This window comes from Oncorhynchus clarkii, chromosome 4 (assembly GCF_045791955.1).
Source record: "Oncorhynchus clarkii lewisi isolate Uvic-CL-2024 chromosome 4, UVic_Ocla_1.0, whole genome shotgun sequence".
Lineage (NCBI taxonomy): Eukaryota > Metazoa > Chordata > Actinopteri > Salmoniformes > Salmonidae > Oncorhynchus > Oncorhynchus clarkii.
The window spans coordinates 51,618,613-51,690,701 of NC_092150.1; the positions used below are offsets into that span (position 1 = coordinate 51,618,613).

The window sequence follows — 72,089 nt, forward strand, 5'->3', positions numbered from 1 at the left end:
TCAACTACCTCATCCCCATACTGTTGTTTTATTTATTTTTCTCCTTTGCACCTCAGTATCTCTACTTGCACGCTCATCTTCTGCACATCTATCACTCCAGTGTTTAATTGCTATATTGTAATTATTTCGCCACTATGGCCTATTTATTGCCTTATCTCCGTTATCCTACCTCATTTGCACACACTGTATATATACTTTTCCTATTGTATTATTGACTGTACGTTTGTTTATGTGTAACTCTGTGTTGTTGTTTGTCGCACTGCTTTGCGCTCTATCTTGGCCAGGTCACAGTTGTAAATGAGAACTTGTTCTCAACTGGCCTACCTGGTTAAATAAAGGTGAAACTTAAAAAAACAGATAGAGCCGTATTGATTTGGGCAGCTAGTTCGTCAGGTGAGTTGGGGGCATGGTCAAGGGACAGGGCAGAGCAGATGGCATCAGAGAGTTGGAGGCGGTCAACAGCTTTGATGTTGCGTATGGAGATGAGGTTTTTGTCAGTGTTTTGGGGTGAGTATGAGGTAAGAGAGAAATTAAGGATATTGTGGTCAGGGAAGGGGGAATATGAGTTAGGTTGAGGCCAACAGAGCAGACGAGGTCAAGTTTGTGTCCCTTGATGCGAGTTGGAAAATTGACATGTTGGGTAATATTGAAACAGTCCAGAATAGCAATGAAATCAGTGGCAAGTTTTGAGTTTGATGAGTCCATGTAAATATTAATATCGCCAAGTAACAGTAAACAAAGGGAAAGTAGTTCAAATAGATGAGACAGGAATAATTCATTAGAATTAGGAAGTTGGTACACAAGGATTGTGGTCATGGAGCAAGATGATTTGTAGGCAATGTATTCAAATGAGGAGGCAATAGGGAGAGACAGTTCAGTTATTTTGACACGGGTAGCCATAACCAGCGGGAGTAGCTTGTTTAAGAGAAAGGGGTCGTAGGTTGAAGGGGCCGTAGGCAGTCAGATGATGGATTGGGAGCAGGGCACCAGTGACACCAGAGAGAGTTTTTGTTGCTACCAGTACTATAGTTGACAGAACAGTTGCTGTGAGTCACGATGCAGGTAGCGGCTTCTACGTATGCATGATGAGCAGGCAGGGATAAATACATCAGAGGAGAGCCAATAGTTATTATTCAGGGGGCAAAGATCAAGGGGGAGTTATATTTGGTTGGGAAAAAAACAGGGAGGGGGAAACCAAAGTAATCCAGGGTAGAGTGCAACAGGGGGAATATTGAGGAGCCATTGGTAAGATGCATGACAGTGATTTGCTGTAGAGCCAATAAAACGTCAGATAAAACCACACATAAACCCCCAGTCAGCAAAGCAGCAAGCCAGAGCCCAACTAGCCTGCTCTAAATCAGCTAGCACTGTTGACTGGGAAGGCCTGTGACAGGGTGATATAATAGACAGCCAAGTGGTGAATTGCATTTTCTTCTAAAGAAAGGACAAAGCTTTTTGTTAATGCACTTCTCAAGAGAGACTCTGGCAGTGAGGTAGTAGGTGTCACAAGGGTACTTGTGCCGCATGACACACTTATATTCTGGGATCTTGCCTGGCAAGCTGTGAAAATAGCAAGTGAACAGTGAATTAAATTATTTTTGGAGGTCGCTAATCCATTGTAATCACATTGCTGGACATGTTAAGATAACCACCTTTACTCCCTCTGGTAGGTCGCGGCATCTGTTCATGACCATGACCCAGATTCACAAAACTTTCTTAAGAATACATTTCTTCTAAACTATAGATTTAAGAAGGAAGTTAAGTTGCTATTGCTCAAAAAGGTTATTTTCTTGCGCTATTTCTTATGTTTCTCCTTAAGCAAAAAGTTGTAAATGTAATTCTTGAAAATAAAGTTATTAGATGTGTTCTTAATTCCAAGACAGCTAAACCCTTGCCTTAAACTCAGGGCAGTGTGAGAAAAAGCTCATGAAAGCAATTGAACATGTTTAATTCAAAAAACTAAAAAAGTATTTTAAACCCAAGAACATGTTAGGAACAGCAATCTCAGTAAGAAATATGCAAACATGATTTTTTATTTTTTATTCACCTTTATTTTACCAGGTAGGCTAGTTGAGAACAAGTTCTCATTTACAACTGCGACCTGGCCAAGATAAAGCAAAGCAGTTAGACACATACAACAACACAGAGTTACACAAGGAATAAACAAACATAGTCAATAATACAGTAAAAAAAAGTCTATATACAGTGTGTGCAAATGAGGTAAGGCAATAAATAGGCCATAGTGGCAAAGTAATTACAATATACCAATTAAACACTGGAGTGATAGATGTGCAGAAGATGAATGTGCAAGTAGAGATACTGGGGTTCAAAGGAGCAAGATAAAGAAATAAATAAATAAATACAGTATGGGGATAAGGTAGATGAATGGGCTATTTACAGATGGGCTATGTGCAGTGATCTGTGAGCTGCTCTGACAGCTGGTGCTTAACCTCTGCGCACAGAACCTGTTAGCGGGATTAAATTCGACAACATACGGTGATCGCTACATAAATAGTCATATTAAACATTCATGAAAATACAAGTATCTCACATGGTTCGAAAAACTAGAATCTTGCTAATCCAACTGCGTTGTCAGATTTAAAAAATGATTTATTGCGAAAGAATACTCTGCGATTATCTGAGCACAGACCCCCACATCAAACTACTTATTCAACCAGCACTTGCCTAACAAAATCACAGCTTGCATTGAAATAAATTGTTTACCTTTGAAATGTACCGTTTACCTTGCTCTGGTTGCAATCCTCATTGTTACTGTCACGCCCTGACCTTAGTATTCTTTGTTTTCTTTATTATTTTGGTTAGGTCAGGGTGTGACATGGGTGATGTGTGTTTTTGTCTTATTCTAGGGTGTTTGTACTCTCTGTTTTTTTTTGTTGATTTATAGGATTGTGTTCATCTAGGTGTTTATGTTGGTCTATGGTTGCCTAGATTGGTTCTCAATTAGAGGCAGGTGTTTATCGTTGTCTCTGACTGGGAACCATATTTAGGCAGCCATCTTCTTTGGGTATTTCGTGGGTTATTGTCTATGTGTAGGTGCCTGTGTCAGCACTCGTTATCATAGCGTTGTGTTTTTGTTTAAGTGTTCTTTGTGTTTTTCGTCATTCAATAAAAGAATGCTACGCTGCTCTTTGGTCCGCTTCTTACGACGATCGTGACAGTTACACAATGAATGGTCTTTTGTTCGGTTAAATAATTTTTTTTATAGCCTAACACGAAACATTTTGTGAACGCTTATGCCGTTGAATTTCGTGTTATTCAATTTTCGACGTAACATCCAACGTAAAATAGACAGACTTTCCCTGACTTTATCCAGTCATGTTTGGTTTCCTTGCAATCAACTGTTTGTTTGTAACACAACCTAACGTGATGGGTAATTTTGCGGGACATATTGACCCGGAAAAAACAATTGGAAGACAACAAGTGACGAGCCCATTGTGCACCAATTATATGACCACTGTCTCGTTGAATGACTGTATTTTAACCCAATGACCACTGATCGTCTTGAAATCTAGCTGGGTAGATAGCCAATGAGCAGAGGTAAACGGCAATATCCCAGGGTTCTTTGTTGTAAGACAAACCTTTCCATTGAACGCTGGCGTAAGGACCGTTCTTTCGCCATTGCCAATTCAACCGTGAAGGCGTGACGCTTATTACCCACAGCAGTATTTCGGTGACTTGCATCTTCAGCTGTTTATTTCATGGCAAATAAGTCAAGGAAAGCTAATTCTAAGACTAGATATACGAATGTAGAAACAATTTTAGATGAAATTGATCGTGAAAGTGAGACAGATCTGCTTTTTGAAGACTTTTGAAAACAAACTGAGGCATATTTTTTGAAAGGAGAGGACATTGTTTTGGACTGGTAAATTGCTCTCATGCTAATGCCTTTGTTTGAAATTAATATAAAATATTATTTGTGATTGTTTTTACATTTTATTTCCAATATATAAAGATGTAATGAAATGAGTAAAGTACACGTTAGCTAGTCATTGTGAGTGAGGTTCTGTTTGTTTGTATGAGAACGACCATAGCCTATGGCTGTGTGTGTATATGTATGTATGTATGTATGTATGTATGTATGAATAAATAAATACATAAATAAATGGTATGGTGTAGAATGCAAACCCATACATCTCAACACAGCCAGCATGCTTCCTCCAATCAGTCTACATTAGAGGGAGCATCAAGGAGCTTGCTGTCTACAGCACCACTGCACCAAGCCCTGTCGCTTCTGCTCCTGCCACAAGTGTTCATCTGCCCCAATATATTTATGCAGGCATGGATGTGCCTAAGGGCCAAAAGGGCACAGCATGGAGGCGTTGCTGCGTTGTTTGCAAGATGAAGTCTCCCATCACATGCACCACATGCTCTGTAACCCTCTGCTTTAAATCAGAAAGAGACTGCTATGGCATCTGGCATCAGCAGCAGAATATCGTCTAGAGTTTTGGCAAAGTTGGTGGGGTTATATGGCAACGTGGGTGGGGGCTAGGGTCAGTATGTTATACTTTTCCTGTCTTATCCGGTGTCTTGTGTGAATTTAAGTCTGCTCTCTCTTTCTCTCCTTCTTTCTCTCGGAGGACCTGAGCCCTTGGACCATGCTTCAGGACTACCTGCCATGATGACTCCTTGCTGTCCCCAGTCCACCCGGCCCTGCTGCTGTTCCAGTTTCAACTGTTCTGCCTGCGGCTATGGAACCCTCAACTGTTCATTTTTAGTCTTGAGGTCCTGTCCTGTTGCACCCTCTACAACCACTGTGATCTCCACCCGGCACAGCCAGAAGAGGACTGGCCACCCCTCATAGCCTGGTTCCTCTCTAGGTTTCTTCCTAGATTTTTGCCTTTCTAGGAGTTTTTCCAAGCCATTTTTTGCTGCTACACCTGCATTGGGGGTCTTCCAAATATTGAAAGTGTGTAAATAGTTACCCATGTTATTTTGTAAATGTATATTTTTTAAATTAATTTTATTTATTATTTTTTTGGGGGGGGTGTGTTAGAATACCATTTTGCTATTTTGTATATAGTTATTTGTTTCAAAATGTATACCTTCACCAATTTGGCCACTTGGGTACATTTGGGCTACTTGTGTGGGACACCTGGGAGACTTCATGATAAAAGTCATGTAGCACACTCATTTTGGAAGTTATCATTCTGAAACTTTGTACTGTTGCCCTCTTATATTTTTCACTGAAATTGTCCCCATCATCCTATCTGAATGTTTGTTTTATCTTGTTCATTTTAAAGATGATGATACAAAAATAAAAACGTGTTTTTTTTCATTTTTTTATCTAAACCAGATCTATTGTGCTTTATTATCCTACATTCAATTCACATTTACACAAACTGCAGAGTGTTTTCTTTCAAATGGTACCAAGAATATGCATATCCTTGGTTCTGTGCCTGAGCCACAGGCTGTTAGATTTCTGTATGTCTTCAGGCGGGAATTGCACAAAGTAGGGGGGTAGCTCTAAGAGGTTTTAAAGCTAGTGAGGGAGATTTGAGTCTCCAGCTTCAGTGATTTTTGCAGTTCGTTCCAGTCATTGGCAGCAGAGAACTGGAAGGAAAGGCGGCCGAAGGAGCAATTGGCTTTGGGGGTGACCAGTGAAATATACCTGCTGGAGCGCGTACTACGGGTGGGTGCTGCTATGGTGACCAGTGAGCTGAGCATACAGGTCGCAATGGTGGGTAGTATATGGGGCTTTGGTGACAAAACGGATGGCACTGTGATAGACTGCATCCAATTTGTTGAGTAGAGTGTTGGAGGCTATTTTGTAAATGATATCGTCGAGAATCAGCAGGATAGTCAGTTTTACAAAGGTATGTTTGGCAGCATAAGTGAAGGATGCTTTGTTGTGAAATAGGAAGCTGATTCTAGATTTAATTTTGGATTGGAGATGCTTAATGTGAGTCTGGGAGGAGAGTTTACAGTCTTGCCAGACACCTAGGTATTTGTAGTTGTCCATATACTCTAAGTCGGAACCGTCCAGAGTAGTGATACTAGTTGGGCGGGCAGATGCAGGCAGCGATCGGTTGAAGAGCATGCATTTACTTTTACTTGCATTTAAGAGCAGTTGGAGGCCACAGAAGGAGAGTTATATGGCATTGAAGCTCATCTGGAGGTTAGTTAACTTCTTATGGCTGCAGGGGCAGTATTGAGTAGCTTGGATGAAAAGGTGCCCATTGTAAACGGGCCAGCTCCTCAGTCTCAGTTGTTAATATGTGCATATTATTATTAGTATTGGATAGAAAATACTCTAAAGTTTCCAAAACTGTCAAAATATTGTCTGTGAGTATAACAGAACTGATATTGCAGGCGAAACCCTGATGAATATCAAACCAGGAAGTGGCTTCTATTTTGAAAACTCCATGTTCCATAGCCTCCCTTTGCTCCATTTAAAGGGATATCAACCAGATTCCTTTTCCTATCGCTTCCTCAAGGTGTCAACAGTCTTCAGACATAGTTTCAGGCTTTTATTTTGAAAAATGAGCCAGAATGATAACATCGCGTCAAGTGTTTGCATGAGTTTTGCTTGCGCAACAGAGTTTGGGCAGACATTGCCGTTCCCTCTCCTACTGAACAAGACCTTTGCGGTTGATATATTATCGATTATATATTTTAAAAACAACCTGAGGATTGATTATAAAAACGTTTGACATGTTTCTGTGGACATTACGGAAACTATTTTGAATTTGTCTGCGTTGTCGTGACTGCTCTTTCCTGTGGATTTCTGAACATAACGCGCCAAACAAACAGAGGTATTTTGGATATAAAAATTATCTTTATGGAATAAAAGGAACATTTCTTGTGTAACTGGGAGTCTCGTGAGTGAAAGCATCCGAAGATCAAAGGTAAACGATTCATTTGATTGCTTTTCTGATTTTTGTGACCGAGCTACTTGATGCTTGATTTTGTCCGTTGTTAAAGTATTCTATTAAAACGGATAATCATCACGCTGCATTTTGGTCCTCCTCTCTTTCACCAGACGAAGAATGTTACAACAGAGAAGAGATTCGGCCCGAGAATTGAACCCTGTGGCACCCCCATAGAGACTGCCAGAGGTCCGGACAACAGGCCCTCCGATTTGACACACTGAACTCTATTAGAGAAGTAGTTTGTCAACCAGGCGAGGCAGTCATTTGAGAAACCAAGGCAGTTGAGTCTGCCGATAAGAATGTGGTGATTGACAGAGTTGAAAGCCTTGGCCAGGTCAATGAATACGGTTGCATAGTAATGTCTCTTATCGATGGCGGTTATGATATCATTTGCCATTGCTAGCTAAATTGCTAGCTAAAACGGTTGCCTTGCAACAAACATCTTAAGATTTGTAAGAAGATATTTGAGAAGTTCGTAAGAAAATCATTAAATCATAAGATATTGTTGAGGAATTGCACTTGCATCTTAAGAAAAACAGTTTGTTTCTTAAGGTTTTGCTTAATTAACTGTTTTTGTGTAAGGGCCTAGGGGATCAGTCTGGCACCAACTGTGTACTTTGTCATAGCGTTGTGTTTTTGTTTAAGTGTTCTTTGTGTTTTTCGTCATTCAATAAAAGAATGCTACGCTGCTCTTTGGTCCGCTTCTTACGACGATCGTGACAGTTACACAATGAATGGTCTTTTGTTCGGTTAAATAATTTTTTTTATAGCCTAACACAAAACATTTTGTGAACGCTTATGCCGTTGAATTTCGTGTTATTCAATTTTCGACGTAACATCCAACGTAAAATAGACAGACTTTCCCTGACTTTATCCAGTCATGTTTGGTTTCCTTGCAATCAACTGTTTGTTTGTAACACAACCTAACGTGATGGGTAATTTTGCGGGACATATTGACCCGGAAAAAACAATTGGAAGACAACAAGTGACGAGCCCATTGTGCACCAATTATATGACCACTGTCTCGTTGAATGACTGTATTTTAACCCAATGACCACTGATCGTCTTGAAATCTAGCTGGGTAGATAGCCAATGAGCAGAGGTAAACGGCAATATCCCAGGGTTCTTTGTTGTAAGACAAACCTTTCCATTGAACGCTGGCGTAAGGACCGTTCTTTCGCCATTGCCAATTCAACCGTGAAGGCGTGACGCTTATTACCCACAGCAGTATTTCGGTGACTTGCATCTTCAGCTGTTTATTTCATGGCAAATAAGTCAAGGAAAGCTAATTCTAAGACTAGATATACGAATGTAGAAACAATTTTAGATGAAATTGATCGTGAAAGTGAGACAGATCTGCTTTTTGAAGACTTTTGAAAACAAACTGAGGCATATTTTTTGAAAGGAGAGGACATTGTTTTGGACTGGTAAATTGCTCTCATGCTAATGCCTTTGTTTGAAATTAATATAAAATATTATTTGTGATTGTTTTTACATTTTATTTCCAATATATAAAGATGTAATGAAATGAGTAAAGTACACGTTAGCTAGTCATTGTGAGTGAGGTTCTGTTTGTTTGTATGAGAACGACCATAGCCTATGGCTGTGTGTGTATATGTATGTATGTATGTATGTATGTATGAATAAATAAATACATAAATAAATGGTATGGTGTAGAATGCAAACCCATACATCTCAACACAGCCAGCATGCTTCCTCCAATCAGTCTACATTAGAGGGAGCATCAAGGAGCTTGCTATCTACAGCACCACTGCACCAAGCCCTGTCGCTTCTGCTCCTGCCACAAGTGTTCATCTGCCCCAATATATTTATGCAGGCATGGATGTGCCTAAGGGCCAAAAGGGCACAGCATGGAGGCGTTGCTGCGTTGTTTGCAAGATGAAGTCTCCCATCACATGCACCACATGCTCTGTAACCCTCTGCTTTAAATCAGAAAGAGACTGCTATGGCATCTGGCATCAGCAGCAGAATATCGTCTAGAGTTTTGGCAAAGTTGGTGGGGTTATATGGCAACGTGGGTGGGGGCTAGGGTCAGTATGTTATACTTTTCCTGTCTTATCCGGTGTCTTGTGTGAATTTAAGTCTGCTCTCTCTTTCTCTCCTTCTTTCTCTCGGAGGACCTGAGCCCTTGGACCATGCTTCAGGACTACCTGCCATGATGACTCCTTGCTGTCCCCAGTCCACCCGGCCCTGCTGCTGTTCCAGTTTCAACTGTTCTGCCTGCGGCTATGGAACCCTCAACTGTTCATTTTTAGTCTTGAGGTCCTGTCCTGTTGCACCCTCTACAACCACTGTGATCTCCACCCGGCACAGCCAGAAGAGGACTGGCCACCCCTCATAGCCTGGTTCCTCTCTAGGTTTCTTCCTAGATTTTTGCCTTTCTAGGAGTTTTTCCAAGCCATTTTTTGCTGCTACACCTGCATTGGGGGTCTTCCAAATATTGAAAGTGTGTAAATAGTTACCCATGTTATTTTGTAAATGTATATTTTTTTAATTAATTTTATTTATTATTTTTTTGGGGGGGGTGTGTTAGAATACCATTTTGCTATTTTGTATATAGTTATTTGTTTCAAAATGTATACCTTCACCAATTTGGCCACTTGGGTACATTTGGGCTACTTGTGTGGGACACCTGGGAGACTTCATGATAAAAGTCATGTAGCACACTCATTTTGGAAGTTATCATTCTGAAACTTTGTACTGTTGCCCTCTTATATTTTTCACTGAAATTGTCCCCATCATCCTATCTGAATGTTTGTTTTATCTTGTTCATTTTAAAGATGATGATACAAAAATAAAAACGTGTTTTTTTTCATTTTTTTATCTAAACCAGATCTATTGTGCTTTATTATCCTACATTCAATTCACATTTACACAAACTGCAGAGTGTTTTCTTTCAAATGGTACCAAGAATATGCATATCCTTGGTTCTGTGCCTGAGCCACAGGCTGTTAGATTTCTGTATGTCTTCAGGCGGGAATTGCACAAAGTAGGGGGGTAGCTCTAAGAGGTTTTAAAGCTAGTGAGGGAGATTTGAGTCTCCAGCTTCAGTGATTTTTGCAGTTCGTTCCAGTCATTGGCAGCAGAGAACTGGAAGGAAAGGCGGCCGAAGGAGCAATTGGCTTTGGGGGTGACCAGTGAAATATACCTGCTGGAGCGCGTACTACGGGTGGGTGCTGCTATGGTGACCAGTGAGCTGAGCATACAGGTCGCAATGGTGGGTAGTATATGGGGCTTTGGTGACAAAACGGATGGCACTGTGATAGACTGCATCCAATTTGTTGAGTAGAGTGTTGGAGGCTATTTTGTAAATGATATCGTCGAGAATCAGCAGGATAGTCAGTTTTACAAAGGTATGTTTGGCAGCATAAGTGAAGGATGCTTTGTTGTGAAATAGGAAGCTGATTCTAGATTTAATTTTGGATTGGAGATGCTTAATGTGAGTCTGGGAGGAGAGTTTACAGTCTTGCCAGACACCTAGGTATTTGTAGTTGTCCATATACTCTAAGTCGGAACCGTCCAGAGTAGTGATACTAGTTGGGCGGGCAGATGCAGGCAGCGATCGGTTGAAGAGCATGCATTTACTTTTACTTGCATTTAAGAGCAGTTGGAGGCCACAGAAGGAGAGTTATATGGCATTGAAGCTCATCTGGAGGTTAGTTAACTTCTTATGGCTGCAGGGGCAGTATTGAGTAGCTTGGATGAAAAGGTGCCCATTGTAAACGGGCCAGCTCCTCAGTCTCAGTTGTTAATATGTGCATATTATTATTAGTATTGGATAGAAAATACTCTAAAGTTTCCAAAACTGTCAAAATATTGTCTGTGAGTATAACAGAACTGATATTGCAGGCGAAACCCTGATGAATATCAAACCAGGAAGTGGCTTCTATTTTGAAAACTCCATGTTCCATAGCCTCCCTTTGCTCCATTTAAAGGGATATCAACCAGATTCCTTTTCCTATCGCTTCCTCAAGGTGTCAACAGTCTTCAGACATAGTTTCAGGCTTTTATTTTGAAAAATGAGCCAGAATGATAACATCGCGTCAAGTGTTTGCATGAGTTTTGCTTGCGCAACAGAGTTTGGGCAGACATTGCCGTTCCCTCTCCTACTGAACAAGACCTTTGCGGTTGATATATTATCGATTATATATTTTAAAAACAACCTGAGGATTGATTATAAAAACGTTTGACATGTTTCTGTGGACATTACGGAAACTATTTTGAATTTGTCTGCGTTGTCGTGACTGCTCTTTCCTGTGGATTTCTGAACATAACGCGCCAAACAAACAGAGGTATTTTGGATATAAAAATTATCTTTATGGAATAAAAGGAACATTTCTTGTGTAACTGGGAGTCTCGTGAGTGAAAGCATCCGAAGATCAAAGGTAAACGATTCATTTGATTGCTTTTCTGATTTTTGTGACCGAGCTACTTGATGCTTGATTTTGTCCGTTGTTAAAGTATTCTATTAAAACGGATAATCATCACGCTGCATTTTGGTCCTCCTCTCTTTCACCAGACGAAGAATGTTACAACAGAGAAGAGATTCGGCCCGAGAATTGAACCCTGTGGCACCCCCATAGAGACTGCCAGAGGTCCGGACAACAGGCCCTCCGATTTGACACACTGAACTCTATTAGAGAAGTAGTTTGTCAACCAGGCGAGGCAGTCATTTGAGAAACCAAGGCAGTTGAGTCTGCCGATAAGAATGTGGTGATTGACAGAGTTGAAAGCCTTGGCCAGGTCAATGAATACGGTTGCATAGTAATGTCTCTTATCGATGGCGGTTATGATATCATTTGCCATTGCTAGCTAAATTGCTAGCTAAAACGGTTGCCTTGCAACAAACATCTTAAGATTTGTAAGAAGATATTTGAGAAGTTCGTAAGAAAATCATTAAATCATAAGATATTGTTGAGGAATTGCACTTGCATCTTAAGAAAAACAGTTTGTTTCTTAAGGTTTTGCTTAATTAACTGTTTTTGTGTAAGGGCCTAGGGGATCAGTCTGGCACCAACTGTGTACTTTGTCATAGCGTTGTGTTTTTGTTTAAGTGTTCTTTGTGTTTTTCGTCATTCAATAAAAGAATGCTACGCTGCTCTTTGGTCCGCTTCTTACGACGATCGTGACAGTTACACAATGAATGGTCTTTTGTTCGGTTAAATAATTTTTTTTATAGCCTAACACAAAACATTTTGTGAACGCTTATGCCGTTGAATTTCGTGTTATTCAATTTTCGACGTAACATCCAACGTAAAATAGACAGACTTTCCCTGACTTTATCCAGTCATGTTTGGTTTCCTTGCAATCAACTGTTTGTTTGTAACACAACCTAACGTGATGGGTAATTTTGCGGGACATATTGACCCGGAAAAAACAATTGGAAGACAACAAGTGACGAGCCCATTGTGCACCAATTATATGACCACTGTCTCGTTGAATGACTGTATTTTAACCCAATGACCACTGATCGTCTTGAAATCTAGCTGGGTAGATAGCCAATGAGCAGAGGTAAACGGCAATATCCCAGGGTTCTTTGTTGTAAGACAAACCTTTCCATTGAACGCTGGCGTAAGGACCGTTCTTTCGCCATTGCCAATTCAACCGTGAAGGCGTGACGCTTATTACCCACAGCAGTATTTCGGTGACTTGCATCTTCAGCTGTTTATTTCATGGCAAATAAGTCAAGGAAAGCTAATTCTAAGACTAGATATACGAATGTAGAAACAATTTTAGATGAAATTGATCGTGAAAGTGAGACAGATCTGCTTTTTGAAGACTTTTGAAAACAAACTGAGGCATATTTTTTGAAAGGAGAGGACATTGTTTTGGACTGGTAAATTGCTCTCATGCTAATGCCTTTGTTTGAAATTAATATAAAATATTATTTGTGATTGTTTTTACATTTTATTTCCAATATATAAAGATGTAATGAAATGAGTAAAGTACACGTTAGCTAGTCATTGTGAGTGAGGTTCTGTTTGTTTGTATGAGAACGACCATAGCCTATGGCTGTGTGTGTATATGTATGTATGTATGTATGTATGTATGAATAAATAAATACATAAATAAATGGTATGGTGTAGAATGCAAACCCATACATCTCAACACAGCCAGCATGCTTCCTCCAATCAGTCTACATTAGAGGGAGCATCAAGGAGCTTGCTGTCTACAGCACCACTGCACCAAGCCCTGTCGCTTCTGCTCCTGCCACAAGTGTTCATCTGCCCCAATATATTTATGCAGGCATGGATGTGCCTAAGGGCCAAAAGGGCACAGCATGGAGGCGTTGCTGCGTTGTTTGCAAGATGAAGTCTCCCATCACATGCACCACATGCTCTGTAACCCTCTGCTTTAAATCAGAAAGAGACTGCTATGGCATCTGGCATCAGCAGCAGAATATCGTCTAGAGTTTTGGCAAAGTTGGTGGGGTTATATGGCAACGTGGGTGGGGGCTAGGGTCAGTATGTTATACTTTTCCTGTCTTATCCGGTGTCTTGTGTGAATTTAAGTCTGCTCTCTCTTTCTCTCCTTCTTTCTCTCGGAGGACCTGAGCCCTTGGACCATGCTTCAGGACTACCTGCCATGATGACTCCTTGCTGTCCCCAGTCCACCCGGCCCTGCTGCTGTTCCAGTTTCAACTGTTCTGCCTGCGGCTATGGAACCCTCAACTGTTCATTTTTAGTCTTGAGGTCCTGTCCTGTTGCACCCTCTACAACCACTGTGATCTCCACCCGGCACAGCCAGAAGAGGACTGGCCACCCCTCATAGCCTGGTTCCTCTCTAGGTTTCTTCCTAGATTTTTGCCTTTCTAGGAGTTTTTCCAAGCCATTTTTTGCTGCTACACCTGCATTGGGGGTCTTCCAAATATTGAAAGTGTGTAAATAGTTACCCATGTTATTTTGTAAATGTATATTTTTTAAATTAATTTTATTTATTATTTTTTTGGGGGGGGTGTGTTAGAATACCATTTTGCTATTTTGTATATAGTTATTTGTTTCAAAATGTATACCTTCACCAATTTGGCCACTTGGGTACATTTGGGCTACTTGTGTGGGACACCTGGGAGACTTCATGATAAAAGTCATGTAGCACACTCATTTTGGAAGTTATCATTCTGAAACTTTGTACTGTTGCCCTCTTATATTTTTCACTGAAATTGTCCCCATCATCCTATCTGAATGTTTGTTTTATCTTGTTCATTTTAAAGATGATGATACAAAAATAAAAACGTGTTTTTTTTCATTTTTTTATCTAAACCAGATCTATTGTGCTTTATTATCCTACATTCAATTCACATTTACACAAACTGCAGAGTGTTTTCTTTCAAATGGTACCAAGAATATGCATATCCTTGGTTCTGTGCCTGAGCCACAGGCTGTTAGATTTCTGTATGTCTTCAGGCGGGAATTGCACAAAGTAGGGGGGTAGCTCTAAGAGGTTTTAAAGCTAGTGAGGGAGATTTGAGTCTCCAGCTTCAGTGATTTTTGCAGTTCGTTCCAGTCATTGGCAGCAGAGAACTGGAAGGAAAGGCGGCCGAAGGAGCAATTGGCTTTGGGGGTGACCAGTGAAATATACCTGCTGGAGCGCGTACTACGGGTGGGTGCTGCTATGGTGACCAGTGAGCTGAGCATACAGGTCGCAATGGTGGGTAGTATATGGGGCTTTGGTGACAAAACGGATGGCACTGTGATAGACTGCATCCAATTTGTTGAGTAGAGTGTTGGAGGCTATTTTGTAAATGATATCGTCGAGAATCAGCAGGATAGTCAGTTTTACAAAGGTATGTTTGGCAGCATAAGTGAAGGATGCTTTGTTGTGAAATAGGAAGCTGATTCTAGATTTAATTTTGGATTGGAGATGCTTAATGTGAGTCTGGGAGGAGAGTTTACAGTCTTGCCAGACACCTAGGTATTTGTAGTTGTCCATATACTCTAAGTCGGAACCGTCCAGAGTAGTGATACTAGTTGGGCGGGCAGATGCAGGCAGCGATCGGTTGAAGAGCATGCATTTACTTTTACTTGCATTTAAGAGCAGTTGGAGGCCACAGAAGGAGAGTTATATGGCATTGAAGCTCATCTGGAGGTTAGTTAACTTCTTATGGCTGCAGGGGCAGTATTGAGTAGCTTGGATGAAAAGGTGCCCATTGTAAACGGGCCAGCTCCTCAGTCTCAGTTGTTAATATGTGCATATTATTATTAGTATTGGATAGAAAATACTCTAAAGTTTCCAAAACTGTCAAAATATTGTCTGTGAGTATAACAGAACTGATATTGCAGGCGAAACCCTGATGAATATCAAACCAGGAAGTGGCTTCTATTTTGAAAACTCCATGTTCCATAGCCTCCCTTTGCTCCATTTAAAGGGATATCAACCAGATTCCTTTTCCTATCGCTTCCTCAAGGTGTCAACAGTCTTCAGACATAGTTTCAGGCTTTTATTTTGAAAAATGAGCCAGAATGATAACATCGCGTCAAGTGTTTGCATGAGTTTTGCTTGCGCAACAGAGTTTGGGCAGACATTGCCGTTCCCTCTCCTACTGAACAAGACCTTTGCGGTTGATATATTATCGATTATATATTTTAAAAACAACCTGAGGATTGATTATAAAAACGTTTGACATGTTTCTGTGGACATTACGGAAACTATTTTGAATTTGTCTGCGTTGTCGTGACTGCTCTTTCCTGTGGATTTCTGAACATAACGCGCCAAACAAACAGAGGTATTTTGGATATAAAAATTATCTTTATGGAATAAAAGGAACATTTCTTGTGTAACTGGGAGTCTCGTGAGTGAAAGCATCCGAAGATCAAAGGTAAACGATTCATTTGATTGCTTTTCTGATTTTTGTGACCGAGCTACTTGATGCTTGATTTTGTCCGTTGTTAAAGTATTCTATTAAAACGGATAATCATCACGCTGCATTTTGGTCCTCCTCTCTTTCACCAGACGAAGAATGTTACAACAGAGAAGAGATTCGGCCCGAGAATTGAACCCTGTGGCACCCCCATAGAGACTGCCAGAGGTCCGGACAACAGGCCCTCCGATTTGACACACTGAACTCTATTAGAGAAGTAGTTTGTCAACCAGGCGAGGCAGTCATTTGAGAAACCAAGGCAGTTGAGTCTGCCGATAAGAATGTGGTGATTGACAGAGTTGAAAGCCTTGGCCAGGTCAATGAATACGGTTGCATAGTAATGTCTCTTATCGATGGCGGTTATGATATCATTTGCCATTGCTAGCTAAATTGCTAGCTAAAACGGTTGCCTTGCAACAAACATCTTAAGATTTGTAAGAAGATATTTGAGAAGTTCGTAAGAAAATCATTAAATCATAAGATATTGTTGAGGAATTGCACTTACAAACTGTTTTTCTTAAGATGCTTCTTAAGGTTTTGCTTAATTAACTGTTATTGTGTAAGGGCCTAGGGGATCAGTCTGGCACCAACTGTGTACTTTGTCAAACAGAAAAACAGTGTCAACAATTGTCGTCATCCTGCAATTATAAACATAGCTTTAGAAATAAATTAATCTCTCTTGGAAGATAATTTTAGGCTTTACATAGACTGGCTTCCAGATTGCACTAAATACCTTAGTTTCAGACTCCGAATTATCCTTACACATTTGAACACTCTAGCCACTTTCATGCCAGTCGGAAGAACACTGAACACTCAAAAGCTTGATTCTCCACCGCCTGTTGGAAAATGGGAACCAGGGGGTGTTAACAACACTCAGTGGAGACCAGAGTTCCTGACTGTCAGTGTGTCCAGCCTGAGACGTGACATAAAGTTATTATAGGCTCCTGAGTGACGCAGTGATCAAAGGCACTGCATCTCAGTGCAATTGACTTCACTTCAGACCCTGGTTTGATTCCAGGCTGTATCACAACCGGCTGTGATTGGGAGTCCGATAGGGCGGCGCACAATTGGCCCAGTGTCGTCAGGGTTAGGCCGTCATTGTAAGTAAGAATTTAACTAGATAAAGAAATGTTAAATTTAAAAAAAATTAAATACACCTGCAAATTCCACACATATGATGAAGCAGCATCACAGGCAGCCCAAATCTTGTTTCCATATTTTGAGGGTTTAGACGGTATGTACTAACTGAAGGGGCATCGGCCTCCAAATGGCATAAGCTGCTCATCAACGGTAATGTTAGGCCCAGGGTAGTAAAACAGGGGAAGGTAGTCCACCCACTTATCCCACACTGACCTGATTGCAGCTGGCTTGTCTCTCTGCCTCCGAGCTTGTCTTGCGTCTTGATTATCGAAGCAGATAATGCCAGAAATAATGTGGAAGTTTTCCAGAGACATTGTTGCAAGGAAGCTTTCTGCATCCCACAGGGATTATGTGGATTCCCCATTGAATAAGATCCCCAAAGTATGCATTTAAATGAATTTGGTCCATCTCCTTCAATCTCTCTCCAAAAACATGCCCTCCAAATTAGTGCAGTCCAGAATGATTTTCTGGATGGTGTCTTGAACTGCTCAAAAGAGTACTTTATGTCCTGCACATGAGTAACCACCATCCGTGTCAGCCCATTCCTTGGGCAAGGAGATCATTCAATTTCACAATTTTTTTACACCCATATTTCTCCTCCTGCAGGCTACCAATGAGCTGGTTGCTGACCCCGTTCCGCTAGCAGAACCCTTCACCAACAGCCAATGAAATTGCAGGACGCCAAATACAAATCAACAGAAATCTCATAAATCATATTTCTCAAACATACAAGTGTTAGGCACCATTTTAAAGATACAATTCTCGTTAATCCAGCTACAGTGTCTGATTTAAAAAATGCTTTACCGAGAAAGCTCCAAAAATTATTATGTTAGGTCACCACAATAAATGCTTGTTTTGTTCGATAAGGTTCATCATTTATGTCCATTTATGTCTAAAAATCTTATTTTGTTAGGGCGTTTGGTAAACAATTCCAAAAGCGCATTCTGGTCCAGTCGGACGAAAAGTTCCAAAAGTTATATTACAGGTCGAAGGAACTTGTCAAACTAAGTAAAGAATCAATTTTTAGGATGTTTTTATCATAAATGTTCGATAATGTTCCAACCGGAGAATTCCATTGTCTGTAGAAAAGCCATTGGAACGAGAGCTAACTCTCTCGTGATCGCGCGTCATGAGCCTGTGACACTCTGCCAGACCACTGACTCAAAGAGCTCTCATCCGGTCCCACTTCACAGTAGAAGCCTGAAACAACATTCTATAGATGGTTGACATCTAGTGGAAGCCATAGGAAGTGCAACTTGACCATATCTCACTGTGTATTTGATAGGGCTGAGTTCAAAAACTATAAACCTCAGATTTCCCATTTCCTGGTTGGATTTTGTCTCAGATTTTTGCCTGCCATATGAGTTCTGTTATACTCACACACATCATTCAAACAGTTTTATAAACTTCAGAGTGGTTTCTATTAATATTAATATACATATATTAGCATCCGTGACTGAGTAGGAGGCAGTTCACTCTGGGCACGCTATTCATCCAAAAGTGAAAATGCTGCCCCCTATCCCAATGAAGTTAAACCAACTCACTGCCAGACTCCAAATTGACAGAGACATGATCTTCATATTCGGAAAAGTCTTCATTCTTCATCCAAAGGGGCTGACACTCCTTCCACACTAGCTTCTAAGGCCCTCTGAGCAGAGATTATTTTTGCCATACTGATTGATTGTGGTAAGGAGCCACATATGCAAAGCCATTTATTTGTTGTGTCCCTCCCCCAATTTGCACCTGGCTGGGGTAGAGTGTGAAAAAAAAAAATACTGCATTTTTTACAATCTATCGAAATAAGGTATTGTAATAACATTGTGCAGGTTCCCGCAAGATATTGTGTAAAGGGTAAAGAGTGCGAGAAAAGCGGGAGACAGGCAGACAAGCAGGGAGACAGGTTCTTGGTGCAGTGTTGAAACAGCAGGCCCAGGGAAGAGGAAGACAGAGTAAAGGTACACAGCAACCTTTTTGTGAAATGTTTACCTCTTTTCACCTTCACACACACTTTTCCACACTTTCATCAACCTTGGATCCAGTGGACCCTAACACCACATATGTAATATAAATGTGTAGGGGTGTGCACAGCGTGCACTCAATTAAAATGTGTTCTTCACAAAAAAATGAGCCAAAGCCAATGAGTCTCGGGTTGAAAAAATGATTCATTGTATCATTTTTCTTTTAGTAAACATTGAAAATGGGTCCCACAGACCCGAACACCACACAAGGGTTAATAGAGAATTAAAGGGGAAGCGCCACATCGGCAGGAGAATCACTGAGACGGTTCAGACAAATTCAGGGCCGTTACAACCAAAACATGCTAAAAGGTTTTTTCTAACATATACTGAACAAAAATATAAAACGCAACATGTATAGTGTTGGTCCCATGTTTCATGAGCTGAAATGAAATTTTCCATCTGCACAAAAAGCTTATTTCCTTCAAATTGTGTGCACAAATTTGTTTACATCTCTGTTAGTGAGCATTTCTCCTTTTGACAATAAAAGTCCACTCTAAATGTGCAGTTTTGTCACACAACACAATGCCACAGATGTCTCACGTTTTGAGGGAGTGTGCAATTGGCATATCCACCAGAGCTGTTGCAAGATAATGTAATGTTAATTTCTCTACCATAAGCTAACGTTGTTTTAGAGAATTTGTCAGTACGTCCAACCGGTCGCACAACCGCACACCACGTGTAACCACGACAGCCCAGGACCGCCACATCCGGCTTTTTCACCTGCGGATCATCTGAGACGAGCCACGCGGACAGCTGATGAAACTTTGGGTTTGCACAACCGAATAATTTCTGCACAAATGGTAAGAAACCGTCTCAGGGAAGCTCATCTGCTTCCTCTTTTTCCTCATCAGCGTCATGATCTGACTGGAGTTCGGCGTCGTTACCGAATTCAGTGGGCAAATGCTCACCTTCGATGGCCACTGGCGCACTGGAGAAGTGTGCTCTTCATGGATGAATCCTGGTTTCAACTGTACCGTGCAGATGGCAGACATGGTTTGCTCACCGGTTTGCTGACCAGACATTTCACCCATTGAGGCTATTTGGGATGCTCTGGATTGACGTGTATGACAGAGTGTTCTAGTTCCCGCCAATATCCAGCAACTTTGCACAGTCATTGAAGAGGAGTGGAACAATATTCCACAATCAACAGCCTGATCAACTCTATGCGAAGGACATGTTTCACGCTGCATGAGGCAAATGGTGGTCACACCAGATACTGACTGGTTTCCCTGACTGGTTTCCCGAACTATAACGTTTTGGAAAACAGCTAACTTCCCTTCATTTCTATACAGTCTACACACAAATGTGCAGTTAAAGAAAACTGTCCAGTAAAAGTCAAACTTTTAAAAGTTTCTATTCTGTTTACTCATACCCAAAAAATGTCATTGACTCATGCTATACTCATATTTGTGGCCAACGCATAAAGAATTATATAAAAACTCTAACTTGTAACTCAAACAGAACGTTAAAAAATGCTTGCTATATCCTCATGGAGGATGAGCTGGCCAATCAGTTTAACATTTGTTATTGAAAGGTATACGCCCACACCATTGTGTTGTTGGGTTTCGCCCACACAATTCCAACACAGAAAAGCTGCTTTTTAACATACGTAATTAAAAATATTTAGATGGAAAACTATTTCACTCATATTGTAGTTTATTATAGCTCATATTTCATAGAAATCTGGAAACACTGGACAATTACTTTAAAGGTTGATTTTGGGCAAAAACGCAAGAATAACGTCTTTAAACTGTATAACTGATCAATGCATCATCATACCAGGTCATTTAATTATTTAAAGAAAGGGATGAATAAAATATGTATCTACAGAAGTACCATTTCTTACTGATCTCTACAGCTTCCGCCCAAAAACAAATCCTGTAAAATGACATCAACACGTCCTGGAGGATTTATTGGCTAGCTACAAGTGGCTAGCTTAGCTAATGAACTAGCTACGTTGGTCACGATGCACATGACCAGAATGACACATCAATGAACCACCAGGAGGAATTGAACCATTTTTCGTGCCCTAAGTCAACTGTTAAAGCTAATTTCCTGCAATTCTACCCATTTTCCCACTGCTTAAGATGTTTTCATATGCGTGTAAATTATTATAATTTTTGGGGAAAGAAATTATCGGGGTAGACGAATTGGATGTTCTCCTGTCTCCCGTGGCAATTTCACCTTTGTCTGGCTAACTTAATTTGTATCTATAAAGGCAGCAGCTACTCTTCCTGGGGTCCAAACACATGAAACATAATAATATAATATAATAATAATCCTGCTTTCTGGAATACCCCACAGAACAGGAATCAAATAACTGTGATCACAATGCAAAAACACTTTAGTGTCTTTAGTTTAAAATCTAGGACCATTCTAAATAGGTCAGGAGCCAGACAGGGAGCTTAAGAAGGAACGAAAATGAACTATTTAGGCTATATCAATTCAATTATTTAAATGCTGTAGCCTACAAAGAAATACACTGTGAAACATTTGCGAGTGCGACACAATAGGCTTGTAGGTATTGTGGCAAATCTCTTCAAGGTTAGGAGCGTTTGTCACAAATTAAGTGGTAAACTGTCACCAAATCACCCAAGAATGAGAGTTCCTCCGAACAGGACAGTACCTGTGTGTTTGTTTCTCCGTCCTGGTCCACCCAGGCCGTAGGCGAGGTCAAGGATAGCAGGGTTCGGTACACGAATCGGGTTCTCGGTAGGTCCAGGTCCAAACGCCAACAGGTAAGTCCAAAACAATCCAGCTCAATTCCAGCCAATCTCTATTGTCTCTTTCTCTATTGTTCATAGATCCTTCCAGCGCTCTCTCTCCCTCTTCCTGGTTTTTCTTGACCCTTTATCTGTGGGTCGGCTCCACCTTCTGAGGGTTCCCCTTGCTTCTGGGACTTGTAGTTTTGGCGGTCGGCCATTTTGTGATCTGTAGTTCTGACAGGGGTGGCCATTTTAGTGATCGGGCAGAGCCCGTTTATTAGTTCTGCTCTCACATATCTGCCATTTATCACTCGACCCCCTTCTTTGCCACAGTATATACAGCACTCAGCATTTAAACAACATTTTGTTGTAGTAAATCATTATAGTATATAAATTGTGCATATAGGCTGCCAGGCCTTTGTGCATAGATATGCCAGGCTTATCAAAATCAATTATGGCCTATTGCATAGATAATATAACAAAACTTTATGAAAGAGATCAGATTTTTTTGTTCATAAATACTTTGCTACAATGACACACCTGGTGAATTTACTAGGGTTGATTACTATCATGCTTTTGCGATACGTGTATTTTCAGATTCCACAATGATTGTTTAGTTTTGAATACATCACCACACTCCCTCTCTTGTTCATGGTCCTCATCTTTGTAAGTCACCTTGATTTAGCACCTGTGTGTTTTATCAGTTTCTTTATGAAAATATTTAGCGAACTCCATGACAGTAGCTAAAGCAAGGGGTTATAGCAGTACACAAGTAGACTACAAATGCATGTTGGGCCGGGCATGCCTTGAGCTCGTGAAGTGAGCGCTATTGGAGCAGGCCGACACTCCAGCTTTTGGGAATCTCACTCCACTCTCCACTCAAATTGGGCACACTCTTCTCCTCGCTCTGCTCCTCACTCCGCTCACATACTGCCCAGGAGTCAGAGGTCCATCTTATTTTCTAGTGGAGTCTATTACAGAACACTTTGTGATGTCTGACAGTCACAGTTTTAAAAGGGGAGTTGAGGGGAGAGTGGGCGTTGTTGATGAATGTCCTGTATGAATTGGAAGAGACAGGTTAATTTAAATGAGCATGCTTGAGATGAACTCAAACAGATATTTGGATGATTAAAAACATCTGATTAGAATCTGGTTAAGAGGCATGGGGGAGCATGCTGGAGGAAAGATAAGATATCCTTAGTGAGTGATACATTAAAAATAATCAGTCACAGGAAATGACTGACATGACTCTCCTACCACGGGTTCAGACTAAAATTCTGATGTATTGTGGAAACGATTGCATCCCTTAACGGTCTTTGTTAATCATGTGTTCTTAAAAGTCATCCTTTCTATCTTGCATGAGCTTTCCGTTAACCTCTTTGTATTAATTGTTCAGGGAGGAGATCATGAAAAATCTGAACCATTGTCACTTGTAAGTTTAAGCTGAGCGTATGCTTTACACCAGTAAAGTCCACAAAGAATGAGAACAGAAATGAAGAAGTAAACCAATGAATTACTCATGAGAGGATGCTGCCAATAACTGTATGTATGTTTTCCATATAGAATCACATAAATGAATCAGACGATGCAGGCAATTAAACACTACTTAAATACGCAACCTCCAACAACATGGCTTTTTATCTGTAATGTTTTTAAAATTTCCCTCGATCATGAGGTTGTAGGGCGGCACCCGAAGTGACTCTCATCAACTGTATTCAAGAGGATTTATTGTCTTCTCAGGAATTCAGCATTCTCTGTGTTCTCCAACCCCCATTCTGTCTCAAATCAGTGAAGCAGAGGTTCTCTTGTCTTTACATTATGTAGGTCTGATATCTGTTTGGAGGTTAACTTTACAGAAATGCTGTTGGTCAACAACTCAGATTTTGAATCCAAACATGTTCAAATGGTTAGAGAAAGCTTAGATTCACTGTCTCTTTCTCTTTCTTTGTTCCTGACCTTCTGTGGTGACATACAGTGCCTTGCGAAAGTATTCGGCCCCCTTGAACTTTGCGACCTTTTGCCACATTTCAGGCTTCAAACATAAATATATAAAACTGTATTTTTTTGTGAAGAATCAACAACAAGTGGGACACAATCATGAAGTGGAACGACATTTATTAGATATTTCTAACTTTTTTAACAAATCAAAAAACTGAAAAATTGGGCGTGCAAAATTATTCAGCCCCTTTACTTTCAGTGCAGCAAACTCTCTCCAGAAGTTCAGTGAGGATCTCTGAATGATCCAATGTTGACCTAAATGACTAATGATGATAAATACAATCCACCTGTGTGTAATCAAGTCTCCGTATAAATGCACCTGCACTGTGATAGTCTCAGAGGTCCGTTAAAAGCGCAGAGAGCATCATGAAGAACAAGGAATACACCAGGCAGGTCCGAGATACTGTTGTGAAGAAGTTTAAAGCCGGATTTGGATACAAAAAGATTTCCCAAGCTTTAAACATCCCTAGGAGCACTGTGCAAGCGCTAATATTGAAATGGAAGGAGTATCAGACCACTGCAAATCTACCAAGACCTGGCTGTCCCTCTAAACTTCCAGCTCATACAAGGAGAAGACTGATCAGAGATGCAGCCAAGAGGCCCATGATCACTCTGGATGAACTGCAGAGATCTACAGCTGAGGTGGGAGACTCTGTCCATAGGACAACAATCAGTCGTATATTGCACAAATCTGGCCTTTATGGAAGAGTGGCAAGAAGAAAGCCATTTCTTAAAGATATCCATAAAAAGTGTTGTTTAAAGTTTGCCACAAGCCACCTGGGAGACACACAAAACATGTGAAAGAAGGTGCTCTGGTCAGATGAAACCAAAATTGAACTTTTTGGCAACAATGCAAAACGTTATGTTTGGCGTAAAAGCAACACAGCTCATCACCCTGAACACACCATCCCCACTGTCAAACATGGTGGTGGCAGCATCATGGTTTGGGCCTGCTTTTCTTCAGCAGGGACAGGGAAGATGGTTAAAATTGATGGGAAGATGGATGGAGCAAAATACAGGACCATTCTGGAAGAAAACCTGATGGAGTCTGCAAAAGACCTGAGACTGGGACGGAGATTTGTCTTCCAACAAGACAATGATCCAAAACATAAAGCAAAATCTACAATGGAATGGTTCAAAAATAAACATATCCAGGTGTTAGAATGGCCAAGTCAAAGTCCAGACCTGAATCCAATCGAGAATCTGTGGAAAGAACTGAAAACTGCTGTTCACAAATGCTCTCCATCCAACCTCACTGAGCGCGAGCTGTTTTGCAAGGAGGAATGGGAAAAAATGTCAGTCTCTCGATGTGCAAAACTGATAGAGACATACCCCAAGCGACTTACAGCTGTAATCGCAGCAAAAGGTGGCGCTACAAAGTATTAACTTAAGGGGGCTGAATAATTTTGCACGCCCAATTTTTCAGTTTTTGATTTGTTAAAAAAGTTAGAAATATCCAATAAATGTCGTTCCACTTCATGATTGTGTCCCACTTGTTGTTGATTCTTCACAAAAAAATACAGTTTTATAGCTTTATGTTTGAAGCCTGAAATGTGGCAAAAGGTCGCAAAGTTCAAGGGGGCCGAATACTTTCGCAAGGCACTGTAACCATTGAGGTGTTTGGCCAGGTGGCACATGTATTGGCAGATTAGCTCATGTAGTGTCATTTTGAATGGCAGTGTTTTGAATTGGCAAACGTGACTTTATGTCAGATTGTTGTGTCTTATGCAGAGAACCATGTGCAGTGCATTTAAAAAGTGCCATTTTGAATTGCAAAATGTGTGTAAAGCAGAAAATGTGTTTAGACTTTTGGAGGCTTGAGAAGAGGTTTTGCTCTCTGTGTGTCAGTTTAAATAATTGTGCTGTGCATATCATTTTAGTGTGTTAGCAATGGAAAAAACTGTAATAAGATAATGATAAAAACACTCTTTCAAAATGCCAATGTTTATTTAGTTATGGATCCATAACGAATTACTATGGGAATAAATATCACTGAATTACAGAAATATCCTCCAATCCTCCTGTATGTAATTATTGGCGAAGAGTCACGTCATATTTTTCAATGTAGTGTAGGCCTACCGTAGGAAACATGAGTCTCACTAGTGGGTTAGGTCTTATTTATTTAAAGAGAATATTGAAGTTAGAAGCAATAGGATTTGAAGCCTACAACTATTTCAACACCGTTTCACGCTGCTCTGAAATAAGAATTTGTTCTTAATTACAAGGACAGCCTACTCCTTCCACACTATCAGGGAATTAAACCCCGGTCTCACGTGTGCCTGCATGACACAGGTATTATTTAGCTAAATAGCCCAGTACTGTACTCCTGACCATCACATTGTACAGGACCATATTTTCCGTTCCTTCCTAACAGAAACCCAGAGGGTTTTTGTTTTTCTTGGAATAGAAACACAATAATATGAATCAAATTAATTAAGCAAGTACCAGTGAAAAGTTTAGACACACCTACTCATTCCAGGGTTTTCTTTATTTTTACTATGTTCTACATTGTAGAATAATAGTTAAGACATCACAACTATGAAATAGCACACATGGAACCAGTTAAGAACAAATTCCTATTTACCGTCGGGGAATTGAACCCCGGTCTCCCTCGTGCCTGCATTCTCTAGTAGTGTCACTATTGAAGGCTTTCAAATGCTTCTCAAAGATGCCCTCTGGTGGTCAAACTTGCACTAACTAGCATTAATGGTACCAGTGGTTCACGCTTAAATAACGTGCCATAGAATTCTGCGGCACCATGTAAGCTGCACTGCAGTACGCTGCAACTTTTAAAGGACAAACTACTGTAGCACAATGGTGGAGCACCTATTTGGGTGATGCCACAGCAGCCATTTTGCATTAGAAAGCTCACCGCAAAAGAGTTATGTTAGTTAGGCCAGATTGTAAGAAAATATTGTGCAATGGAAAATTTGAATTTATGCTTCTTATTGGACACGTTCAGATAGGACCCCAGAGACACGTCAGGGATGGAGGTCGGAAAACACTGAATTATCCATATCCAACAGTTTTTTCTGTTTTGTGCCTACCCACAACCCAGCTATGTTTTAAAACTGTAATTCCTGGGGGGGTTGGAAGGGCGCCATGTGCGACTGACGTGTTTTCCGTTTGCTCCCGCAGTATTCTTAAATGTATGTGAATTTAGCAGCAGAACCGTACTTATTTTCAAGTATTAGTTTGGTGATCCCTTTCCGTAAAAAACAAGACTACTTTGCTTTCGAATGTCAGCATGTCGACAAAACATAATGCCAAAAACATGACTTTGAGAAAACCCGGCCTACAAGACCCACACTCATCACCGCCCACTCCTGAGTCTGATGGCCCGGGGACTCACACTTTACCCGGGGGTGCGGCTTGGCCTGCCGGCACTGCAATGAACATTCTCGAGGCCATCAAACTACTACACTCGGAAATAGTGGCTATGATTGAGGCCCGAATACAGGAGGTTTCTGATACTTTAAAAGCAGATCTATCCATCCTGCGGAACGAGACTGTGCCAGCAATCTCATCACTCAAAACAACAGAGTTGCACACTACAACGATTGCAGCACTGGTTGACCTTCACTACCAATGTCTCTGACTTAACTACCTCCCTGGAGGCTGACGTGAAACGCCTGGCTGCAGATTTGAAAAAGGTGCAGGAGAGTTGTGAGTTTAAAGGGATTCAATCACCGCAATAACCTGAGACTTGTATTGGTCCCAGAGTCAGCAGAAACGCCTAGCGCCACGGATTTTGTTTCTGGGCTGCTCAAGGATGTTCTTGCCTTGGATGAGAAGCCCCTGATTGATCGTGCCCACCGGTCGCTGTGCCCAAAGCCCCGGGATGGTGAGAGGCCCTGTGACATATTTATTGATATGCACTTTTTCCATGAGAAGAGATGGAAAAAGATTCTCCGACGAGCCCGCAATACCACTCTGAGCTTTCAAGGACAGAGCTTCTCCATCTTCCAGGACTACTCCCCCACTGTTTCCAGGCAGCGCGCAGCTTTCGGGCAAGCCAAATGACTACTACGGGACCATCCAGGTGTGAAGTATGGATTGCGATTCCTGGTCCATTATTCTCTTTACCATCTCTTGATGGTAAAGACTACACATTTGAGTCTCTGGATGAGGCCATGGCTCACATTCAACGTCACATGAAGAAGTCTTGAACTTGCCCATAGATCAGCAACTGTTGCTTGCGAACTGTGGATAGTAAGTAGCCCACCTGTGGTACAAATATGTTTCGTTTTAACATACTATTCTTGTATAGTTGTTGAGTTGGCGAACACATTCAGGCTTATTTGATGATGTGATCTAATGTTTTGATCATCTAGTGTGCTTGCCTTACAAGCATTCAGTCATTTTAATTGCATTCTATTAAGGTTTTACTTAACTCCTTTGTTTAAAGGCTGTCTCATTCACCTATTCAGTTTGTTTACATAGTGTCTCAGTGACTCAAAATATTTCTGGTTATTTGTTAACCACTTCACTTCATTTCTAAAGGTTTTGAATGTAATTTATGCCAAGCAAATGTTCAACGTTTCACACACTTAGTTTTTTGGTCTTGGCTGTAGTTGCCTTATCGTCAAACTAGACAATTATTGTAAAAAAAATATATATATAATCTTACTACGATTTGCTTACTTCAAATTAGGTTTTTGATTGAGAGCCTTTATACATTTTATTTATTTTGTCTCTCAATGCCTGTTATAAGACTGGGAATATAAGTGGTAATTGTAATTTCGTTTGCACAAGGGATTCACTTTATTTTAAATTTTTCTCTCTTTTTGCTGTTTGATCCACTAACACAAAACACGACTTTAAAGAGTGGGACTGTGGGTTTGGGTTTAACACTGCACTCTCACAGACATACAGTGCGAAGAGAACATGTTCCATTTAGGCTTGTACCTCATTTGGGGAGGTACTGTCTGGGATGGGAGGAAGTGGTTGAGGGAGGAAGGAGGTTGAATTGTTCAGTTCTAATGTTGTCATTGAATTTGTATGGTTTTTTTTCTGTACTTTTTCCAAGAATCTTGCAGAGTGCCTTATTACTCGGGGCGGCATGGTAGCCTAGTGGTTAGAGTGTTGGACTAGTAACCGAAAGGTTGACAAGGTACAAAACTGTCGTTCTGCCCCTTAACAGACAGTTAACCCACTGTTCCTAGGCCGTCATTGAAAATAAGAATTCTTAATGGCATCAGACCGAGGCTTTGCATCTTTCCTCGTGCTCCTAGACCTTTGTGCTGCTTATGATACCATCGATCACCACATTCTTTTGGAGAGATTGGAAACCCAAATTGGTCTACAAGGACAAGTTCTGGCCTGGTTTAGATCTTATCTGTCGGAAAGATATCAGTTTGTCTCTGTGAATGGTTTGTCCTCTGACATATTTTAGGACCACTATTGTTTTCACTATGTATTTTACCTCTTGGGGATGTCATTCACAGCTTTACATTTCAATGAAACATGGTGAAGCCCCAAAATTGCCCTTGCTAGAAGCCTGTGTTTCAGACATAAGGAAGTGGATGGCTGCAAACTTTCTACTTTTAAACTCGGACAAAACAGAGATGCTTGTTCTAGGTCCCAAGAAACAAAAAGATCTGTTGAATCTGACAATTAATCTTAATGGTTTTACAGTCGTCTCAAATGAAACTGTGAAGGACCTCGGCGTTACTCTGGACCCTGATCTCTCTTTTGACGAACATATCAAGACTGTTTCAAGGACAGCTTTTTTCCATCTACGTAACATTGCAAAAATCTGAAACTTTCTCTCCAAAAATTATGCGGAAAAATGTATCCATGCTTTTGTTACTTCTAGGTTAGACTGCTGCAATGCTCTACTTTCCAGCTACCTGGATAAAGCACTAAATAAACTTAATTTAGTGCTAAATACGGCTGCTAGAATCCTGACTAGAACCAAAAAATTGGATCATATTACTCCAGTGCTAGCCTCCCTACACTGGCTTCCTGTCAAGGCAAGGGCTGAGGTTTCAACGTTTTACTGCTAACCTACAAAGCATTACATGGGCTTGCTCTTACCTATCTCTCTGATTTGGTCCTGCCGTACATACCTACACGTACGCTACGGTCACAAGACGCAGGCCTCCTAATTGTCCCTAGAATTTCTAAGCAAACAGCTGGAGGCAGGTCTTTCTCCTATAGAGCTCCATTTTTATGGAATGGTCTGCCTACCCATGTGAGAGACGCAAACTCGGTCTCGACCTTTAAGTCTTAACTGAAGACTCATCTCTTCAGTGGGTCATATGATTAAGTGTAGTCTGGCCCAGGAGTGTGAAGGTGAACGGAAAGGCTCTGGAGCAACGAACCGCCCTTGCTCTCTGCCTGGCCGGTTCCCCTCTTTCCACTGGGATTCTCTGCCTCTAACCCTATTACAGGGGAAGAGTCACTGGCTTACTGGTGCTCTTTCATGCCGTCCCTAGGAGGGGTGCGTCACTTGAGTGGGTTGAGTCACTGATGTGATCTTCCTGTCTGGGTTGGCACCCCCTTGGGTTGTGCCGTGGCGGAGATCTTTGTGGGCTATACTCGGACTTGTCTCAGGATGGTAAGTTGGTGGTTGAAGATATCCCTCTAGTGGTGTGGGGGCTGTGCTTTGGCAAAGTGGGTGGGGTTATGTCCTTCCTGTTTGGCCCTGTCCGGGGGTATCATCGGATGGGGCCACAGTGTCTCCTGACCCCTCCTGTCTCAGCCTCCAGTATTTATGCTGCAGTAGTTTGTGTCGGGGGGCTAGGGAAAGTTTGTTATATATGGAGTACTTCTCCTGTCTTATCTGGTGTCCTGTGTGAATTTAAGTATGCTCTCTCTAATTCTCTCTTTCTCTCTTTCTTTCTCTCTCTCGGAGGACCTGAGCCCTAGGACCATGCCTCAGGACTACCTGGCATGATGACTCCTTGCTGTCCCCAGTTCACCTGGCCGTGCTGCTGCTCCAGTTTCAACTGTTCTGCCTGTGATTTTTATTATTTGACCATGCTGGTCATTTATGAACATTTGAACATCTTGGCCATGTTCTGTTATAATCTCCACACGGCACAGCCAGAAGTGGACTGGCCACCCCTCACAGCCTGGTTCCTCTCACAGCCTGGTTTCTTCGTAGGTCCTGGCCTTTCTAGGGAGTTTTTCCTAGCCACCGTGCTTCTACACCTGCATTGCTTGCTGTTTGTGGTTTTAGGCTGGGATTCTTCACAGCACTTTGAGATATCAGCTGATGTAAAAAAAAATATTTGATTATGGTGTCAGGTACTTTTTAGAGAAACTGTATAATATTGTGAAGAGGCAACATACATGTTTTTATCCAAATTGCACATTGTCATGGCAGGATACATTGTCAATCCACTCATTAGGCTTTGAGACATGAGAATATCATAGAATGAACTTCCATTTTTACAAAGGATGTTTTACAGATGTTGGTCACATAAACCCAGATTTTCTGTGATTTAGGAACATTCTTGTGTGTGCAATTGTATAAGTGAGGAAAAAATTATTACCAACTCAGGTGTGTAAAACCATCTTGAAATGTCTATTGTATTCACCAAGAAGCTTGCTAAACTGATTTGATTTACTGTGAAGGTAAGTATTTTTCTTTACTTTCTTCTATTTCTTGTTTTGAATAAGTGCAAGGAATTATGATGGTGTCGTTTTAGGCTTAGGAAACAAACTAATTATTTGTAGCTGACAGTTTAATCATTCATTTTACCTCCTTAACTAATTGGTGGCTTAAGTACACTATATATACAAAAGTATGTGGACACCCCTTCAAATTAGTGGATTCTGCTATTTCAGCCATACCTGTTGCTGACAGCTGTATAAAATTGAACCCACAGCCATGCAATCTCCATTGACAAACATTGGCAGTAGAATGGCCTTACTGAAGAGCTGTGACTTTCAACTTGGTACTGTCATTGGATGCCACTTTTCCACCAAGTCAGTTTGTAAAATTTCTGTCTTACTAGAGCTGCCCCGGTCAACTGTAAGGGTAGTTATTGTGAAGTGGAAAGGTCTAGGAGCAACAATGGCTCAGCCGTGAAGTGGTGGGCCACACAAACTCACCAAACGGGACTGGCGAGTGCTGGCACACGTAAAAATTTTCTGTCCTCGGATTGCAACAATCATTACTGAGTTCCTAACTGTTTGTCAGGAGCTTCATGAAATGGGTTTCCATGGCCAAGCACCTGCACACAAGCCTAAGATCACCATGGAGCAGTGGAAACGCGTTCTCTGGAGTGATGAATTACACTTCATCATCTGGCAGTCCGACGGACGAGTTTTGGTTTGGCGGATGCCAGGAGAATGCTACCTGCCTGAATGCATAGTAGTGCCAAATGTAAAGTTTAGTGGAGGAGAAATATCGGTCTGAGGCTGTTTTTCATGGTTCGAAACATGCCTGACCTGCACAGTGCCCTGACCTCAACTCCCTCAAAATCCTTTAGGATGAATTGGAACGCTGACTGCGAGTCAGGCCTTATTGCCTAACATCAGTGCCGGACCTCACTAATGCACTTGTGGCTGAATAGAAGCAAGTCCCAACATCTAGTGGAAAGCCTTCCCAGAAGAGAGGAGGCTACTATAGCAGCAAAGGGGGGACACACTCTATGTTAATTCCCACGATTTTGGAATGAGATGTTCGACGAGCAGGTGTCCATATACTTTATCATGTAGTGTACTCACAGTGCACAAACCATTAGGAACACCTTCCTAATATTGAGTTGCACCTCCTTTTGCCCCCAGAACATCCTCAATTTGTCGGTACATGGACTCTACATGGTGTCAAGCATTCCACATAAATGCTGGCCCATGTTGACTCCAATGCTTCCCACAGTTGTCAATTTGGCTGTATGTCTTTTGGGAGGTGGACCATTCTTGATATACACAGGAAACTGTTTAGCATGAAAAAGTGAAAAACCCAGCAGCATTTCAGTTCTTGACTCTTGGCACCTACTACCATACCCAGTTCAAAGGAACTTAAATATTTTGTTTTGCCCATTGACCATCTGAATGGCAATCTATGTCCCAAGGCTTAAAAATGCTTATTTAACCTGTCTCCTCCCCTTCATCTACACTGATTTGAAGTGGATTTAACAAGTGGCATCAATAAGGGATCATAGCTTTCACTTTGTCAGTCTCATGGAAGAAAGCAGATATTCCTAATGTTTTGTACACGGTGTATGTCATACAGTTACAAGCATGCTACTCAACTTTGGTAAGAGTTTACCTTATGAAATTACTTAATTTCTAATCTATTGTGCGAGCTAAAATCTTTTTGCTTCGTTTCTCTGCTGTATTCTCGAACAGCTCATGGTATTTTTTTAACATCCATTTTTTTTTATGACAAAAAATGGCTATTGGACCTTTAAATACAGGTCACTTCTACAAACAAAGCACATGTTATGGTTTAATCATGTTTGATTGCTGTTCTCAGTCTTGTCTGTAGGTGGCACTTGGTACTTTTAAACTACTACATTAAATTAACTAGCTCCGGAAAGGAGCAAATGGAATGGCATCAAACACCTGGAAACCATGTGTTTGAAATCATTCCAATGATTCCACTCACTACCACTATCCCATTCTCCCCAATTAAGGTGCCACCAACCTCCTGTGTCAGGAGGCTATTGTCACATTGTATAAATGATTGGAGACAGGCGCAGGAATATGTAAAAGGGGGTTTTAATACTTCGCTCAAAAATATATGCCATGAAAAGGCATGGGGACGAAGCCCAAAACAAACATGTATAGAAAAACACATGGACGTAACCCAAACAAAAGAGCGAGGTTAAACCTCTAATAAATACACAAGACAAGACCCATAATAACAGGTACACTATATAAGCAGCACGAAAGCCGAACCAACAAAGCACAGGCACTCACAAGACCAACAGACATGGGAACAACAACCAACAAGACAATGGTTAACAGAGGGCACATATAGAATTACTAATCAGGGGAATTGGAACCAGGTGTGCGCAATGAAACAGTTCAGCTGGTGACATAAACCTCAGGAGCTCATGTATGGAATGAGCAGCAGTACCTACTGGGGAATCCGTGACAGCTATGTAGAAATCTTGTGATGATGGGATAGGTCTATCAACCAAGTGCATAGTGAGGAAGAATGATCCACTCATGTTAGGTTTATGTGTGACAAGAATATTCTAAAGCTATTTTCAGTTCAGCAAATGGCTTGCCTGGCTACTGGACACTCCTAGTTTAGGCCAAATGCTATTCCGTGCCCAATGGAAGTAATGCCTCGATCATACCTACAGTGTTTTTGCGTTTTGGTACACCAGAAGTACAGTGCATTCATTTCCAATGGAACACTGCGCTTGACTTGCAGCATTGCAGAGGAAGTTGCAGTGAGTTCTTTGTGGTGCATACATTGGATAAATCTAAAGTATGCATGAAATTGTATGCATAGATGGCTTGACAGAAATGGTAACAGAAGGTGAATGTTGAAGTTTTGTTGCACACATATCAAGATGATGCTGTGTACCATTTTGCGCAATGACGTTGTAGGTGTGTGCCAGGCACAAGCCTGGTTCACATTACCCATAAGCACTTCTTTACATTGTGCCAGATGTCATGCATTTCAATGGGGACATCCACAACTGAGTGGAAACGCCCCCTTGCTGTTGAAGGCTCTGTGGCGAGATGGACATCACTTTGAACATTTTTAAACTTTGCAGTCTCTTCAGTCTTGTTGAAAAACAGTAAGTTACCAAAACAGAAGATGGAAAATGTGTGGTTTTCAGTAATGGCTTAACTAGCCACTTCTAAACAATTTCCTATTCATATAAGTGAGTACTATTATAATAGCAATGTTAAATGATACACATAAAGCCAATGTAAAGCCAATTATACTTTCACAATTGCCTCCCGTTTAAGTTTATGATGGTGAGGCTTTACAAACACTACACTTCTCTGTTTAGTAGCAGGGCAAGATTCCTTGAAGATGACATACAGCATAATGAAATACCTGTCGATTTAAAGGGTAATTAGTAATGTATGTAGTGAATGACAAAGCAGCAGAATAATTTAGTTTGAGTCATCAGGCTAGCAAATGGCATTGAATTAAAAGTAAACTACAATGTGAAGGATATAGGCTTGTCTTGTGATAATTAGGCTAGTAGGCCTACATTTTCTTAAATGCAACAACTAGGCTTTTCCCATGGCTCTGAAGAGTCCTAGGTCAGTGATTTCCAACCATGTGGTTTAGGGAGCTTCCAAATGGGTCCCTGAAAAAGCTGTGATAAAACTAAGATTGAATAAAACAGCAGCAAGGCCAAAATGTCTCATTTAAAAAAGCTTTTCAGTGGAACTCAGAATGGATCAGAACCCCTAGTTCAGGTAAGATCAATCATAGCTATATCAAAGCCATTAATAATAGCCTAGGCCAATATTCAATGTAAGGCATAGCTGCCTACTAGGTATAGGCCTACGCTAAAACATTTACAATGTAATTTTAGCAGAAAAGTGAACATGCACTTTATATTATGCCCTTGTCCAGCTGCCAAAATTAGCCCCCTGGAGCAATTGGTGTAGAAAGTTATACCTGACGAATTTTGAAATTGTGCATATGCTCTTGCAAGTAGTCCCACCTCCCGTGCTTTAAAAAGTGTGACGCGTTTTTACGCACAGTAGCTTTGCAGCAACACTTGGAGGGTGCTGGGCGTGTACAGTGGACTTAGCCTGTATGTATCCTCACATAGAGGATGATTTCCGACAACTGAGACTCTTTGGATACCAGGCGCAACGCTTCTCCTGGAGATATGTTGGAATCCAACAAGTCTTTGCGTGAGAGCAATGTCACCAAAAGTGACAGCTGTGGATCCGTATCAGTTGTTTTCCCCATTACTATGATGGTAACGGGAATGGTGGGCAATTCTCTCGCTCTTATGCTGGTATATAGCTCGTACAGAAAAAAAGAAAATAACAGGAAAAAGTCATTCCTACTCTGCATAGGGTCGCTGGCATTGACAGATCTGTTTGGACAGCTTCTCACCAGCCCGATAGTTATATCAGTTTACAGAGCCGATTTGAAATGGGACCGCATAGACTCATCGGGGAGTCTGTGTGCTTTCTTTGGAGTGTGTATGACAACTTTTGGCTTGTGTTCTCTATTCTTTGCCAGCGCAATGGCAATTGAGAGGGCATTGGCGATTACAAGTCCTCATTGGTACTCCAATCACATGAAGACAAGTGTGACAAAGCAAATTCTGGCAGTTATATTGTGTCTTGTTCTTTTTTTCTCGCTGTTGCCGGTCGCAGGAGTTGGGCACTATACGCTGCAATGGCCAGGCACTTGGTGCTTCATAAGCACTGGAGACAGAGAGGTCCCGGGCAACATGTTTTTCTCCATCACTTTCGCTGTTCTTGGGATATTCTCACTTCTTGTGACTTTCTCCTGCAACGTCGTCACAATTCGTGGATTAGTTATTCGTTGCAAAACGAAATCGGGCACATCTCACTCATCCAAGCAGTGGGAACGATTAACCACGGAGACAGTCATTCAACTATTGGGAATCATGTGTGTACTGCTTATATGCTGGGTTCCTTTACTGGTAAGTTCTAGTGGTTTTCCTATACTGGTACATTCTGGTGGTTTTCCTCTTGTTTTATAGCATTTGGTAATTTGGTGTAGAACTCTCTAAAATACTAGAATCATATTTAACATTATTACGACAAATAATTCACAGAACGCACATTTTACTTAAAGTTCCAAAGGAAGGGTCTCATTTACAACCTTATTGACACACAGGTGATTGGTTTAGCCATCTTGAGGTGATTAGTTAACGTTCTTGGGTGCTTGATGTCACACATATGCTCTACAAAGCAATCTGTTTAGCTAGCTCACACCGCCCACGAGTTAACACCGACTGAACAACTTGGGAAACAGCTTCAGTTTGATCACCAAAACAGTTGGGGAAAGAAATAGGGCTGTGACGATTATGGCATTTTGGGTAACGAATAATTGTCATGCAAATGTACACGATTATTGTCATAAGTCTTTTTCTTCTAATGCATCATAATGCACGTTTGAAAATTAGTTTGGGAAATGAAGCTTCTCCTCCCAACAGTGCCATTCTGCTCATAAAACTGAAAAAATGCTATTATCTTCTTAAATAAAGTTGAATCTTCCCTTCTCCTAAAATATATATATATATATATATTAAGAAGATTATGATGATTTTTTGGAGTTTACTTTTATTGTCCATAATTGTTGAACCAAATGAAAACCTCATCAGCCAGCTACCAATCTATTTTAGTTTCACTGATCATTCAAATGAGCCCACTAGTTGTTATTTTGACCTTTCCACAAATGGTCTGGTATGTGTTGTTTGATATCAGCAAGTTAACCCAAATGTATCAAATAATAGGTTGTGTGTCCACAATAAGTTAGTGTCTATTGTCTGGCCAGTGGTCTAGCGAGCTACATTTCAGTAATTAGCTATCCTCCTAAATGCGGTGGTCAGTGTAAAACTAAGTGGAAAAGTTATTGTTGCCGTGGTGTAATTATATCTAACCAGTTGGCTAATGTAGCCTGTGAGCCCATGAGCTCCCAAGTCTAGGTAGCTGTGTCATTTGGTGTCCACGATTAGCTATCTTAGCTACTGTTGACTAACCCCATTCCGTACAAATTTGCACAACCACTGCATTCAAACAAGGCTGCAATTAAAACTAATGGGACCCCCCCCCCCCCACGGCTTGTAGGTTTCACTCAACATTTTAAAAAAAGACCCAACGGAGCTCATTGCCTTCTTCAATCATGCAGAAACAGGCAGCATGAAGGTCTCATCATTGATTTTACTGGAAAGGGAAGTAATCGTGCTTTACAATGGTATTCATATTACAGTTGACCTGGAAGTATTACGTTTTTGGTGTGTTAAAATAAGGTCATTGTATTGTACATTACAGCGCGATGTACAAAAGTGTGTTAGCTAACTATAGTTGGCTACTGCATGGCCATTATAAGCCAGCATGCTAAATAGCCAGCTACATTTCAGTCAGTACCTATCCTTCTAAATGGTCACTGGATAAACTAGCTATGAGTTGAACATATAGCACCAGTCAAAAGTTTGGACACACCTACTCATTCAAGGGGTTCTTTATTTTTACTATTTTCTACATTGTAGAATAATAGTGAAGACGTCAACTATGAAATAACATATATGGAATCATGTAGTAAACAAAAAAGGTGTTAAACAAATCAAAATATATTTTATATTTGAGGTTGTTCAAAGTTGCCACCCTTTCCCTTGATGAAAGCTTTGCACACTCTTGCCATTCTCTCAACCAGCTACATGAGGTAGTCACCTGGAATGCATTTCAATTCACAGGTGGGCCTTGTTAAAAGTTAATTTGTGGAATTTCTTTCCTTCTTAATGCGTTTGAGCCAATCAGTTGTGTTGTGACAAGGTAGGGTGGTGTACAGACACTATTCCTATTTGGTAAAATACCAAGTCCATATTATGGTAAGAACAGCTCAAATAAGCAAAGAGAAACAACAGTCCATCATTACTTTTAGGGATGCACGATATATGGGAGAACTTATCGGAATCTGACGATATAAGCTAAACATTTTCGTGACCAAGCTACTTTGATGCTAGGTGTTCATAATGTTTTGTCTAGTGCTCGATAAATTTACACAAACGCTTGGATTGGTTTCGTTGTTAAAGCATATTTTCAAAATCTGGCACGACAGGTGGATTAACAAAATGCTAAGCTGTGTTTTGCTATATTGCACTTGTGATTTCATGAATATAAATATTTTTAGTAATATTATTTGAATGCGGCGCTCTGCAATTCATCGGTTGTTGATGACAATTATCCCGCTAACGGGATAGGTAGCGTCAAGAAGTTAACAAATGCAGCATCTCACTGTCTCTTCTCTGTCAGCCCAATGTTGAATCATTTCCCAATTGTGTGACAACACGTGCACAGAGGTTATCCACCTATCACAACCCTAGACAGCCTTTCACTAATTGTAACCATGGCAGAGAAGTGTAACGGTGGTAAGAGTTCCACCAAAATGGAAAGTGAGGAAGCCAGCTCAGCCTCTCGTGAGAATGAAATCATCCCCAAAAAGGGCAGCAATGTTTTTTCAGTAATATGGAAGTGGTTCGGCAAACGAATGTCCTGTGCAAAATGTGTCGAAAGACAATTGCTTCAAAAAGCAGCAGGACAACTAACCTCTTCCATCACCTGCAACTGAAACACGAGGTGGAATGGGAGGAATGCGTGAGACTGCCGATTCCAGTCGCTCGATTCCCAAAACGTGTGCTAAAAGACAAACTACCATAGCTACATCCTTTTCAAACCTAATCCCTTACGACAAGAAAAGTTTGAGGTGGAAGGAGATAATGGATGCAGTGACCTATTACATAGTGAAATATATGGTTCCAATCTGTACAGTAGAAAAGCCAGGCTTTAACGTCTCTGGAATATGTCACCTGGCCAAAAGCCAGGGAAAATGCAGAGAAATTAAAGATACACTTGTTGTGAATCCAGCCAACATGTCAGATTTCAAAAAGGCTTTTCGGCGAAAGCAAATGATGCTATTATCTGAGGATAGCACCTCCGTAAACAAAGAGATAAAACATATTTCAACCTTGCAGGCGCGACACAAAACGCAGATATAAAAATATAATTCATGCCTTACCTTTGACAAGCTTCTTTTGTTGGCACTCCAATATGTCTCATAAACATCACAAATGGTCCTTTTGTTCGATTAATTCCATCGATATATATCAAAAATGTCAATTTATTTGTCGCTTTTGATCCAGAAAAACACTGGTTCCAACTTCCAACTTGTGACTACAAAATATCTCAAAAGTTACCTTTTTTTCAAAGTTTTAAAAGTAAACTTTGCCAAAACATTTCAAACTACTTTTGTAATACAACTTTAGGTATTTTTTATGTAAATAATCAATATAATTGAAGACGGGATGATCTGTGTTCAATACAGGAGGAAAACAAACTGTAGCTAGCTTTCTGGTCATCTAACAGTACACTTCAAGTGACCCTCGTTCAAGATGGCCGTACTTATTCATTACACAAAGGAATAACCTCAACCAATTTCTAAAGATTGTTGACATGCAGTGGAAGCGATAGGAACTGCAAATCTGGCTTCCCAATGAAAACTCATTGAAAAGAGAGTGACCTAAAAAAAAAAAAAAAATTTTATTTTCTATTCAAATCTATTAATAATATGCATATCTTACCATCTGGGGATGAGTAGCAGGCAGTTGAATTTGGGCATGCATTTCATCCAGACGTGAAAATACTGCCCCATGTCACCAAGAAGTTAAGAATCTGCTAGGTACAGTTGACCACAAATATCAGTTGCCAAGCCACAAGTATTTCACTGAAGAAACCCTGCCAAAATGTCTGCCTCCAGACGTCTTACTTCCCCGATGATCATACGGGTGAAGTAATAGCCCAGGGTCTCAAATACTCTCTGACATCGTGGAAGATGAGCGAAGACCGACAGGTGTACATGACAACTGACAGCGGGAGCAACATGATAAAAGCGTTGCGCGCTTGAACAACTGGATCCGCCTGCCTTGGGCACAGGCTTGACCTCGGTAAGTGTGACATTGGATAATTAAAGTGCATTCAAAAAATATGTTCAGGCCAGCTGTAGGCTAATGTGTTAGTAGTTGTGTCATTCTGCCATTCCAACAGCAAATAACCACAGGCTGTTTTAATTATAACAACAACATGTAAATTAATACATTTTCAATCGAAATTATTATATAAATTACATATTCAAATAGCTAGTGGTCAAACATTCCTAAACAATAGAATAGACATGTGTGTGTGTGGGGGGGGGGGGTGGTTTGACAGGTCAACTGAATGCTGTACTTGTCACATTATTGAACATGCTGACATTCTTAGAATCCTTTCTTTCTTCATTCTTTTCAGAGAATGGTGGGAAAGACACACGAGTTGACAGTGCCATTGGGTTGTGCAAGAAGGTGGTCAGTATCTTTTCCTTCAGCTGGAAGAAGAGGAGAGACTTGTTTCTAGCACAGACTGAGCTCAGTCTACACACTCACCAGCTCATCACAGAGTCCCACAGGAATTCACTGACACGCTGTCCGGGAAGAACTACAGTGGGGCAAAAAAAGTATTTAGTCAGCCACCAATTGTGCAGGTTCTACCACTTAAAAAGATGAGAGGCCTGTAATTTTCACCATAGGTACACTTCAACTATGACAGACAAAATGAGGGGAAAAAAATCCAGAAAATCATATTGTAGGATATTTTATGAATTTATTTGCAAATTATGGTGGAAAATAAGTATTTGGTCACCTACAAACAAGCAAGATTTCTGGCTCTCACAGACCTGTAACTTCTTCTTTAAGAGACTCCTCTGTCCTCCACTCGTTACCTGTATTAATGGCACCTGTTTGAACTTGTTATCAGTATAAAAGACACCTGTCCACAACCTCAAACAGTCACATTCCAAACTCCACTATGGCCAAGACCAAAGAGCTGTCAAAGGACACCAGAAACAAAATTGTAGACCTGCACTAGGCTGGGAAGACTGGATCTGCAATAGGTAAGCAGCTCGGTTTGAACCAACAATGCAGTTAAAAAAATGAATAAAAACAAGAAAGTAAAGGAACAAGTAATTAAAGAGCAGCAATAAAATAACAATAGCGAGACCATATACAAGGGGTATTGGTACAGAGTCAATGTGCGGGGGCACCGGTCAGTCGAGGTAATTAATAACTCTTAATAATAGTTATTGAAGTGACTATGCATAGATAATAACAGAGAGTAGCACAACAGGGCTGGAGGTGGGGCAATGCAAATAGTCTGGGTAGCCATTTGATTAGATGTTCAGGAGTCTGTTTAGAAGCCTCTTGGACCTAGATTTGGCGCTCTGGTACCGCTTGCCGTGCGGTAGCAGAGAGAACAGTCTATGACTTGGGGGGCTGGAGTCTTTGACAGTTTTTAGCGCCTTCCTCTGACACCACCTGGTATAGAGGTCCTGGATGAGAGGAAGCTTGGCCCCAGTGATGTACTGGAACGTACGCGCTACCCTCTGTAGTGCCTTGCAGTCGGAGGCCGAGCAGTTGCCATACCAGGCAGTGATATAACCAGTCAGGATGCTCTTGATGGTGCAGCTGTAGAACCTTTTGAGGATCTGAGGACCCATGCCCAATCTTTTCAGTCTCCTGAGGGGGAATAGGTTTTGTCATGCCCTCTTCACGACCTTTCTTGGTGTGCTTGGACCATGCTAGTTTGTTGGTGATGTGGAAACCACATAATTCCATCACTCTTCTGCTTGAGGAAACCATGAACAAGGTCTAGCGAACCTACCGGTTCCAAGTGGAAAAAGTATCTACTTTTAATTTCATCCTCCGAATGTTGGTCATGATGATAGATGGAATGTGGAAGATTAATGTCTATTTTGTGAGGTCAATAAAAGTTGTATGAAGATGTTATAATGAAAACATACAGTGTATATCATGTTCACATACTTTACGTTGTGTGGAAAATATCCAAGATAAAGACAATGTTTTTGTGACGATAAGATTGTGATTTTAGTTATCTAACGGGATCATAGTAAAATGTGATACCTTGTTTTAGCTACACCCCAGGGAACCCAGAGAGCATGTCAGCAAGATGTAAACGCCCCCTTTCTATCTGAGGGTATAAAGCATTTGAGGTAATAATTAAAATATCAGACTAGAATGACCACGCGCTGCAGCTGAGGTGTACGATTAGTCGCGACCCCGTAAACGCAACACGAGGTTGAAGAATACAAAGTAACCTCTTAACAATCAATGCTACGGTTGAGTAGCTGTTCTAAATACTGTATCTAAGAAGGTGAATTTAAGCAGGACTATCTGGTTATTCTCTTCAAATAAATGTTTGTCGAAATGTCTTTCATCACTACTCTGGGATCATCGACATTACTGATTAGCCGTCCTCAGGAGATCACTCTTCCAGTGGAAGTAAACAGAAAACGAAGGACAGTGTGACATCTTGTGGACAATCAGAGACTTATGAAGGAGAAGGTCATCCAAAGACCAAGCCTCCGTTGAAACCTTATCCCCAAGCGAAACCCAGCAACAGAGATACCTGACGAAGATCTTCAACACGTAAATGCATTCATTACTTCTTACCTAAGAGCGACAGTTCGGGGCAAAGTATTAGGGCTAAACTAAGCGTAGTTTACAAATGTATCTAAGTGTTGCTTCACTTTCTCTCTCGCTCTCTTTTTAAATCTCCATCTTGTGTAACAGGTGGATTTGCTAGGGACCTGTTGTCATCGTATTGAGTTTCTAATCAATAATGTATGTGTATTTTATGTTATCATTTAGCTTGTTAGTAAATAAATAATCAAATCAATTTGTGTGGTATGGAATGATCAGTGAGACTCGGGTTTGTGCAGATTTACGGAAGCTACGACGGTCACAATAGGACTGATATGAGGAAATAATAATTGATGACCTGTATGATATCTATATATTCTTGAGTTAATTTGGGAAACGGTAACTAATTAAGCAAACTTTTTTTTGTGGTGCCCCAAATTCCTAATGAGTTAATTGTTACATGATTAATTTCATAGAGTAATAATTAAACGTAGAAGGTAATTATTCAATAAATAGTAGTCCTCACATTTATCGTGACGTGACTGATTAATGCGTTGAAGATAATTGTATCAAGTCAATTAACTGTTTAATTAATTACGTCATGTAGCAATTAATCATGTAGCAATTAACTGATCAGCAATCTTGGTGCACCACATAAAAAGTTTGTTTAATGAGTTACCGTTTCCCGAATTAACTCAAGAATATCAGAATATATCATTATCATATTAGTCATCCATTAATTATTATTACCTCATCAGTCTCATTCTGAATGTCGCATAATCCATTAAATCCGCACAAACCCTAGTCTACATGAATACTCAGCGATACATAAATTGGCTTAATTATTTACTAACTAACTAAATAATCACACAGAATTACATAAAACGCACAGGATCGGTTTTACATTGATTATTAACATAAATCAATAAAGTCCCTAGTGGACTATCCCTATATGACAGCTTGTTACACAGTGAAAGGGGTGGGGAAAGAAAGAGCGGGAGAAGGAGAGACAAAGTAATTCAACTATCATACATACAGTTGAATAACACGCTCATCATAAATGTGGATATATAGTGCCCTAACAACTGCTCATTCTGATTTAGAAATGCCACACATATTTACGCGTGTATGTCTTTGTCGTCTCTTTGTTGAAATCGCCTGGTCTGTCTATGGGGAGTAATTAGTCAGAAAGTCTCTAGTTGTCCATTAGATTGGATCCTTCAGATGTTCCAATGGTCGTTTCATGGGATCTCCCTTGTGTCTTTGGTAAAATTTCTAGACTACTTTACATTACAGCTGCAGACTGAATGTCTAGTCTTCATCTTCATGCTGTTGGTCATGCTGGTCTTCACGTTCTCTGGTCTGGTAGAATCTAACCATTTCCACTTGTAGCCACGGCTCCACACTTTCTGGTCTTGTGGTTGATTATTCAGGGAACAGCTAAGACCACTTTTCACACCGGTAGCAACCCGGCATGTTTTGGTCTGTATTTCAATGGCAGCCATTTCAATGTGTAGCCACAGCTCCATGTTTTCTGGTCTAATAGTTTTAAACCATTTGTGACGTCCGTCTTACCGTCAATTTCGTTAGGAGTCCTTCTTAAGCATTCCATCCTTTTGGCATAATGTCTGTGCTCACATGGGCGTGGTTATTGACTGGGTAAAACTTTACATAAAAAAACTATTATCTAATTAAGAAGGCTAAAGTCACATTTCATCTTCTCACAAACAATTTCATATTTAATCACATAAGTTTTATAACATTTAGATGTAACTCTGACATATACATTGTGGAAGCTTTTAACCTGTCTAGGATGGAACCCCCCGCAACAGCCAGTGAAAGTGCAGGGCACCAAATTCAAAACAATAAAAATCTCATAATTAAAATTCCTCGAGCATACAAGTATTTTACACCATTTTAAAGATAAAATTCTCGTTAATCCAGCCACAGTGTCTGATTTCAAAAAGGATTTACAGCGAAAGCACCACAAACGATTGTTAGGTCACCACCAAGCCACAGAAAAACACAGCCATTTTTCCAGCCAAAGAGAGGAGTAACAAAAAGCAGAAAGAGATTAAATTAATCACTAACCTTTGATGATCTTCATCAGATGACACTCATAGGACTTCATGTTACACAATACATGTATGTTTTGTTTGATAAGGTTAATATTTATATAAACAAATCTGAGTTTACATTGGCTCGTTACGTTAAGTAGTTGCGGTGATTGCCACATCAATTTACAGAAATACTCATAATAAACATTGATAGATATGACTATTATACATGGAACTTTAGATAAACTTCTCCTTAATGCAACCGCTGTGTCAGATTTAAAAAAAACTTTACGGAGAAAGCAAACCATGCAATAATCTGAGTACAGCCTTTAGACAACAAAGCAGCCATAAAGATACCCGCCATATTGGGTAGTCAACATTACTCAGAAATAGCATTTTAAATATTCACTTAACTTTGATGATCTTCATCAGAATGCAATCCCAGTTTGTTCGATAATGTCCATCATTTATGTCCAAATATCTTCTTTTGTTAGGGCTTTTGGTAAACAAATCCAAAAGCGCGTTCAGGTCGCGCCGAACGTCGGATGAAAAGTTCAAAAAGTTCCGTTACAGCCCGTAGAAACATGCGAAACTAAGTATGGATGTTTTTAACATAAAACTTCATTAATGTTCCAACCTGACAATTCCTTTGTCTGTACAAATGAAGTGGAACGTAGCTACCTTTTCACGTGAGCGCGCCAGACCGAGGCTGTGGCACTCTGCCAGACCACTCACTCAAATAGCCCTTATGAGCCCCTCCTTTAGAGTAGAATCCTCAAAACAGGTTCTAAATACTGTTGACATCTAATGGAAGCCTTGGGAAGTAAAACATAACTAATATCCCACTGTATCTTCAATGGGGGCTGAGTTGAAAAACTACAAACCTCAGATTTCCCACTTCCTGGTTGGATTTTTTCTCTCAGGTTTTCACCTGCCATATGAGTTCTGTTATACTCACAGACATAATTCAAACATTGTTAGAAACTTCAGTGTTTTCTATCCAATACTAATAATAATATGCATATATTAGCATCTGGGACAGAGTAGGAGGCAGCTCACTCTGGGCACGCTATTCATCCAAAAGTGAAAATGCTGCCCCTTATCCCAAAGAGGTTAAAGTTACAATGTTTCCATTATAACGTCTTCAATGATATCACCAAACAATAAATTATCCTCCCGACCATTTACCACATTCTTTGTGTAGAAATATTGTTTCATTATCCACTTTTGGATGTTGGAGTTTTGTAAAATCTCTCTGTTGTAACCCTCAGACATTCCATTGTCCATACTGAAAAGGGCCAGAGAGAGACTTTTTACAACCGGTCATTAGTCATCAACCAGCCCAATTTCCCCCCTCTTCCTCTCTGGTGAGAGAGGGGGTGCTGTCTTTGATCCTTGACCAGGAGGGAAAGTCATGGCACAATAATGATAGTCACATCACAACAGAGTGTGAAAATCCTATACAAATTCCATTGTTGGGATAGATGTCACCTTATTATAATGTAATAAATCATCTAATATTCTGGAAGAATGTGTAAAATGCTTAAGATTTTAGGGCAATTTTATTTGCAGTTTGTAAACCTAACATGAGGTACAGGAATTGCATTTACTGTCACGGGTCACCAATAAGATATATCTGAAAGCTACGCCCCTAATAAGCAACACCTTCTGAAAAAACCTTGAGAATTACATTAAAACAGACCCAGCTGCTAGGTCAACCCAGCATGAAAGTAAAAAATATCCAACTGTTTAACCCATGTTTATGTAATCCCAACAACTCAACATGTTGTTTTATTCACACAACCCAACTGGCTGGATCAAAAAAACTCAGGGTGTGTTCTGTCCAATACTTACACAGCGATGGGTTACCAAATAACCCAAATTAGGTTGTTTTTAACCCAGCAATTTATAGTGTACATTTGCTTAATGTCAGGAAGGAGAGTTGACAGTCTAACCAGAAACCTAGGTATTTGTAGTTGTCCACATATTCAGAACAAGTCAGAACCGTCCAGAGTAATGATGCTAGTCGGGCGGGCGGGTGAGGACAACAAACCGGTTAAAGAGCATGCATTTAGTTTTACTAGCATTTAAAAGCAGTTGGAGGCCACGGAAGGAGTGTTGTATGGCATTGAAGCTCATTTGGAGATTTGTTAACACAGTGTCCAAAGAAGGGCCAGATGTATACAGAATGGTGTCTTCTGCGTAGAGGTAGATCAGAGAATCGGCAGCAGCAAGAGCGACATAGTTGATATATACTGTACATAGAAAAGAGTCGGCCCGAGAATTGAACCCTGTAGCACCCACATAGACTACCAGAGGTCCCGACAACAGGCCCTCCGATTTGACACATGGAACTATATCTGAGTAGTAGTTGGTGAACCAGGTGAGGCAGTCATTAGAGAAACCAAGGCTATTGAGTCTGCCTATAAGAATGCGGTGATTGACAGAGTCGAAAGCCTTGGCCAGGTTGATGAAGACGGCTACACAGTACTGTCTTTTATCGATGGCGGTTATGATATCATTTAGGACCTTGAGCGTGGCTGAGGTGCACCCATGACCAGGTCGGACACCAGATTGCATAGTGGAGAAAGTACGGTGGGATTCAAAATGGTCGGTGATCTGTTTTTGAACTTGTTTGGGTCTAGATTGTCTCCCCCTTTGAAGACCGCGGCAGCTTTCCAATCTTTGGGGATCTCAGATGATAGGAAAGAGAGGTTGAACAGGCTAGTAATAGGGGTTGCAACAATTTCGGCGGATAATTTTAGAAAGAGAGGGTCCAGATTGTCTAGCTGATTTGTAGGGATCCAGATTTTGCAGCTCTTTCAGAACAGGATGCAAATTTCTGTTTGAAAATGCTAGTCTTAACTTTCCTAACTGACCGAGTATATGACTTCCTGACTTCCCTGAAAAGTTGCATATCGCGGGGGCTAGTCGATGCTAATGCAGAACGCCACAGGATGTTTTTGTGCTGGTCAAGTCTGGGGTGAACCAAGGGCTATATCTGTTCTTGGTTCTACATTTTTTGAATGGAGCATGTTTATGTAAGATGGTGAGGAAAGCACTTTTAATTCAGATGAGGTCACCGCATGTGTGTGGGTGGAACAAAAGGGCTATCTAAGGCATATTGGCCAGGGCTAGGGGCTCTACAGTGAAATAAGACAATGATCACTAATCAATACAGCAATAGACCAGGCTTATTGCCATTAGGGAGAGGTATGTGTAGCCGAGTGATCATAGCGTCCAATGAGCAGCACTAGATGAGTCAGGGAGCCAATTCCGTAGTCGCTGCTACGCTAGACAAGCTGGAGACACGGCGATTCAGACCGCTAGCGGGCCGGGGCTAGCAGTTGGGCATCCGGCGACGTCACAACGGAAGAGCCTGTTTAGACCACCTCGGACGGTTACGTCGGCAGACCAGTCGTGATGGATCGGCGGGGCTCCGTGTCGGCAGTAGAGGGTCCAGGCCAATTGGCAAAAGAGGTATTGTAGCCCAAGAATTGGCTGGTGGATCTCTTTGGCTTGCTGGGAGATGGGCCTAGCTCGAGGCTAACTGGTGCTTGCTTCGGGACAGAGACATTAGCCTGGAGTAGCCACTTTGATAGCAGCTAGCTAGCTGCGATGATCTAGTGTAAAGGTTCAGAGCTTGCGGTAGGAATCCGGAGATGTGGTAGAGAAAAAGCAGTCCAATATGCTCTGGGTTGATATCGCGCTGTGCAGACTTGCAGGAATTGACCGGGTTGAGGCTGGCTGATGTCCGAGTTAACTGACTACTAGCTAGTAGTTAGTTAGTTGGCTAGCTTCTGAAGGGATTTCCAGTTTGAAAGTATAAAAATATCAGATCCATACCATATTGGGTGAGGCGGGTGGCAGGAGAGTATATTCAGTCCGTAGATGGAAAGTGAGATATACATATATAAAATATATATGAAGAAAACGATATATACACGGGATATACAGTATACTTGGGGCGGCAGGGTAGCCTAGTGGTTAGAGCGTTGGGCTAGTACCCGGAAGGTTGCAAGTTCAAACCCTGAGCTGACAAGGTACAAATCTGTCGTTCTGCCCCTGAACAGGCAGTTAACCCACTGTTCCTAGGCCATCATTGAAAATAAGAATTTGTTCTTTAACTGACTTGCCTAGTTGAATAAAGGTAATTAAATAAATAATAATAATACACGGAACGGGACAAAACAAAGACTGCTATGCCATCTTCGATTCTTAATAATTCAGTACCCAGGACTGACACATCCGGCTTCTTCACCTGGGAGATCGTTTTAGACCAGCCACGCGGACAGCTGATGAAACTGTGGGTTTGCACAAACTGTCAGAAACAGTCTCAGGGTAGCTCATCTGCGTGCTCGTCATCCTCACCAGGGTCTTGACCTGACTCCAGTTTCGTGTTGTTACAGAGTTCAGTGTGCAAACGCTCACCATCAATGGCCACTGGCACACTGGAGAAGTGTGCTCTTCACGGATGAGTCCCATTTTCAACTGTACTGGCAGATAGCGTGTACGGCTTTGTGTGGGCGAGCGGTTTGCTGATGTCAACGTGATTTGAAATCAAATCAAATTTTATTTGTCACATACACATGGTTAGCAGATGTTAATGTGAGTGTAGCGAAATGCTTGTGCTTCTAGTTCCGACAACGCAGTAATAACCAACGAGTAATCTAACCTTACAATTCCACAACTACTACCTTATACACACAAGTGTAAAGGGATAAATAATATGTACATAAAGATATATGAATGAGTGAAGGTACAGAACGGCATATACAAGATGCAGTAGATGGTATAGAGAACAGTATATACATATGAGATGAGTAATGTAGGGTATATAAACATAAAGTGGCATAGTTTAAAGTGGCTAGTGATACATGTATTACATAAAGATGGTAAGATGCAGTAGATGATATAGAGTACAGTATATACATATACATATGAGATGAGTAATGTAGGGTATGTAAACATTATATTAAGTGGCATTGTTTAAAGTGGCTAGTGATACATTTCCATAATGTTAGTGGTGGCTGTTTAACAGGCTGATGGCCTTGAGATAGAAGCTGTTTTTCAGTCTCACGGTCCCTGCTTTGATGCACCTGTACTGACCTCGCCTTCTGGATGATAGCGGGGTGAACAGGCAGTGGCTCGGGTGGTTGTTGTCCTTGATGATCTTTATGGCCTTCCTGTGACATCGGGTGGTGTAGGTGTCCTGGAGGGCAGGTAGTTTCCCCCCGGTGATGCGTTGTGCAGACCTCACTACCCTCTGGAGAGCCTTACTGTTGTGGGCAGAGCAGTTGCCGTACCAGGCGGTGATACAGCCCGAAAGGATGCTCTCGATTGTGCATCTGTAGAAGTTTGTGAGTGCTTTTGGTGACAAGCCGCATTTCTTCAGCCTCCTGAGGTTCAAGAGGTGCTGCTGCGCCTTCTTCACGATGCTGACTGTGTGGGTGGACCAATTCAGTTTGTCCGTGATGTGTACGCCGAGAAACTTAAAATGTACTACCTTCTCCACTACTGTCCCGTCGATGTGGATAGGGGGGTGCTCCCTCTGCTGTTTCCTGAAGTCCACAATCATCTCCTTTGTTTTCTTGACGTTGAGTGTGAGGTTATTTTCCTGACACCACACTCCGTGGGTCCTCACCTCCTCCCTGTAGGCCATCTCGTCGTTGTTGGTAATCAAGCCTACCACTGTAGTGTTGTTCGTAAACTTGATGATTGAGTTGGAGGCGTGCATGGCCACGCAGTCGTGGGTGAACAGGGACTACAGGAGAGGGCTCAGAACGCACCCTTGTGGGGGGTCTCGATCTTGATGACGAGTTTGGAGGGTACTATGGTGTTCAATGCTGAGCTGTAGTCGATGAACAGCATTCTCACATAGGTTTTCCTCTTGTCCAGATGGACTTATTGGGGAGGTAAGCAAATTGGAGTGGGTCTAGGGTGTGAGGTGATATGGTCCTTGACTAGTCTCACAAAGCACTTCATGATGACGGAAGTGAGTGCTATGGGCCGGTAGTCGTTTAGCTCAGTTACCTTAGCTTTCTTGAGAACAGGAACAATGGTGGCCCTCTTGAAGCATGTGGGATCAGCAGATTGGGATAAGGATTGATTGAATATGTCCGTAAACACACCAGCCAGCTGGTCTGCGCATGCTCTGAGGATGCGGCTTGGGATGCCGTCTGGGCCTGCAGCCTTGCGAGGGTTAACACGTTTAAATGTTTTACTCACGTCGGCTGCAGTGAAGGAGAGCACGCAGGTTTTGGTAGCGGGTCGTGTTAGTGGCACTTTATTGTCCTCAGTGAGCAAAAAAGTGATTTAGTCTGTCTGGGAGCAAGACATCCTGGGCCGCGACGGGGCTGTTTTTCTTTTTGTAATCCATGATTGACTGTTGACCCTGCCACATACCTCTTGTGTCTGAGCCGTTGAATTGTGACTTTACTTAGTCTCTATACTGACACTTAGCTTGTTTGATTGCCTTGCGAAGGGAATAGCTACACTAGCTGCCCCATTTCCCAGGCCACACTCAACAGCCTGATCAACTTTATGTGAACGAGATGTTTCGCACAGCATGAGGCAAATGGTGGTCACACCAGATACTGACTGGTTTTCTGATCCATGCTCCTACCTTTCAGGAGGACAATAACCTAAAACATAAGGCCAAATATACACTGGAGTTGCTTACCAAGACTACATTGAATGTTCCTGAGTGGCCTAGTTACAGTTTTGACTTAAATTGGTTTGAAAATATATGGCAAGACTTGAAAATGGCTGTCTTGCAATGATCAACAACCAACTTGATAGAGCTTGAAGAATTTTAAAGAATGTGCAAATATTGTACAATCTAGGTGTGCTAAGCTCTTAGAGAAGACTTACTCAGAAAGAGTCACATCTGTAATCACTGCCAAAATAGTCTCTTCCAAAGTTGATTCTAACATGTATTGACTCGGGTGTGAATGCATATGTAAATTTAATATCTGTATTTCATTTTCAATAAATGTGCAACAAATGATAAAAACATGTTTTTACTTGGTCATTATGGGGTATTGTGTATAGATAAGTGAGATAAAAAAACGAATCCATTTTGAATTCAGTCTAACAACAAAATGTGGAATAAATCAAGGGGTATGAATACTTTCTGAAGGCACTATGTTTTTCATTTGATTTATTTATAGGGGACAATGCACATTAATCAACATCAATATTACAATAATTCAACATCCATGTAAATGTGCCTGGGGTTATCCAAAAGCACATTTTCACCTGTAGTCCCTGGGCAGGTTTACACAGCCACTATACAAATACTCACTAAACAATACAAAATACAAATACATTACATCCAATAATATATAATTCTAACAACAACACTATCATTGTCACGGCAGATTTCCTCCTCTTCCTCTGAAGAGGTGAAACAAGGATCGGACCAATATGCAGCGTGGTAGGTGTCCATGTTTTAATAGGGAAAACGGAACATGAACACAAATACAAAATAACAAAGTAAACTGGCAAAGAAACAGTCCCGTGTGGTACAGACACAGGAAACAATCACCTACAAAATACCCAAAGAACATGGCTGCCTAAATATGGTTCCAAATCAGAGACAATGATAAACACCTGCCTCTAAATGAGAACCAATCTAGGCAACCATAGACTTACATAAACACCTAGACAAGAGAACACCCCAGAAACATACAAAACCCCTAGACCAGACAAACACATATATCCCCCATGTCACACCCTGACCTAACCAACATAATAAAGAAAACAAAGATAACTAAGGCCAGGGCGTGACAATTATCAACTGTCATTTTACATATGAGGAACCACAGATAACTTTTGTACAGGTTTGGATAGATTTTAGCCATGTTTTCAATATCAATAAAAAAATCCCAGAATCAGTGCAGCTTCTCAAGTCCATGGGCATTGCATTCCAGTATACTCTAGCTCTAACAGAGAAGACCGATTGACCGATTGCACTGTGTCAAAATGGGACAACGCAATTCCCTCTAATTACTGCCCTTGTTATCCCGGTGGTGCTTTCCTTGAGCATGATATGCCGGCATAGGGGTGGAGGGGCAAGACCATGCAAGATCTTAAAGACAAGGTTTTCATCTACATAATGCTTAAAGCTATCCAGACTAAAATAAGTTATGTTTGTAAATTATATGACAATGGTTGTAACTGTTTGGTTTGTTATCAAAAACCTTAAGTGTTTGTTTGTAGAGTGATTCAATTGGTGAACCTGCTTGTGACCAGCGTGTGAGGCAATATATCAGATGTGAGAAGATCATAGCATGCATATATAGTTTGGCGGAATCCAGGCAAAAAGTTTTATAAACATAAAGTTGGATAATCCAAACTTGACCGTGTTAACCACCTTCTTCAGGGGCGGCAGGGTAGCCTACTGGTTAGAGCGTTGGACTAGTAACCGAAAGGTTGCAAGTTTGAATCCCTGAGCTGACAAGGTACAAATCTGTCGTTCTGCCCCTGAACAGGCAGTTAACCCACTGTTCCTAGGCCGTCATTGAAAATAAGAATTTGTTCTTAAATGACTTGCCTAGTAAAAATTTAAAAAATGTCAAGTTGGAGTCCAAAATGACATCAAGATACCTGAAATTAGACACAACTTTCAGATTATTAACATGAACAGCTCGTTGAGAAGAATCAATGGATTTCTTAGAGAAGAAACATACAAACAGTCTTGTCAATATTTAAATGCAGGCAAGAATTAGTCATCCATTTAGAAACATGTTGTCTATTTTCTGTATCATCTGCATACATCTGTGGGAGATCATTTATATAGATGGTAATCAGAATAAAACCGTAATATTGACCCTTGTGGGACCCCAATGTTATAGTAGAGTCCGACTGAGTGTCTCCCAAACAAACCCTTTGACTTCTGTTTGTCAGATAGGAATACATCCAACTAATGACTTCAGTGGACACATTAAGGGATGATAGTGTGGATAAGAGGACATCATGATTCACAGTTTCAAAGGCCTTTTCAAGATCCAAAAAGACTGTGCCGACTTCACCGATGTCCAGTTTAGATTTAATGCACTCCAGAAAATAGCATTGGCTGTTTCAGTAGAATGGTTTACATCCATGCATAAATATCAACCCTGTCCAAAGACCTGTTTTGGTAAATGCGTTGCACCATTAGATTAATTTTTTGGCGTACTCTATAATTTAACCTGTTTCTGTTTCTACAATGTGCAATAAGGCCTAAGTGTAATTTTTATTTATACTGTGCATTAACTGTATTTTGTACACACATCTAGATACTCAGATTGTTTGGGCAATGACTTTCTTAGGGATAGGACAGGCTGTGGACAGGGCTAGGTTACCCGGAACAGTATTATGACCAGTCTTAAATCATTGGATAACAAAAGTAGGTTGTAATGATGATATTATACAGTTATTGACTATAAAACTGTGCTTTTTTCTGTCTATTTATACAGCTTGTCATAAGGGGATGTCTGAGGCACGTTGGATTCATTTGCAGTGGGCAGATGAGACACATTTTATTACCATGTGCAGCCACAACAAATCTCAATCAGTTAGTGATTGGATCATCTTAATCAGATGAAGGACAACCACATGTTAACCGCAGCTTCTGAGAGCTGATTAAAATCCATTGGACGCACCCGTGCGTTAATCTAAGTAACATAATCAAATAAAAAAAAGTGAGACCTGCATGACAAAACCAAACAATTACATAATGAAGGCAGGATCATCAGAAACATACACCATTTTTTAAATGAAATAACATTACCACGTTCCCAATGCGTCCAACTGTTTTTTTTTCCGTAAGTGAGGTGTGTAGAAACTAAAAGCCGTTTTACCGAAATATGTAGTGACAGAAGGAATTTCAAGAGTTGGTATCTCATATCTATAAATTAGTAATGATGTTAAGTAAAGCGAGACCCTCCAAGGTACTCTTGATTCAATTTTCACTGATTCTCTTCTTTAGGTGCTGATGTTAAGAATGATCTCGACACAGACATCGTCACATCACTGCAAACCGGCAGAAGTGTCTTTCACTCCTAGTCAAGACATCCAGGTGGACTGTAACTTCTTTCTCACCGCCATTCGCCTGGCCTCTCTGAACCAGATCCTGGACCCTTGGGTTTACCTGCTCCTAAGGGAGATTATACTGCGCAAGTTCTGCCAGGTGGCCAATGCTGTGTCCAACTGCTCCATAGACGGACAAAAGGAGACTCAGACGGCCCTGGATGTTCTCAACAAGCAGCCTTCTGACACTAACGGTCTGTAGAAACAGTAAATGTACCCGATCAAACTTAAGGATAACCTGACCTGATTAAAAAAATAATTAATTCTATCACCCACAGTCCAAAAACAGTTATTGTGCAATAATGTTGTACCACTAATTACAGAAATTACTTTGTTAGTGTGTTAATGGACCTGGCAATGCTCGCCATGTGCACTCATTTTTGTTTGGTTGCATATACAGTATTCTATTGAGGCTCACAAAACCAGAATGTGAAAACGTGACCTCTGCAACCTTCACTTTGGACTGTTAAAGCCAATGAGTTCCAGGGGGATTTTTTTACATGGTTGCTCAATAAACATTACAGCCCTACCAAACACAAACAGACATTCTCAATCAGAAGATACCATTTTGTTTTTCAACCAACAAGTTAAAACAACAGATGACAACTGTTAATGGAATATAGTTTTTGACTTTCTGGAATCACATTTGCATTTCATGTAACAAAGTTGATGTTAAATGTAATGATGGCTGGAATGTGTGACATTTTTAATTCAAATCAGTCTTCACTTTGTCATGTGTAATAGACTAGATTTGTAACCACATTTTTTAAAAAGGGGAACCTCTGAAGTGCAAGGCAAGTGTACTCAAAACTGGAATAGATTGCACAGTATTATATATGCTAATTGAAGAAGATTGCAAAATGTATTGATATATGGAAAAGGCATTGATATTTGTTGTTTCTGTGTTGAACACTGAAATGTGTGTTTAACTCTGAATGTGCTGAAGATGCTACCTATTGTGGATATGATGTCATATGTTCAGGGTGGACCACAATTATTGGCACCCTTGATAAAAAATAATCATTTTTTTTTTAATAAAATAAATAGAATTTCTATATTATATGCAAAACAAATAGGAAATGTATATTATTTTATGCTAATACAATTGCTCTGGTAAAGATTTTGTTTAACTCCTGAGTGGCACAGCGGTCTAAGGCACTGCATCTCAACGCTAGAGGCGTCACTACAGACACCCTGGTTCAGCGGTCTAAGGCACTGCATCGCAGCGTTAGAGGCGTCACTACACTAGCCTGGTTGGAAACCAGTATCACAACTGGCCATGATTGGGAGTCCCATAGGGCGGCGCACAATTGGCCCAGCGTTGTCCGGGTTTGGCCAGTGTATGCCATCATTGTAAATAAGAATTTGTTCTTAACTGACTTGCCTAGTTAGAGAACGGTTAAATACAATTAAAATAAATAATAATAATTAAAACTCTAAAAGATAGATGTAAAAATTATTGGCACCTCTGTTTGCAGTAGGCCTACTCCAGTACCCTTGAGAGGATAACGGCACTGTTGATGCAATATAATTTTTGACCTAATGGGATTACATTTGCATTTGTATTTCATATAACAAAGTTAATGTTAAATGTAATGATGGCTGGAATCTGTGGCATGTTTAATTCAAATAGTTCTTAACTTTTTTTCTAAACTGTTTAAAAACATCTACAAGATTGGTGTCCTACCCGCGGGATGGTTGAGCTAACATAGGCTAATGTGATTAGGTTGTAAGTAACAAGACAATTTCCCAGGACATAGACATATCTGATATCGGCAGAAAGCTTAAATGATTGGTAATCTAACTGCACTGTTCAATTTACAGTAGCTATTACAGTGAAAGAATACCATGCTATTGTTTGAGGAGAGTGCACAGTTATGAACTTGAACACGTATTAATACATCAATTAGGCACATTTGGGCAGTCTTGATACAACATTTTGAACATCAATACAAAGGTTCATTGGATCAGTCTAATACTTTGCACATTCACTGCTGCCATCTAGTGGCCAATATCTAAATTGCGCCTGGGCTGGAACAATACATTACAGCCTTTCTCTTGCATTTCAAAGACGATACAAAAAAATGCTTTTACCAGATCTAATGTGTTATATTCCCCTACATTAATTTAACATTTCCACAAACTTCAAAGTGTTTCCTTTCAAATGGTATCAAGAATATGAAAATCCTTGCTTCAGGTACTGAGCTACAGTCAGTTTTGGGTATGTCAATTTAGGTGAAAATTGGGGGGGAAATGGTTAGATCCTTAAATTAATGAGATTGGAGAACAATTTGGGAGGGATCTTGGAACATTCCTCCATACAGAATATTTCCAGATCCTTGATATCCTTTGTCTGGGCTTATGGACTGCCCTCTTCAATTCAAACCACAGGTTTTCAATGGGGTTCAAGTCCGACAGATGGCCATTGCCAAATGTTGATTTTGTGGTCAATTAACCAAGACACAGAACATAATTGCCCCATTTTTTGAGCATACTATATAGCTCAGTATTTATATTATTTATTTGATTGTCTTTTATGCTTATCTTTATCAAGGGTACCAATAACTATGGACACCATTGAGGTTCTGCTATTTACATTTTGGTCATTCCTATTGTCTCTTGAATCTCTTGTATTATAAGGGAATGAATATGTTCAAACAAAAGCCTTGGACGACCTGATTGAATGATTTTTCTTAAGCATGTACTGTATATTTCTCATATGGTCATGCCTGCAGCCGCCTACGCTGTGAATGGATATGATAACGTTCTCTTTCATGCTATATGGTAGTTCATGAATCATGTCAGTGGGATGGTGTTCTCCATGAGCCATTACTTCTTCATCAGTCTAGTACCCTGGACAACAACATGAACGACGTCATACTGTACAGTGCCTCACCTTGCCTTACCATGCCTAGCGTATTGAAAAACATTTATGAGCCAACTACCTAGTTGGTTACTTGGGTAACATAATGATGCTAACTGTCAGTCAAACTTGTATTTTCATTTTCTCACCTATGGCAATGATTATCTGTCAACATTGTTATTACAGACAGAATTTCTTCAATGATTGTCAAACCAGTCTGCCTCAAAAACCAGCTCAAAGGTTTAACCGTAGGAAGTTATTGAGATTGAAAGGAGAGATAGAGTTGAATACTGTGCTATTGCAGCATGGAGAGCAGTTTATCTATGGTGTTTCAAGTGCATTTTGCAAAGGAACACATTTCTGTGACATTGAGTAAGGTTTATATTTATGTTAAATTCTTTGTTCACTGTTAATGTGCAATCAGGGATTTGCATGTTATTCATTTATTATAGGTGTTAAACATGCTAATTTATCATTTTGAGAGGCAAGTTTCTACGATATCAGGTGGTCAATTTAATGAAGGGATTTTAATCTCTGTGTGTCTAGAAATTAGTTTCACTCCAGGGTTGCATTCATGCATTTAACATAATTATTATGTACAGGTTGTCCTGAGACATGATTGTGTGATGGAACACAATTACTCTCAAATTGAATTAACTTCAACTTGAATTATATATTTGTAAGCAGAGTTTACATCATCTTTCTCATGACAGAAAACATTGATTTTTTAATAGCCACATGTACAGGGTTGCAGGTATGATTGCAGTGTACTGTTAAAATCTTAGGCTTTGAGCTCCAACATGCATGACTAGTGAAATAAAGTAATGAAAATGGTAATAAAAACAATAGAAATAGCACTATATGCATAACAACAAATGTCCAGAGTAAAGTCTGTTGAGGGGGTGGAGGGGAATGCAGCATGACCATTGAGTGAAATAAAAACCGAGGTGTAGTCGATGAACAGCATCCTCACATATGCATTCCTTTTGTCCAGGTGGGTTAGGGTATTGTGCAGTGCGTCTGTGGATCTGTCAGGGCGGTAGGCAAATTGGAGAGGGTCGGGAGGGAGGAGGTGATATGGTCTTTGACTAGCCTCTCAAAGCACTTCGTGATTACGGAAGTGAGTGCTACTGGTCAGTAGTCATTCAGTTCAGTTACTTTCCCTTTCTTGGGCACAGGGATGATAGTGGACATCTTGAAGCAGGTCGGTATAGAGGCCTGAACTAGGGAGAGATAGAAAATGCCAGACACAACAGCCAGCTGCTCTGCTGAGGGCACGGCTAGAGATGCCATCTGGGCCGGCAGCCTTGCGAGGGTTAACACATTTTAATGTCTTACATACATCCTCAGTGGAGACTGTGTGCGTAGCCCACGTTGTCATCGTACGTTGTCATCAGGGGCTATCCTCAGTAACTCAGGGTCATAGTGCTCTATTTTTCAGAAAGGTGTCTAGCTTGTCTGGTAGGGTGGCATTGGAGTCGGCGATGCGGCTGGCTTTCTTTTTGTAATCCGTGATCGTTATGAGCCCCTGCCACATACGCCTTGTGCACGACCTGCTGAATTGCTCCTCCACTTTGTCTCAATACTTGTGTTTTGCCATCTTGATCATTCTGCCTAAGTAATATTTGTACTGTTTAAACAAACTATTGTCACTGGTCACCTTGCCCAGTTTTCCTACAAGGCTCCTATCAAACCACGATTTTTGATTCGGGTACGATTTGAAAGATACTATAGGTGTCACGTCATCTATGCATTTTTTGATGAACATGCTGTTATACCATTTTAATTGTCCATAGGCAACTTTCCAAGGCTTTACTCTTCAAATCATATGGAGGCAAATGACATTTTCCTCATGCAGTACTTCCACAATAGAAAGGAAAAAAGGTGATAATGATCCCTGCTGAGTACACTCGCTCTGTTTCAACACTTGCAGTTCCCTAATGAGCTTTGCAAGATATAATTTGCTCTCATAAAATATGAATGAATAAGACCATTAGGCCTACTACTCAGAGATATGTGGATAGAGGATTTTGAGAAAAATAACTTTAATGTTGGCTTAGCCTTGCAAAATAGGATCTCTGCTAAGAGAAAATAATGCATACACTGTAATTCAATGTTACACCCTCAGGGGTAACACTGAGGTACTACATTAAGGTACCCTTTATTGGGGTTTTAAATATGTTTAATTATAGTTCCTATTGTAGAGACCATAACCCAACACCTAGCACCCTCTCCAAGAGGTTTGTAAAGGGCTAAGTTGTTGGGTTGACAGTCGTTGGACCTGGATTTGAGTTCTGGGCAGGAACACCCCTAAAATGCGCTGCATCGGTGGAAGACATGAGATGAAGCTACCATGATGCCATTGACGAGGTGCCCTGAGGAGCTTGAGAAAGAGAATCACAGGGGCGCACTTTCCGAAGGACTATTCTAGGCAAGGTACAGATCTCTTGACTTACGGCTAAGATGTTGGGTTGATAGTCGATGGTTTGAATACTGGTTGGACTACTCCTGAATTCGCAATAAGTAGTTTTTAAATAATGAGTTATTCTAAAATGTGATATTAGTTTAAATTGTGTGATTTGTCATTTTGGTGATGCCAAATCATGGGTTTATATTGCTCCGCTGTCATTTCTGTTATTGATGTTTGCTACAGCAGGAAAATAACCCTGCAGCAACAGGTAATGTGAATTATTATGTGTATTATAATTAATGGAATTGTTTTTAGGGGTTTATACATTTTTCGTTAGGGCAAATAAAGTCTGACATGTTAAAGTGGGAATTACAAGCCTTTATAAACCTTATATACTAAATTTCCTGCGGTGCAGAAACATTATCAGCAACAAAAGAGTGATCCAATTAAGATCCTACATCTGTACACACCCACATATGACTAAACTGCTTGGAGTAACACCAGATTGTAAACTGTCATGGTCAAAACATATTGATGCAGTAGGAGCTAAGATGGATAGAAGTCTGTCTATAATAAAGCGATGCTCTGCCTTCTTAACAACACTATGAACAGGGCAGGTCCTAGTTTTGTAGCAACTTGCCTACTGTTCAGTCGTGTGGTCAGGTGCCACAAAAAAGGACTTAGGAAAATTGCAATTGGCTCAGAACAGGGCAGCACGGGGGGTGGCCCTTGGATGTACACAGAGAGCTAATATTAATAATATGCATGTCTCCTGGCTGAAAGTGAAGGAAAGATTGACCTCAACACTACTTTTATTTATGAAAGGTATTGACATGTTGAATGCACTGAGCTGTCTGTCTAAACTACTGGCACACAGCTCAGACATGCATAACCCACAAGACATGCCACACGAGGTCTCTTCACAGTCCTCAAGTCCAGAACAGACTATGGGAGACTATGGCAGTATTACATCAAGCCATGACTACATAGAACTCTATTCCACATCAAGTAACTAACGCAAGCAGTAAAATTTGATTAAAAAAACATAAAAAAACACCTTATGGAACAACGGGGACTGTGAAGCAACACAGACGTTGGCACAGACACATGCATACACACACACGATAACATACGCACTATACATACACATGGATTTAGTACTGTAGATATGTGGTAATGGTGGAGTAGGGGCCTGAGGGCACACAGTGTGTTGTGAAACCTGTGAATGTATTGTCACGTTTACATTTTTTATAAACTAATTCATTTTGCTGGACCCCAGGAAGCAATGCAGCAGCTAATGGGGATCCATAATACATACAAATACATATAGCTCACTATTTGAGCAACACCAAAATGACAATCACCTAATTTTATGAGTTAATAACAATTAGCAGTCTAAAAACTACTACTCTTTTACAGCCCTCCTAAAGTCATCTGCATACATAGGTATGGTTTGCACGTAGCAGAACTCGGCTAGGCGAAGTGAACGTCTGTGTTCGCATACTCCCTTGAGAAACGAGACAAAAGTGACAATATTACTGTTTGTCCCTCTTGAGATGCTGTATCAACGACATAGCCAGTACACTAATTCAGACTATTTTTAAGAAATCTAAGATAATTTAGAAATCTGTAATTCATTGACATTATTAGCAAAGAGGTCTTAGTCGTGCAATTTTACATCTAACTAAGATGTTTGGTGCTGTATTTTTTAAGTTAAAAAATGTGCATGAACTAGTAGTCTTAATAGAATAATCCCTACTGTTTGAATTACAGACGAAGGGGCGTAGTCTCCGGCTACCAACATTTGGCAAACCTCAAGAAAAATAAATGGTGTGCTCGAACAACCGAAAAAACCCTGCCAAACACCAAAACGTCACAAATGTTTGTCATAAAAAATGCGCAAACTGTTTAGACTGATAAGCTAGTGTACCCTGATGAAAAGTGATACCATCATTTCCTTTTTTTTGCCTTACACCAAAACCGCTAGAAACCAGTTCTGATTAATAGGGCTATATAACCTGTTGTGAGCAGACCAGCACGCAGCCTGAGCAATTATCCACAAGAGAGATCTGCTTCTGCTTCAGTCTATAATTGCATAATTTTGAGAATAGTGTTTTATGAGCCCTGGAGGATCCACAGTTGCTAACTGAATCCAGGTTGCTTGGTCAGATCTCTCATGCATGTAGCTGATTCCCTGTTTTCCCCGTGGACAGTCAGTGCCCAAAGTCAGTTGACAAAGGATCCTGGTGAAGATAACAGAGCATTGCATATCATATATGCTGAAAGACGAATGATGAGGATATTTTTGTATTCTACCCTCATGCGGTATGACAGTTCAATTTTGGTTTATTAAATACACCATTTCTATGTGCCTGTTTGTGTAATTAGAGTCCATTCCAAGTGAATGAATCCCTTTAAAAAACAATACAAGGAAATCCATCATACATTTCATAATGGCTTGTCTTATATTACGTATTAATTTGAGCCTTCTGTAAAAAGCCTGTTTTGACCATGCTCAATTGAACTGCCTAGGTAGGAAATAATTGTACTAAGATTTTCTAAATGTTACCTGATCGACACAAAATGTATAACTATGGTGCATGCAATGGAAACAAACATATTGTGCTTGTGCCCACTAGCAAATGCTCTACCAGTGAATGTTAAAATTCCAGATGACTGTCAGGCAAAGTCGATGTCTTTTCAAGTTCAAGGCATTTGCTTCTGAATGTGAAACGTGAACATTATTTTTAGTATGTGGAAAAACTCCTTCAATTTTCTAGATGAGGGCTACCTACATTTGAATTGTTAATGGAACATTTTATTCTAATAATATTAATTTAGTATTGGTGCACAATGTTGCAGTTAGAAGAAGCTTGGAACTTATTTCATTGTGTAAGCCATTGTGATGTATAGGTTTAGATTCCTGCTGCCAAATACTGTATCTCTGTCAACGAGGATTATGTAACATTAGGGAAAGAGTGGAATATGCTCTTTGCCACCATTCATTAAACTGTCGTCTGGGTGGGTCAGTATCCTCATACCTGACTCATAGAAATGAAAACATGAAATGCACTTTTGATTCATGCTCTGTAATATTATATTATTGCGTATGTGATGTTGCATCATTGAACATTCTATTAAAGATTATGAACATACTTTTCAATATGCTGAATGTTATTTATTGGATATTTAGTAGCATAACACATTTTCAAGTTAGCATATTACCACATTTCCAGTTCTAATTTGTTGGGTCCTTGTGGAAAAATGCAATTTGAATATCTAACAGACTAGGGCTCTTTATCTACTTCCCCAGAGTCAGATGTGTATATCATGCTAGCAGATACACATGGACTTCCAGTCAAACACAACATTTTCAAAGATTTTAGTCAGAGTCAGAGTTCATATAAGGAAATCAGTCAATTAAAATACACTGAACAAAAATATAAATGCAACATGTAAAGTGTTGGTCCTGAAATAACAGAGCCAAGACATTTTCCATACACACAAACGGCTCCTTTCTCTCAAATGTTGTGCACAAATTTGTTTACTTCCCTGTTAGTGAGCATTTATTCTTTGCCAAGAAAATCCATCCACCTGACAGGTATGGTATATAAATCTGACGATTTCTAAGGGTCTCTACTCCCAAAGTTGTTGACAATTTTTGTGCTTGCCAGTTAGCTAGCATTTCTCAGCTGTTACCAGCCAATAGCTAGCAGTTTCTTACTGGCGATAAAAATGGCATCATTGCTGAATTATTTAATGTAACAAATTAAACATTAAACCTCTAAACATTCATGGTAATTAATTGTAACCTCAAACAACCCGGCTATTAAATCGGACAGGTGACTATTTGAGACTCACCATTTAATTTAAATTTGACGGTATATTAGTCCTAACAGAAGGCAAACACTCATCTTAAAATGGATCATAACAGCAATATGCACAGACTTCTTACCCATTTCCCTCTTGAGATGCTGTATCAACAACATAGCCAGTACACTTCCTCAAAATAGTCAGATAATTAAGAAATGTGTAATTTATTAACGTTATTAGTAAAGACGTCTTAGTCGTGTGATTTTGTATTTTTTTTATTTAACAAGGCAAGTCAGTTGAGAACAAATTCTTATTTACAATGACGACCTACACCGGCCAAACCCGGATGACGCTGAGCCAGGTAGGCACAAAACCACTGTCATACTTCCATATTTTTTTAAAACCAGTACCGGTTACCTTCAGATGAGTACCGTGACACTTGTGGTCTTAGATCAAAATGTAGAACACCATCTTGTTCGTGAGAGTCTCCCCTTTCCATAGAGTGGTCATAACAGTTTGTATGTAGGTCAAACCGTTTGGACGCTACAGACGGTTTCATGAGAAGACTGATTTCTGGGATGTCTCATGGTCTGACAAACACCACTCTAGCTCTGCCACCTTTCACTACAGATGCGGAAGTGCGACACTGGCAGATGCAGTAAATTGAGACGCATCCAATGCAAAGAAAAGTATTTTTTTTTGTTATATAATTTAGATTGATGCCCCGTCAATCAAATCTAGGGGGTTAAACTGTGCTGGCAAATTGTTGTTGAAATTGCTATACTGCGCTGTTAATTGCATTGATGTATCCATCAACACAAATCGCAATATACAAATCTACTTACGTATCTATTCATAGGTCGGAACACCTTGAAATTGACAACCTTTCACTGTGTACTTTGTGGCAGGTTTCCTGACAGTGCTCTCCCTCTGATCAGTAGTGAGCTTGTGGTAAACACCATTCTAAAATATATTTCCTTGAACAACTGTAAATTCTTCATTGTGGTCACTAGACAAACAACAAGTTGAATGACACATCCAGATAGCAGTTTATTAGTGATCAAAAGACCACTGCTATCTGGATGTTTCAATGTCTTAACGCAATAGAATGGCGTTCTTCAATGTCACACCAACCCATCACAGAAAGCCTCTAACATCACTTCGCACGGGACTGTCCCAACTTTCTGTGAATGTCTACCCCTACTAGGAGAACAACAACTGCCTGGTCTTGAAATATCGAGAGAGGCAGAGTGAGAGAGAGTTCATGAGCAGATGAGCTACCACATTTTTCATTATGTTTTTAAAAATAGATAGATTTAGAGTTAGACAAACTTAGATTTTTTTGGTATGGACATATGCAGGATATTACCCTAAACAACATAACCTTCACTCCAAATCAGAACTCCAAACCTACAACCTAATTTTGGATGGAATTACCAGGAATTACCTGGAATGTTTCCGACAAGCAGAGACCTGAAAACACCATCCAACCTGGAGCTGAGACTACCAAGCTTGCTTGGACGAAGAGATACAACTGCAATTTGCACTGACTTGTGAAGCAAGAGGTGTCGAAGCCTTTGAACCCAACAGATGGCAGGCTACCCCACCCAGATCCAGAGGCCTTGAAGCCTCCTCCTGCTGTTCAGTCCATCCACTGGCATTTTCTACAAGAAATCTGCCTCCAGAAATAAAAGCTTCTCCCACCTACTCCCGTTGCCTGCTGCACTGCTGCTCGGATTCTGCCTGGCGATCTGTTCACAGTCTACCCTGGTTGTCTCCCCCCCCCCCCTCCCCTCTCTCTCTCTCCCAAGCTTTTGCTCGCCTCCAGCTCACAGGCACTGTTGGGGCAAGTGACTCTGAACTTACAATGGCAAGCTCTAAGCCGTTATATATATATATATATTTTCCAATTCTGACTTGTGCTCTGATATCTGCTTCACTGATTTCTGCTCCCGTAAAAGCCTGGGGTTTCTGCAGGTTAACACTAGAAGCTCATTATCTAAAATGGCTCAATTGAAAGTGTGGGTTCACAGCTCCAATCCAGATGTGTTGTTCATTACTGAGACGTGGCTAAGGAAGAGTGTTTTGAATACTGATGCTAACCTTTCTGGTTATAACCTTTTTCGGCAAGACAGATCTTCCAAATGTGGGGGAGTGGCAATCTTTACCAAGGATCACCTTCAGTGCTCGGTTGTATCTACAAGTCTCTCCCCAAACAATTTGATTTGCTGGTTTTAAGTATTAAACTTTCAAATAGCTCTTAGTTGACTGTTGCTGGGTGTTATCGTCCTCCATCAGCACCGGCCTGTACCCTACCTGCCCTAAGTTCTCTGCTGGCCCCTTACACCAAGTCTGAATTTGTCCTGCTAGGTGACCTAAACTGAGACATGCTTAAACCACCTGACCAATTCCTAAAGCAATGGGACTCCCTAAATCTCCCTAAATCAGATTATTACCAATCCCACAAGGTATGACTCCAAACACCCAGAAAAGGCTACAAGGAAGTCAGGCGCAGGAGAATTTATCTTGGGAAAATGGAGTAGTTTAATGACGTAAAAAACATAACTCCAAAACCATGACAAAATACACAAAACAAAGTGGGTACGAGGACCCAACGCGCACCAATACAAACAATCTCTGACAAAGACATGAGGGGAAACAGAGGGTTAAACACAAAGCAGGTAATGAATGGGATTGGAACCAGGTGTGTAGGAACACAAGACAAAACCAATGAAAAATGAAAAATGGATCAATGATGTCTAGAAGACCGGTGACGTGCACCGCCCGAACAATGAGAGGCATCGACTTCGGCAGAAGTCGTGGCAGTTATCCTCACAAATAATCCTGATAGGTATCAGTCTGTTTTCTGTAATGACCTTAGTGATTACTGTTTTGCACACTGTGTTCGTATTGGCTGCTCAGTGAAACGACGCTTGGTAAACCACTAATGAGCAAGCCTTCCTTCTTTTTTTATATTTTCAGTGGTATTGTTAACAAACGCGCACCCATAAAGAAAATGAGAATTAAAAACAGGTTTAGCCCCTGATTTGACCGTGACCTTGCAGAGTTACTCCACCTCAAGAATAGCATTTGGCGAAAGGCTCGGCACACGCATACTCAGGTTGACTGGGTTGCAACAAATGAGAAATAAGTAAGGCTATCTGGAAGGCCAAAGTTCGTTACATTAAGGAGCAGTTCTCTCTATGGGTGTAACCCCAAGAAGTTCTAGAAACCGGTTAAAGACCCGGAGAATAAACCCTCCTCCCCATAGCTGCCCATGTTCCTTAAAGTTGATGATGTGGTTGTTACTGACAAGAAGCACATGGCGGAGCTGTTTAATCACCACTTCATTAAGTCAGGATTCCTATTTGACTCAGCCATGCCTCTTTGCCCGTCCAACATTTCCTCATCTCACACACCTTCTAATTAAACTATCCCCGATGCTTCTCCCTCTTTTTCCCCTGCCCCGCTGCAAAGTTTCTCCCTGCAGGCAGTCACTGAGTCCGAGGTGCTAAAGGAGCTCCTGAAACTTGACTGCAAAAAAACATCTGGGTCAGATGGTTTAGACCCTTTCTTCTTTAAGGTTGCTACCCCTATCATCGACAAGCCTATCTCTGACCTTTTTAACCTCTCTCTCCTTTCTGGGGAGGTTCCTATTGCTTGGAAGACAGCCACAGCTCGTCCTTTATTTAAAGGGGGAGATTAAGCTGATCCTAACTGTTATAGGCCAACTTCTATTTTGCCATATTTATCAAAAGTTTTGGAAAAACCTTCCGGTTACTAGTCCAATGCTCTAACCACTAGGCTACCCTGCCACCCCATGTGTCACTGCAACCTTAAAGGTCCTCAATGCTGTCACCATTGCCCTTGATTCTGCTATTTTTATTGACTTGGCCAAAGCTTTTGATACGGTAGACTATTCCATTCTTGTGGGCCGGCTAAGGAGTATTGGTGGTTCTGAGGGGTCTTTGGCCTGGTTTGCTAACCACCTCTCTCAAAGAGTGCAGTGTATAAAGTCTGGACATCTGCTGTCTCAGCCACTGCCTGTCACCAAGGGAGTACCCCAAGGCTTGAACCTAGGCCCCACACTTTTCTCAATTTACATCAACAACATAGCTAAGGCAGTAGGAACCACTCTCATCCATTTATATGCAGATGATACAGTCTTATACTCAGCTAGCCCCTCCCTGGATGTTGTGTTAAATGCTCTACAACAAAGTTTTCTTTGTGTCCAAGAAGCTTTCTCTACTCTTAACTTTGTTCTGAACAACTCCAAAACAAAGGTAATGTGGTTTGGTAAGAAGAATGCCCCTCACCCCACATGTGATTAATACCTCTGAGGGTGTAAGGCTTGAGTTAGTCATCTCATACAAGTACTTGGGAGTATGGATAGACTGTACACTGTCCTTCTCTCAGCACATGTCATGGCTGCAGGCTAAAGTTAAATCTAGACTTGGTTTCCTTTATCGTAATCGCTCCTCTTTCACCCCAGCTGCCAAACTAACCCTGATTCAAATGACCATCCTACCCATGCTAGACTACAGAGTTATAATTTATAGATCGGCAGGTAAGGGTGCTCTCGAGTGGCTAGATGTTCTTTACCATTCGGCCATCAGATTTGCCACCAATGCTCCTTATAGGACACATCACTCTACTCTATACTCCTCTCTAAACTGGTCATCTCTTTATACCCTTGGTTGATGCTTATTTATGAAACCCTCTTAGGCCTAACCCCCCCTATCTGAGATATCTACTGCCCATTCTGTTAAAGGTCCCCAAAGCACACACATCCCTGGGTCGCTCCTCTTTTCAATTCGCTGCAGCTAGCGACTGGAACGAGCTGCAACAAACACTCAAACTGGACAGTTTTATCTCAATGTCTTCATTCAAAGACTCAATCATTTACACTCTTAATGACAGTTGTGGCTGCTTTGCATGATGCATTGTTGTCTCTACCTTCTTGCCCTTTGTGCTGTTGTCTGTGCCCAATAATGTTATATTTTGTGCTACTACCGTGTTGTGTTGCTACCATGTTGTTGTGATGTTGTGTTGCTACCATGCTGTGTTGTCATGTGTTGTTGCCTTGCTATGTTGTTGTCTTAGGTCTCTCTTTATGTAATATTGTCTCTCTTGTCGTGATGTGTGTTTTGTCCTATATTTATATTTGATTAAAAAAATAAAATAATCCCAGGCCCCCGTCCCCGCAGGAGGCCTAATGCCTTTTGGTAGGCCATCATTGTAAATAAGAATTTGTTCTTAACTGTCTTACCTAGATGAAAAAAGGTTAAATAATAAATAAAAGAGAAAAGAGAATAAGAATCTAAGGCACTAATCAGTGTGTGTGCACCAATACATAATCAGACTTAACAGAGCAATAGTGAAGTCTCTATAGCTAATTAGCTAGCTACATAATGTAAGATTTTTACATGACACACAGAGCCATTCTGAAGTATTCGACCACACTTACATGTTTGATCCCCTGGAGAATGACTCCCTTATATAGTACCAGTCAAAAGTTTGGACACACCTACTCATTCAAGGGTTTTTCTTTATTTTTACCATTTTCTACATTGTAGAATAATAATGAAGACATCAACACTATGAAAGAACACATATGGAATCATGAAAAAAGTTTAATAAATCAACAAATATCCTACCATCTAACCCTAGACTCATTTAAAGCCCACCACCCTACTCCACCGTTTAATCCGATCTAGTCCTACAGGCCAACCCCCTGTAACTCTTCTGACATCAAATCTCGTACACCCAAATATTTCTCTGAAGCCGCCTCTACAACTTATATTTTCTGTGACCCAAGTTCAGTTGATCACCATTGCTATGAACGCTAAAAAGCCAATCTTACTGAATACATATGTATCACTCTTTGGCCTATACCTCTGTAGTGATACAGATTTACTACTCACACGCCTCGGGCTCTGAGGATTTCCCCACACCTGCTAGCTCCGATAATTTGCTCTCACTCACTTCCATTTATTCTCCAGACCTCGATCCGGCAAAGGACTCACTTTGCTTACACTTTCTACCATTCTTCTTCGACAAACCATCTAGCAGCTCCAGTCTTCTTCTTTGGTGGGGTTTATCGGTGGTTGGCATCCAACGTTATGGTGCATTACCGCCACCTACTGTAATGGAGTGTGGGGCGGAGACAGGGAGAAACTAAATCCTACCTGCCAGCCCCGTTGCTCTAAAAAATATGGAATATTTGAGACTTTATCTAATGAAGTTCTACTCAATGTACTCTAAACTATCCCCTTCTCCCTCATACTATATATAATCCTCTCTCTTTCCCTCTGATACTGCCCACAGTGTAGCAATACAGGCTCCATGGTCTCTGTTTCCAACACTTTCCTGTTGGATACTTTCCTATCACATTTATAGTCTATACAACCATCTGTGTCCCACCCTTAATCTTGTAAAAATAGCCTCCTCTCTTCTGTCCCTTCCTGCCGTCCTCCCCTCCCCGACTTTCCTCTGTACTTGAAATAAATGCCTGCCCTTAGTATCTCTATTCCACTGTCCATATCAGGCTTTTTGCCTTGCTCATTGAAACAACAACATCAACATCCAGACTACTAAGTGCTCGTTTAGCCAGTACATCAACTGCCTCATTCCCACTCACCCCCACATGGGCTGGGACCCAAGTAAATTGTATCTGTATGCCCATCTGTCTAATCCTTCCATGGGTTTGTAGTACCTCATAAAGCAGGTCTTGTCTGCTTTGTGAGCTAAAGGACTGCAGACTCCTCAACACTGCAAATAAATACTCTGTCTGGCTTGACTTCCTTCACCCACTGCAAGGCCAACAGTATGGCAATCAGCTCTGCTGTAAATGCAGCCAGATGATTTGTTTCCTGACTGCCACCCCACATTCCTGCACTACAAATGCTATCCTGTCCTTGTATCCTTTGAACCATCTATGTAAATGGCCACAAAATCCTGATACACAGTATCAAGATGTCTATTAAACAAATCAGATGGATCAACACCCTTCCTATCTTTCTGTAGTCTTTCCAAAACTTCTGATCAACGACTGGTGGTAGGAGTAGCCATGGTGGATTTACAGGAATAGCTACTGTTGGACTAAACTCCCTTCCAAATAGTCCCATCCCCATCGCCTAGTTATTACCCACCCAAAGCTCATGTTCTGTCCTCGCTCATGTTCCCAGCATCCCTGTAAAATCCCTTTCGCAGGATGAGACACCCAATGTCCCTGTAGGTTGACCCATTAATTCATTGCCAGCTGAGGTCTCCTAATCTGCAATGGAATATCCCAATCTCCACTTGTAATGCAGCCACTGCGGAGGTCCGAAACGTCCCAATACATATCCTTGCCCCTGTATGACATCTAGCCCTTCCAATGCTGTCCGGGCTGTCAAACCATACACTATACTGCCATTGTCTATTACAAATTGGATCAATGCAACATACATGGTCCTCAATGAGAAATGCCCAGCCCCCACTCCTTACCCATCAGACAGCGCATCACATTAAGCACCTTGTTACACATTCCCACCACTCTTTCAATGTGTTCTGACCAGGTCAGTCTGGTGTCAACGCATACCCCAAGGAACCTGAACCTGAAGGCCCCCACCCTCTCCAAGTTTCTCCCATATAACCTCAAGCATACCTCATCTCCCAACGTCCTCCTGGTAAAGAACACTATCTGAGTTCTCTACAGAGAACCTGAAACCCCACTTGAATTCCCATCGCTCTACCTCATCAATTGCTTCCTGTACCTTCCTGACTATCTATGTATGGCACATTTTTTCCCCTCTTCCATAAGGCCCCATCATCTGCAAATAATGACTTCCCAATATCCGGCTGTACCTGAGAGTAAACATAATTTGATCATGATTGAGAACAGCAGAGGACTAATCACGCTCCCCTGTGGTGTACCGTTATCCACCAGGCTGCCTGATAGAGACCCTCACCTGGATAGACCTTCCAAACAGGAAATCCTTTATCCAGTTATGTTCTTCCTCCGACCCCCATAATATCAAGTTTGATTAACAACCCCTCATTCCACATCATATCATACGCCTTCTCCACATAAAAAAAGACAGCTACAACAGTCTCTTTGTTTACCTGAGCTTCCTGAACTCTGCAT

General features: G+C 40.8%; 1 protein-coding gene across 1 annotated transcript; it reads left to right on the plus strand.

Moving 5' to 3' along the window:
• Positions 1-35,403: 35,403 nt before the first annotated feature.
• Positions 35,404-55,077, plus strand: LOC139406927 (prostaglandin E receptor 3 (subtype EP3)). Its single transcript, XM_071150089.1, has 2 exons — positions 35,404-36,195; positions 54,775-55,077. The coding sequence occupies exons 1-2, from the start codon at positions 35,404-35,406 to the stop codon at positions 55,075-55,077; spliced, it is 1,095 nt and encodes a 364-aa protein (XP_071006190.1).
• The last annotated feature ends 17,012 nt before the right edge of the window (positions 55,078-72,089 follow it).

What these genes read in the sequence shown, in the direction of transcription:
- LOC139406927 (XM_071150089.1), top strand. Translation starts at nt 35,404, where the DNA reads ATGTTGGAATCCAACAAGTCTTTGCGTGAGAGCAATGTCACCAAAAGT. An exon ending in TATGCTGGGTTCCTTTACTG is followed by an intron (nt 36,196 to 54,774) that starts GTAAGTTCTAGT and finishes TCTCTTCTTTAG; the next exon opens with GTGCTGATGTTAAGAATGAT.